The sequence below is a fragment of the Parasteatoda tepidariorum genome, chromosome 11, assembly GCF_982258835.1.
Source record: "Parasteatoda tepidariorum strain Cologne lab strain chromosome 11, Ptep-v5.0, whole genome shotgun sequence".
Classification (NCBI taxonomy): domain Eukaryota; kingdom Metazoa; phylum Arthropoda; class Arachnida; order Araneae; family Theridiidae; genus Parasteatoda; species Parasteatoda tepidariorum.
This window is the reverse complement of record NC_141765.1, coordinates 16420450-16492538: the sequence shown is the minus strand read 5'-3', so window position 1 is coordinate 16492538 and position 72089 is coordinate 16420450. Positions and strand designations below refer to the sequence as shown.

Below are 72089 nucleotides of genomic sequence, written 5' to 3'. Positions count from 1 at the left end.
TGTTATATCCATTAAAGTTTCTATACAAAATAAAAATATTTTGGTGTCAATATATTTTCCGTTTTTTGTTATTTTAGGATATAAAACAAATTTTTCAAACTTTAATGAACGTAGAACAAGTATTGCATTGCTTTATACTTTTTAAATGACTCATAATAATTTTAAAGAGCAAAACATTCTTTAATTCAATATTTTTACTTTATTTAAGGCATTTTTTGCGCAATTTTTGGATTTTTAAGGGCATTTTTTGCCCTTTTTAAGGGCATTAGTTGAGACTTTTTAGGTCATCAAAATCCGGGCTCTAGTTATAATTAATGTTCAATAAAAAATTCCTTGAGAGGAAATTTTGGAATAAGATTTAATGTTTAAGAGATTTACAGAGCCGTCCCGCCCTCAGTTGGGCATTCGGAAAATTGACTCGCCGCCACGATAGTCCCCCGGGGGGACCGCGATCAGTCAGCCAGCGCATGTGCCAGGCCGACCAACCAGATCGACTAGGCATTTATTTAAAATCCAAAAATTACAAAGGTAACAACAGATGGCAATATACAAAATTGCTCCGAGAGGTCCGTCTTATAATGCAAAAGCCGACGGAACCTTCCTTGTAGTGAGCTGGGCTGGAACATAAGTATTCATTAAAACAGGGGTGTCAAACTCGCGGCCCGAGTTGAACATTTTTGCGACCCAGTCAATGTATCCGACGCAAAGTAAAAATAAAATAGAAATGTGAATTAGAAAGGAAACTAGCATATGAAATTAAAATATGCTTTATTTCTAAACTATACGGATCATTTTAAATTGTACGCGCGAAAATGTAAAATTCTAATTGGTTTACGGCACCTACCATTCCGGTGATACTGCATCGTATCAAAAATACGCAGAAAAAATTTCAAATCTTAAAGCAGAATTTGAAACAAGGTTTAAAAATTTTAATTCTTTGGAAGACAAATTTTGTCTGTTTTCTTCGATTTTCTCAATAAATATAGACTCAGTACCCAGTAATATGCAAATGGAAGTGATAGAGATTCAGTGCGACTCAAATTTGAAGGCAAAATTCATTGAAGTGGGTGTGCCTGAATTTTACAAATATTTACCGGCAAGGTTTGAAAATACTCGAAAATTCGCATATGAAATTATTTCCATGTTTGGAAGTACTTATCAGTGCAAGCAATTATTTTCTGTTATGAATGGAAATAAATCTCCTGTCCGAAACCGTATTAATAACGCTCACGTTGGGTCAATTTTGAAAGTAGTCTCGGCCAATAAAATTTCTCCAGAAATAGGAAAGATAGTAGCAGAGAAGAGATGTCAAGTATCAAACAATAATTTAATTTTATGCATGTTTATTACAATGTATTATTCAAAATAAAAATATTTGTTTCTATGAACATTGATTTTTTTTTTGCGGCCCACCTAAAGTTAGGCATTGTTTATTTGGCCCAAGTTAGCTTTTGAGTTTGACACCCCTGCATTAAAACATTAATTTAGTTTGTATAAGAATACGATGTTGTACATAGTACATACAAGAAATTATGAAACAATCACATAAAACATTGATAGTAAGAATACATAATAAAACATCAGAAACATTGCCAAAAGGGCGTGAAGTTAAAAAAAATCTGTACAGGTGCCACATCAAATTTGTCGTTGAAACACCAGTAGTAAAAGATTTGAAAACCAAACATGAGCTGACGAGATAAAATCACTTCAAACCGAACATAAAACGACAAGATAAACGGGTAAAACGAAGAATATTAAAAGCTAGATGAACCAAAAGGGTCCAAACAGACAATAAAAGCAAGAAGAAACATTAAAATAACGTAAGGGTAAAACAGATAGTGAAACCAAAACGATGAATAGACAGGTAAAAGTGTGCGAGAGGCACGATTCACAAAATTTCAATTAGTGTGTAGGGGGTCCATGAGGTCATCAGGTGTGATAGCGTTCTCTAAAGTGCGTTTAATAATTTCTCTAATTATTTGTTTTTGTTGATTAGTTTTGCACCATGACCTCATCCCCCATTACCAAAATGTTTGCCACGGAGTGTCGTGAATTTTTCGCATTCAGTAACAAGATGTGTTAAAGATTGATATCTACCACGATATTTGCAGCTAGATGTTTAGATTTAATGTTTAAGTATAATAAATTTTAAGTTTATGTTTATTTGATTCCATGCATTGTCCATATCAAAGAATAAAATAAATAATAGGAAAAGCCCTTTGTAATAAAAAAATAACTTGTTTTTATCATCCCCCCCCCTTTTTTTTTGTCTTACATAATCTGAATTTTCTTCGATATTAATATGATAAAAGAAAGCTCATCAGAGTAGTGCTGTGGAAGCGAGAATTTTTGATGTAGAGTACACTAACCTCCCTGGACAAAATTTTATCACAGCACATGCACTCAAATCTGTTGTTAGCACTCTTTTTATTCATGCTCTCTTTCTCTAAATGATAGAAAAATCATCTTGGGGGAATTCGTTTTCTCTTGAAGTTAAAATACTTTTTTTTCTCTATTACGCTAATAACAGCTACAATTTGATTTGCAGAAATATATTTTTCATTAAATTTTTAGAAAATTGTTTAAAAAAAATTAAAGAAAAAAAGCGTTTCTAATTTTACTTTGAATTAACTCACTTACACTAGTTTATATTTTCCGGTTAGTCAAGTATTGTCGCCTCCTATTAATTTATAATGTGAAAACTCAGTCACATTTATTATTGCGATATCCTTGTAACTGTAAAACAATTAAGAAGCGTTTAAGGGAATAATTCTTTTAAGCAATAAAGAAAATAATTTTATTTTATTATTTTTATTTTAATTATTATTTTTTTTAAATATGTTGAATTTCGTTTCCCAGTAAAATTACTTTTCCCCCTTAAATTATTAATCTACTTGATATATAAACTAAACTAAACTCAGTGGCGCGACAGCCCGTAGAGGGCCAAGGCCTACTGTGCCCATCTCAGTTTTCTTGACCCTGGGCTCTGGGGTGCAGGAGCAGAAGTTCCGGTCAGGTGGTCAGCCGAACGCGGAACCAGTGTTTAGTTACCAAGCATGCTTGGTACTCATTTATCGAGTGCCACTGAGGGGATGAAAGGCTGAGTCAACCTTGCCCAGCCCGAGGATCGAACCAGGGACCTGTGGCACAACAGCGCGAAGCGCTACCGCTCAGCCACCGGGCGTCGCTTGATGTATAGCACGATATAATAACTTTTTCAGATTTTAATCTATTAAACTTTCAAACTCAGCCTTCATTTATTGCATTCGAAACTTGGGACGCAATTTACGGAACTTTTTGAAAATAGAAAGTCTTAGCAGAATGAAAAGTATTGTCCTATCATGGTGTAACTGTGTGGTTTCTTTATGTGTCGATAAGTAGCACCATGAAATTTCCAGCCTATATCCTTTTCCATATAATGTACTGTTTTAAAAAACTACACAATTGTATTTTTTGCATATAAATTGTGAATTGATTCGTAATCTACTCAGGTAGCAAAATGATATTATCTAAAATTAGAAAGATGCAATATAATACTGCCGTGCTGGAAAACGCTAGACTCCTGAATCCTATCTTCTAATATTAGAGCTAATATTATATAAGATTAAATAAGATTAAATAGTGTTCAATCTAACATTATCATCCATTTAATTTATTAAAATTATCATCTATTTCATTACTTTTGGTCCAGCGTCACTTTTTTTTTGAAAGGGCATCTCATATTGTTAATAATCACTTATTTATGAAATAAAACAATAAATTAAATATTACTTAAGATATCATTTTTAGCCAATGCAATTTATGTCAGAAAATATTAGTAGAAGTAAATTCTGTTCGCGAACATATAAAACTGGAAAAACTTTTTCAACTGTTGAGTTGTAACTTCTTCACGATCGTTTACACCGCTCTTCGTTGCCGGCAGCTAGAAGGAATCCCTTCAACGTCTTAAGTAATTTATAATTTAGTAATTTTAAGTAAACTTTATAAATTTCAATGATAGTTACATAAAACATTAAAGTAGTATCGTAGGTAGTGTTTTTCATTCAGTTAAAAATCAGCTAAAAAAGTAATATAAAGCACGATGTGTTAGAGAGGATGATGTTGTAGAAACATTCAGTGTACTTAATAATCTTTACCACTTAATCAAAACATTTAAGAATTAATTTAATGATCCTGGGTCTAATAAAGTCAGTAAATATTATGAATTGTGATCATTATTGACAATGAGTAGTTCGGGTGCAGTATCAACAATAGTTCTAACGTAGAAGTTAACTATAGTTGACTTCTCTGTTAAAAGTATTGTCTAACTGTAAATATAAGTACTGTAATTAGTTTAGAATATGCTTGTAAATTAACGCTTGCTTAGTTATTCGTCTGTGACAGATTTTTTTGCAACAATGAAAACGATAAAAAATAATTGTCTGTAAACGAATTCGCCATGTTAAAATAATTAAAAGATTAATAATCTGCTACTTTTAGCTCAGCTAAAACCTTACATTTTAGAATATTTAAATTTTTATTAATACAATCAATATTGTTACCGTATTAAAATTACACGTTTAAAATATTGTAGAACACTGAATTAAATATTTTTATTTAAATGTCTTGAATATAGACTGATCTGCATGTTTTTGATGCATCATTATTCATATTAATTTGTAAATGATTAAAAAATAAACAATAATATGATCAATACAAAATGTTGTTTATGGTGAATGAAGAGCAAAGCTGGAAAGTTGGAACAATTTTTATTAAGGACGTTAAAAAAAAAAAAGCGATAATTTCCTGTTATCTTCATATAAGCTTGTGCGATGTATTAAAATTAAAAGCAATGAATTTGGTATATTTTCGTATCAGAATATGCCTGAATGTTCACTCAAACTAAAAAATTGACCTGAAAATTGGAATTTTCAGTTAGTAGCCTGGTAGACTATAATGTCTTAGCAGCCACTTTTTTCTTAAACCTAATGAGTTGATGACCGATATCAATAGGTCCAAAACGATACCATTTCAGACATTTAAAAGTCAACATTCTGCAAACTTTTTTTTCTACTTTGATAAATTATATTTTTTTAAAAATTCTTCTTAGATAGAATCTAAAGCTGTGAAAATTTAATCAAACAATAAAAATAATAAATGTGTGACAAAAGTTAGTTAACCATTCTGACTTTTAACGAACGTTTTGTAAAAATATTTGGGGGGGGGGACAAAATATATTTGATGTATGTATTACAACTTTGAAATATATGAATTGTTAAAGAATTCTCCTTCTACATAATTTTTTCAACCACGAAATGAAGGATTCTGAATTCCAAGAGTATTTTTTCACATTGACTTACTTTTACATTAAACGATTTTTAAAAAAAGCAATGGAAGAAAATAAGCAGTTGTTTATTTAACACCTTTAACCATTTTTTTGTTGACTTGCCACATAGCGAGTAGTTATTTTCAGGCCTAATAAAAGGGGTTAAAAGGTTTTGCAGCTTGAAATTTAAAAAAAATAATAATAATAATAATAATAATAAAATATATGATAGTTTGCTTGGGAGTCTTTATGAGTTTAACTCTCTTAGTTACTCTCCTTCCCACTGTGTTGTTTTTTGCTTCTTGTGTGGCGCTAGCGAGATTTTTTGACGCAGGTATTGACACCAGAATTTAAACATTGAATTTCAATATTTCATTGTAAAGGATTGGGATATTACATATTTTAAAAAACATTTTTAAATTAAGTAATTTAAATTTCAAATAAATATTCACTGTTTAATATTTTTAATTTCGGATTTTTCTTTGTAAAGTTTAATTTATTTTCTTTTACAATTTCAGCTATAGCTCTTAATCTTCAAAAAAGTCTACTATGAAGAAACTGTTTGTGTTCAAATGCAGAAACTTCTTCTTGGGGCCGATTCAATTTTGAGAAAGGCTTCTGGACACTGCAAATGGAAATTGCACACTCTGGTGGAAAGCTAGGAGTTTTAAGTTCGATCCTTACAACAAATGAAACTACCAGTGTGGATATTCAGAAAGGGTCACTTTAAATCTGCCATGGCAGAAAGTCCTCATGTTGGTTGTGGTGCTTAAGTTTGAAGAAAGAGGGAAACCTGTGAGATTCATCCCTGTTGTGTGGTACACACATTACTAGCTGTTGCTGAACATTTCGTAAAAACTTTTAAAAAAAGCATTTAAAGACTGCTTGGAAATAGAATTTCAAGTACGACTTGCAATTGGAGGAATAAACTCAAACTGTATTAAATAGTTCTAAAGTTATGAAAAAAATTATTTTATTTAATAACAATTATGTATTTTTAACTTGTGTTTTACCAAAAAATTATCAACGTTAATTTTAAACAATGAAGGTAATGTATTGCATTTACAATTGGTTCAATTTTGTTTTATAATTGTGTTTTCTTTTTAAATAAAATTATTATGCTGCAAATAGTTGTAATGTTCATCATAGGTTTTTTTTCTTAATTATTGTAGTGTGTAATTTTTTCTACAACTTTGTAATAAATGGGAAATTGGGATTTATCAGGTATGATATTTGCATTGATGAAATTTTATGAAGTATAACGTTAGAAAATCTTTTTTAGTAGATAGTGCTTAAGTGTCATGAAAACAGTTGAATATGTTTAAAATTTGGTTATTTTTAATTTTTAGATATGATATCGGAAGCAATTTTCGTTTAACGTGGATGTTAAAGTCTATTTCAAACTTGTGGGTATTTTTATGATCAACATCTTGTTTATTACTTCGATTTTGGATATTTTCACATGATTATTCGCTTGAAATTTGAGACAGAAAGTTTATTCTTTTTTCATTTTTATCATGTTTAAAATAATATAATTGTAAAATAATTATAATTGTAAAATAATTATAATCGTAAAAATTTCTTTGACTTTAAGCTGAATAGCATTTACATTATGATAAAAAAAGAAATTCCCAATCAATGTAGAAAAGAATATTGCTTAAACTATGATCTGAAAGGTCTTGTATATCCTTTGTGAAAACATGTTGTGTAATTGCATAATATAACTTTTTTCTATGGCTGATTTTTTAATACCAGAAACTTAATTAATTCTTCTTTTCTTAAAAAGTCCAGTTTAAGACGTTTACATATAACGTTTTGTTTGTTTTTACTATGCTCGCAATGCGAAATCTATTATCAGAGAAATACAAGCAATGGAATTGATTGATTTTGAACAAAAATTTTGTGATATCAGCGTTCTCAAAGAAGTAACTGATGGTAGTCAAATTTGGAGCATTAATACTAAAGACAACTAATAGTAAAAAAAGATGTTATGTTTTTTCGTCTTACTCTTGTATGCAATTAAATATTTGTGCAAATTTACTTTTGATAAAATACAATATTTACTACTTTTTTATGGTTTCCAAATTTAAATGTTACCCAAATTTTTCGACTTGCTGGTTAGTACATAGTACCTTTAATTAATCATCGAATCGTTAAAAATTTCTGATGTTTTAATGTAAAATTATTTTTACATTGAAGAAAATTATTGTTTTTTAATCAGAATTCATATTAAAGGCTTTCCTGGTTTCGCTCCCTGAAAATATTTCTAAGGGTGTCTTTGGATTTTGTTTCAAGTGTTTTGTTAAGTAAAATTTCAGATTCTAAAAGTTACGTAAGTATTTTTCAATTTAATATCAGTGAAAAAAAAGTGAAAGAAAATTTATGCAAATAAGTAATTTAAGTATTTTCAAATTTTCTTTAATGTCTCAATTATTACAAAAAATAGCAATTTAAAAAATTTGAGATATAATTTTATTTTAATCTTTTTGAGAATGAAGAACATATTGTTATATTTTAAGGGGAAAAATTTTTTAAAGGTAACATTTCAACTAAATTAAAATGTAAATTTAACTTCGTAATTATGTAGTGTGGTTTTTATTTTATAATTTCAGAATATAAATAATGAATGATAATTGTGAAATTACAAATGGCTTAAGTTATGACTTTTATGAAGCATGTTTTACAAACTAACAAATTCAATTGCGATTATGTTAAAATAAGCTCACTTCCAAAAAATAAATTAGGAATACATTTTGAAATTAAAGACTTGAAAATTATTAATGATATGAAATTCTTCAGAAAACCCATTGTATGAAGAAAATGAGAAAAATATCAATAAAAGTTGCGATATAGTATTATTTCTTAGTTAAATTTGAAATATTCAAAAAAATTAGCTGAACATAAAATATACTTTGGAGTAAGTGGTAGGAAAATGGATGGTAGCAGAATTCGCTAATATAATTTTATTTGGTATTTTTCTGCATTGCTAAGTAAATGATACATAGAATCACATTATAAAACTATTGTTCCATGTTTTATTTCATCACAACAATGCAGAAAATTAAATAAAATTATATCACTGAATTATTCAACGACCGTCCAAATCTTCCCCTTGCTTATTCCAAAAGTAAAAAACGACGCAAGATAATAACAGAAAATATAAAATCTAATATTATATAGCCTATAAACCAATGCAAAATAATATTACGGCGAGCACTAGATAATATTACCTTGCATGGAATCTATTATTATATAATACAGAGCAAACAGCGACCTTTTGTATCTTTCTAATATTAGAAAGTTGTGCCGGATAACGGTTAGATTTGACAGATTTTCTGATATTATCTTATAAAAGGTGCTGCTTGGGTAATGAAACTAATTGTTTTAATAATGATCATTCATGTAACTAAAACAAAAAAAAATGCACAAAAAATCTATTTAAAAAAACAACTAACAATTCATATTTACACTTACGAACAATGACATGTTTAGTTATTTTTAATTTATTGTATGTTTGCTTGCTAATAAAAAGTAAACGATTTTAACAATAATTTAGTAATTTCTTTTACATTTTATAAGGTCTATCAAAAAATAAATGTTTCAATCTTTTACCTTAACAAAAGTAAATTAGCGAAAGTTTTATTCTTTTTTAGGCTATTATTAATTTGCTTAATGTAATATATATGCTTGCATAAGCTTATAAAATTAAATAATATAAAATTTAAAACAATATAGTTGTATTCTAGCCCTCCTGGTGGCGCTTACTTGAAATAATTTTACTCTTAAAAGGGCAAGCATATTTACCAGCGATGTACCTCAAACGGAGAGAGTCAGACAAAGGGAATGTCTACCCCTTTTTTTTCCGTTTGTTGTTAAGAGAATTTTTCACGCTCTATGTGGTCAGTCAGGGTATTGACAGTTTGATTGATGAAACCCATTAAGTAGCTCACTCTTCAACCATTTTTTTTTTGAATACTTGTGGAAAGCAATGCTTGTTTACAGAATGATTTTACCTTTTTACAATTTATATTTAAATAATAACTGTGTTTCGTTCTCACCTTCCTCATTTATAAAGATTTTTAGAACAATATCATTCAAGTTTTTCTTAGAGGAAAAAAAAACCTGTAATAAATAAAATAATATAAATTCAATTTGAAAACAATATTGTGAAGTTCATGTTTCTTTATTTCTTATTATTAAATTTTTATTCATTTAGTGATTATTATCACTACACATAGTGTATATAATTGCTATTGAAATCCTTTAATTTTCTATAGTTTTCAATCTTTCACAGTGGCAATCTTTTTTCTTTTATTTAATCTAAACCATCATTATCTTCATTCTAAGTTATATCTCTGATTTGGAAAGTACATAATTTAGAATATAATTTCATCATCAATATTCAAAATGTAGCTAAGTGTAATTTTGACTAGTATTTGTTAATTCCTTCCCCCCCCCCATTTCTTATAAAATTGAAGCTTTTTAACTCTTTGTGTGCCAAATAAATTTCCTTGTTGCTTGTAGATAGTACTTCCATGCAGACACCGAAAATGTTACCGAACCCGAAAATATGAAAGGTGACACGGCTTGGTAACCATTGTTAAAATATTTTTTAAAACTTGATTATTGAAATCTGAATAAAACTTTTTAAATTTTTTGCCCGAAAAAATTTTGTTCTTCCATTAAGGATTCGTAAACTGATGTAGTGTCGATCACATTTACAGCCTTTTTTAGAAAGAAAAAGAAAGTTCATTTGCTTTTTTTTTCTCCTATTTTTCTACTGCTTGCTCTCTATCGATAAATTTTTTCCATCATTTTTAATTTTATAACACATGCGCTATCAATAAAAAAGAATTGCTTATTTTTTTTAGTTGATATCCTTATACAGTCACTCCCATTTAATTGCATTACTGATAATAACTTTTAAATGTATAATTTATGAGTTTAATGAAGCAAAACCATTCATATATATTCATATTATTAAATAATACAAGTCTTAAGCTATTTTTCCATATTTAAATTGCTCAATTTGAAATTTAGGAAATTTTTTCGATGGTTATGAATGGAATAATAAATTGAGTGTAATTCTATTCACTTATTTATATATTGCAACAAAAGCTGCTTGCTCGCTATTTCTGAGGAAAAAGCATAAAATAACTGTTATGATATGTTTTAAATCAATTTGTTTTAATTAAACTGATACTCTTAGAATGTCTAGAGAATTGAAAGTCTGGAGCAGTAATTCCCAAAGAGGTCTATATCGACCCCCAGGGTTCGACAACAACCTGCAAGGGGTCAAGTGAAAAGAAATTAGGGGTCCATGAAATGAAAATGGGGTCAACGATAGTGGATGATCTCATATAGGCAGGTCGTAACTTTTATTTTGGTATTTCATGAATGGGATAATCAATATACACTGATGCTACCTACTATTTACTTACATTATCTTACCTTATAATATAAAGACATATGTCTATCTACATTCTACATAATTTATAAAAGTAGCTATGAAGTAAAAGTTTTACTAAAATTAAAGTTAGTAGGAATATTTTTTGATATATGAAACTGAATTATTATAAACTAGCAGTTGCCTGCAGCTCCGCCCGCGTACGTTTTTATTTTCTCTGCGTGTAAGGTTTTATTTTGTAACAAAAAAAAATTTTTTTTTCGAGGTAAATTGTAGCCTAGCCTGTGTTATCTTTTTAGCTAGCTGGACCTCCTATTTTCTCTGCGCACAAGATCACGGAGATTTGTTGCTTAACTTTTACGTGAAAACGTAACAAACAGACCGATAATACACTACTACAGTTTTGTATAAAAACTTATTTCCGCAATTATAATATTAGTAGCGGAGTACGGGTTTTATAGTGCACTATTTTATTCCACTTACAAACTAATTAAATTAAATTAGTAATTAAATTAGTTTGAATTTAATTAATAAATGTATAAAACTAAGATGTGTTTTTTCTTAAGTTTTTCACACTACACTTCACTACAGTTAGAAATTTAAATCTTTTACAGTGAGTAGCACTATGCCAGCTGTCAAAAATACATTTAAAGTTGATGTTGAGGAATTTACAAAAAATAATATCAGGTAAGCAGGGTGTCTACCCAAAACCAAAAAACATGGCAAGGGGTCTACAAGACAAAAAGAAAAATTCGGGAACAACTGGTCTAGAGCTAAGATTACTTAAGAAAATTCCTTATACGTACTCTTGAGAAATGTTTAAAAATAGAAATGATAGTGGTAATTAATTTGAAGCAAAGTAACACATTGAAGAAAATCTTTTGCAGAAACTGCTATTCATGAATTTCAGGTAACAGCTTAATTTAAAATCCTTCAGTTCTAATATCAATAAAATGATTTTATTAAAAGGAAACGATGTTACTGATTAGCTCAATATCAGGGGTCTGTCCATACATTTTGTAAAAGGTGCTGTTTTTTTAAAATTGTGAGAAAATTACTCGTAATTTGTGAATATAAAATAAGTGTTAAGTCACATTCTTTCAACCAGGGTCCTGTTTTGTGAATTTGTGCAAATAGGGTCCTGTTACTGAAAAAAAAAACTATTTCACGGAGTTTTGAATTGTAAATGGATACAAGATTATGCTAAACACTGTAAAATTATAATTAAAAAAAATTAAAATTTCGAAAATAAACAGCCATTGCTGCTACTAAATTAGAGATGCAGCAAACAAATATTTGCTATTTAGCCTACATTGCGCAACACAGAGTATTCATTTCGGGCGAATAATGGAAACAAAATCACTCACATTTTAAATAATTTCAATTGACATATTTTAAATAACACAACTTAGTTATGCATCACTTCTAATGTGCTACACATTAAGTAAACTTAAACAATTCTTAAATTTATAATATTTTTTTTTTAAAAATTGACATAAGTTAATTTTTATTTACATAAAATTTTATCCATTAATTTTATGAATAATATATTGCTCAATTTTTTTGTTTACAAAAAAAAAAAAAAAAAATCATTTAATATCAGTAAGAATGTACGCACGATGTTTGCAGAAATATAAATATTTTCTTAGAATACTACATTTGGAATTTACAACTTTTTTTTTTACTTCAATAAGGTTAAGGTACATAATATAAATTAAATTAGATCAAACTTAGCCTTAGAATTAAAGCATTAAAATATGAGTAACAAAATATTAGAGCAATATACGTCGAATGCCAGTAGATTTGAAAATAACTATAAGAGCTGAACACTCAGCATCTGTCAATTTTTCTCGCCCATTTACAATGATACGCAAATGTCTATCGAGTGTCTCTTGTGAAAGGACAGATTAAAAGATAAATTATTTTATAAAGGGTTCGTTTCTAAGTTAAAATATTTTGTGAAAGGACCGTTTTTATGAAAAGATATATTGTGAAGGGTTTGTTAACGGACCCAAATTTCTTCTGAACAGACTGCTCTGAGCAGATCCCTGAATATAATTGTATACTCAGTAAACATAAATATAACTTTATTTATTCTGATACTCCTATTAAAGTTGCAACTTTATATTGTAATTTAGTAAAACATTTATTCTGAAACAAGAATAGAAATCAGATTGATATACTGTTGATGAATTATTTAGAATTTAGTTTCAATTAGTGATCTACAAAAAAGAGAAACAAACATTATTTAAGAAATCACAACCGCAAAAACTTCATGAAGTTCCAACAACAATATATTATTTATTTTTTCTGTTGCAAAAACTTTTAAACGAATATATATTTGCTTAAAAGTTTTTGCAACAGAAAAAATCGATAATTTTTTAAACAATTAAATATAGAGTGAATAAATTCTACTTCACAAAAATTATTTTAGACTTTCAGAGTGGGAAATTTGAAGTGCTCTTGCATGTGCTCTCTTTATTTACACTACTTTAAAGTTTTATATTAAATCTACTTTTACTAGATGATATGCCCTTTTTAGTCATTTTATTAGTGAAGTGCAGAAAAAAAAGTATCACATTTCATTTTGCGCTTTCTTTTGAAGCAATAATACATTCTAAAGAAACTGAAGGTATCCTGGGAGTCAACAGGATAAGTGTTAGCTTTCAAAGGGTGAAAGAAAATGTTGAAAGTCGAAGAAGAAGATAGCAATAGAGTAGTGAATGCATGGTGAAATGGAGTGGTTTGAAAGAGAGAGATTTACTTCTCTGCAGGGGGTATTTCCTGTATCTCAGCCCAATACTTGCTAATTGTATGGAACAGCTACAAGAAAAATTCCTAGTTCTGCACGGTTCTGGAAAGAAGACAAATCACTCTTTGAATACTTGACACTCTATTTTTGTCAAATTTCTCTCTTTTCTGAGTGTCGGCTAACAAGAAAGCATTTCCGGAGAAAAATCATTGCATCCTAGTTAGTTTGCAATGAGAAACGTATTTATGTATTATTTTGAAAAAAGAGGGGATAGAACTTAACTAACGATAAACAAATTACAACCAAACAATTTATTTATTGTCCGAAATTATAAAATAGTGCATATAAATAAAAGGCTTTAATAGGGAAAGAAATTTTGAAAAAAAATTTGTCCTTTAAAAATCAGCCTCATATATAATAGAAAAGCAATAATAAATAAAACTAAATAAGTGTATGTAATTTTAGAAAGTTACCCATGCTTTATCTCGCAGATATTTTATCTGTCCTAACTAGAATTTTAGAATCTTTTTCAAGATTGTATTTTAAAAGGAAATATTTTTATTGTGACACCTTCAATGATGTTTTCAATAATTTTACCAACAACCAACTCATACATTCATAAAACACGGTAATAACTTTTAATAATAAAGAAATTTTTTTTCTTCCACTCTTCATTAAAGGTCAACTAATGAAATTTAACTCTCTAAACAAACAAAGGCTGTTACATTTTAAGCTTTTGCGATCAATTTTACACAGTGGTAGTTTATGTGATAAATATGTATCAAGTTAGATGAGCAAAATTGTTCTCAATTTTGTCAGCACTAAAAAATTGCAGGACTATCAGATTTTCTATGGTGGAAACAAATGTGTTGTTATTGTCTAATTCCTTTTAAAATTAATTCCTAGGTAAAAAAATTAAAAATTTTTTAAACCCTTCGAAATACTGTTTGAATATATATTTATCTTGTTAAATTATTCAATAAAAGTAACTTTTTAATTTCCTCTATTGAAAAAAGTTTCATACTTCTTACTAAATAAATACTGGATTATTTGACCTGTTTTTTGGTCTCAGTCTCAGTAATAGTAAAAAACTGAGTAATACATATAAATTAACTTTGCGTAGCCTTTTCCTTTTATTATTGTCCTTGATATAAATTGATTATAATTAAATCAGATATTTGAAACAAATACATAAGAATAGTATTTACAAAATTTCGTTTAAATAATTATAAAAAAAGAAAAGAAATTATTTTATCCTCTGATTTTTACCTAGTCTTGTTTTTACTTAGTTAGTTTGGAATACATTTTTATGCAAGTTTATTAAATAATGAATAAGTTCATAAATACATGAGAAGACTTTGAAGTAGTTTCTTGTTAAATAATTTAAGCTACCAAAAATTAATGCTTAATTGAAATTTATTAAATTCCTTTATTATGACGCAATAAAAAAAGTATCATATTTAGTTTTAAGAATTTTGCGCGCATTATTAATATATCACTTGATAGTATTCTATAAAATCTAAATTGTCACAAAAAGTTTAGATGAGAAAAATTGTTTCAAAATATTATAATATGATTTTTATATAAACTTAATAATTTTAATTCAAATTAAACTTAAACAGATATTTAATCTCATCCGTTTCTTTGTAGTTGGACGATTTTTCTTTTAGCAAAAATGTTTTTGAATGTACAAGCTATTTTTTAAAAATTCAATAGTTGTCTTTCGTATTCTGTTCAAATTTTTTTAATTTTATTTCTGTACGAATTTCAGATGCGATAATTCCAGGGAAATGTATAAAACATGACAAAAACAACAACAGAATAAGACTTTGTTTCAGCATTTTTTAGAATAATTTTGAAAATTTGTGCGCAAATTTTTAGAATAATATGAAGAAAAAAAATGTGATTAAAAGAATGTTTGCAAAGCAAAATTTTAACATTTTTAAATTAGTTAACTTTAATGACAAAATAGTAAAGTATTTCCTGGCAGTTAGAAAGAAATAAAATAAGTCAAAATCTAAACTAAGTTAAAATCTCTTCTTTAGTAAGTAAGTTCGAAAAAAAAAATTCAGCTGATGAATATTTTCAAAATATCGAATTTACACTACTTATAATGAAACAGCAGAACATTATTAATAGAGATATTTTAAAACTTATTAAAAATATGCCAGCGTTCAATAAAAAAAATTATAAGTAATTTTAGATATTATATTTTATTTATTCCTATTTTTTCAATTTCATCTTAGACTTCAATTTTTAAAAAAATAGAAATAAAATAAAAACAAAAGCAACAAAATGCTTGATTTAGTATTAGCAAAAGAAAACATAAAATTAATATTTTTTCCCTTCAAAACAAACTTTTACTATCAGTACAATTAAATTGCTAACATGCTATGAACTCTTAAATAAACTCACAACTCATCTGTTATAGTGATTTATGATGACAGCTATAACCACCCCTCAATTAGTACCCAGTCGGCGGTCGTAGGGGAAGGGAAAAAAATACCAGCCAAAAACTCGGGCCCGCCATTAGAGAGTCAACCCGAGTTATTTCGGGATTGCCGCTTTACGTGCAGAAATCATGCCCGTGTTATTTCGGGTCCACCAGGAGGGCTAGTAATCAACATGCATTGATGTTACTAGATTATGGCGAGAGTAGAGAGAAAAAAAACCTTTCATGTATTAATTACTCAAAATTATTTCTATAAAAATTTTAGTGACATCACACATTGATTCATAAAGTAACTACTCAGTAAAATTAGGTAGGTCGCCTATTGGAACGCTACCAAATTGAATTTTTTAGAAATATTCTGTCACAGATTAAATAGGGGCAATTTTTAAAGAAAATTATTTTAAATTGTTATTATTACTATTAATATTAATTTTATTTTGTTAATATTTTTATTATTTACTGTAGTGCTAATTAAGAAGAAGGTCGAGAGTTGAATATTTTTATAGAAATCTTTTCTTGAAATGAATTTTATAACTTATAATCTTACCATTACTATTTTTATGACTTTTTATTATTATTACTATCATTTTATTAGTTAACTTATTAATTTCCGTTTTCAATGTTGGCCGAGCCGCACTGAATATATATATATATATATATATATATATATATATATATATATATATATATATATATATATATATATATATATATATATATATATATATATATATATATATATAATTTTTTTTTTCTTTTTCAAGAAAAATATTATTTTATTGTTTTTTTTCTTGCTATTTTTATTAATTTCATTATTATTGATTTTATTTTTTAATTGTTATTATATTTTTTTAATTCGCTGACTGATTTTCATAATCTGAAAGCATGTTCCCAAGTGTTTATTCATTTACATGCAAGTGCAGAATACCATATGATATGACAGAACTATTTAGTAGTGAAATCAAGTTTGACGAAAACGTTTCTGCGCCTTATCTTAGTTGTAATTAATTTTAAAAAATCTTTGTTGCACATGTAAATTAATATTTTCCATAAATGTATGGGTGTCACCCTTGATTTGTAAACAAGTCATGGCTTAGAAATCTGGTCACCATGAAGCATATGGAAAATTCATTTTACCTGAAAACACTCAGCAATTATGATCTAGCTTGTAAATTCCATTCGCATTTGAAAATTTTTGCAGGCTGTGAGGGAACATTTATTCGCAATCGCAACGCTCGAACATGCCATCTGGGGAGAATAGCAGTTCCATATCTTGAACCTCCCCCTTCCCTCTCCTCTTCTTTTCAGTCGTATAGGAATGTACTATGATATTTTCCCCTCTTTCAATGTCCCGCAGTGGACTGATCGTTAAGACACGGTTCTCAGCAGATTACCGAAGTCAAGCATCACTGGCTGCGGTCAGTGTGCGGGTGGGTGACCACTTGGATCAGCCTGCGTAGGGACCGAGGGTGTGCGGTATTGGTCCTCATTAAACTGTTCTACCGTAAAGTGCTCGACTTCACGTGCAGGTCGTCGGGCTACCGAAGCGGGGGTGCCATCCCCTCCGCAGAGGATCAAAATTGTGATGGCATGTCTTCGGATCATCCTCAGGGATGTTTCCCAGACCGTCGCCAATAGCCCATTGTGCAGCTCTAGTGCGACGTAAATGAAGAACAACAACAACCCTCTTTCAATATTTTTCGCATTTACTTATCAAAAATGTTTTTTCAAATTTCCGCAACGTTTTCTTTTAGAGCTAGACAGAAACTAACGTATTTCCTTCTCCTATGACTCTCCTCACGCTAATGGTGAAAGCAAGCAATGTGTGGGTTGCCATGGGCGATCGCAAGGTTCGAATGCGCCATCTGGGGAGAGACCGGTTTCATGCCTTTAGCCCTACTCCTTTCCCTCTCCTTCTCGTTTCAGTTGTATAGGAATGTACGACGATATTTTCCCTGTTCGTAATATTTTTCCTTCTTATTTAATAAAAATATTTTTTAAAATTTCGATGATACTTTTTTTTAGAACTATGTTTAATACAGTCTGTCTTCAGTTCGATATAGTTCTCCAACTTAAAAGATTTTAATCTATATGAAAATCAAGAGAGAAATTAACGTTCTTCCTTCCTCTATGACTCTCCACACGCTAATTGGGAAAGCATGCGAAGTGTTGCCATAGGTAGAGAGCTCTGCTCTAAGCCACCTGCAGCCCATTCCGCTGTAGCCATTCTGCTTTACACCTGTAGCTTATTTCCATCAACAGTACTGTGTGAGATTACCTGAGACGCGTTTGCGAACATTTACAAACTACGTGTAAGGGAGCTTTCACACTGCATGTGGTTTTCCCTAGACAGCAACGTGTGCGAATGGTTAGAACTGCACGCGTATGCATGAATCGTATTGATTGACGATTACTTACAGTTAGAATGTTGAACTTGCGGTAGTTGTAGTTCATTTACGTCACACTAGAGCAGCACAATGGGCTATTGGCAACTGTCTGGGAAACATTCCTGAAGATGATCCGAAGACAAGCCACTGCAATTTTGAACCACTGCAGAGGGGATGGCACCCCCGCTTCGGTAGCCTGACTGCCTGCACTAGAAGTCCAGCATTTTATGGTAGAACAGTTTAGCAAGGACCATTACCGCACATCCTCGGTCCCTGCGCAGACTGATCCAAGTGGTCACCTACTCGCACACTGACCGCATCCAGTGTTGCTTGACTTCGGTGATCTTCGGTGCTGCATTTACCTGCGATCGTATGTAAAAAGAATGTTCCATAAGAGAGACCTTTATATGATGCGAAAAATTCATATATGCGATTTTGAAGATACAAATGAGAACAAATTAGGTTCTCGCTCACATCTATAAATACGCATGCGTGATATTTTCGTATGTAGTCAGAATGACCCTTAATCGCTTGTGCGTTGTATTAGGCATACTGGAGCATTCACATAAATGATCCTACTGCGCGTGAATGTTTTAAATTGTATGTAAGACTAAATTCTCGCCCATGGACGAATAGCTTTTATGCTCAATCGCGCATTCAATTCTTATACAGTGCGAATGCTCCATGTAATGAGTTCCTTTTGCTTGAACAATATGCGCTGACGCATTGGTGTCAAAATCTTAATTAATGTAATTTAAGTCATTTCATACTTATTTTGTGCTTTTGACAATATCAAATCTGCTTCGGGGATTTCAGAATAATTTTTTTTAACCTTAGTTAAGCTTTAAATTGACGCTATTATTTACAAGAAATAATAAATACTATTGAAGATAAATTGAAATTTCACTAAGCATGAGTTGGTGACAGCGATTGCGTAGTTTTCTTCCCGTTTTCATCTAGATTTTGAAAACAATACATTGCGAAAGTGAACTTCACAACCTTACATATTCATAACATGATTAACGTTATAAACACTAGTTTCTTTGTCACTTCGGAATGAAACTGGATGAGACTTGGGTTGGTTATATTATATAATGTTTCAATGACTTCTAAGTGTTTTTTACTAAAAACAATATTCCTTGACGAGGAAAGTAGGTATGTGTATATAATGCAAGTTCTATGTCATTCATCTTTAATGTAGTTGGATTTAAAAAGCATGTTTTTGTTTTATCATGCTTACAGAAGTGCTTTTACGTTGTCTAAATTCGTATTTTTGCTGCTATATTTACTCCATCCAAACCGAAACTGACCGTGAAGATAGTAGAGGTTGGAAATTCTATTTCTACTGATAAACAAATTCAATTATGGTTCATTTCTTGCGCGTTCAGCATGTTAAGTTTCTTATGAGATTTGTTTCAGTCATTGGAATAAAGTAACAAATCGGTTCTTATTCAACATATATTTTTTTACAGTATGATCTGTTAAATGACTAGACCTGAATTGTGTTTTGCTTGTTATTTGCCTTTTTCCTCATTAATTTTTTTTACGTTTTGAAACTTGTATAACTTATAAAATTATTGAAATGAGTTATTTAAACTGATTCATTTTGATTACATGAAAAAATAAATATTAGTGGTCTTGGAAATTCAAGGTAAGGCACAGCATATTGTTTAAAGAAACATAGAAGGAATCAAAAAAGGAATATGTACTTTCATATTAAGTTTTTTCCCACAAGACTTGGCCCAATAATTTGGTCGATGAAGTGTTGCCAAATTTCCATAATCTATGTATATACCTATGTATATACCATATGTATATTCCATAATCCATGTATGTACCTAGTTTTTTAAAAGAAATTTTTAGTTTATCTGTTTTAGTTTTCATTTTAAGCTCTACATAACATTGTTTTTCTCTGTTTATCAGTGAAGGGAAATTTTTCTTTATGTATTTCAAATATGTGACCTTATTTTGAACAAACTTAAAACAAAGAGTTCTTTTTAGTAAATAGAAACTTAATAGATAGCTAAACTATTCAGAATGTGTAAGAATCAGAGAATTCCTGATTCGTGAGTGGTGAAAATCTCAGTTTTTAATACTATCCCATTTTCTGAAAAATTTGCGGCACCTTAGTCAAAACAAAAAATTATTGCAACTGACGCCTACAAAAAATGATAATGTTAGAGGGAGATAAAATTATATTAGTTGTCCATAAAAGATCATCAATTTCAATAAATTAAAAAAGATAAAGTAAAAAATGCAAGAGAAGAATATAAAATATTTTATTTAATTGCTCTAACTTTTTATTATTTATAACTGAAATTCTCAGTGTTTCATATTAATGTGTTTACTGAATAAAATTGTTGTGACATTATAAAAATTCCTTAAAAATAACATTTCTATAGGATAGAAAAAAATTCTGAAATGAAATGAAATATTAGGTATCAGAATTTCTGTTTTGATTAAAATATTAAAGATAGGATAAATAATAAGAAAAAAAATAAGTTTCTTATAAGAAAAGTTTTTAGAGGAACAGAAAAAAATAAATCGTCATTTATTCTTAAAACAAAACTTTATTCCTGAAAATCTCATTTTCATACATTATTGCAATTTTAGGAGAAATGACAGTACAAGATGAATGCCTGTCAGAAACACAATTTAAAAAAAAATGTAGCAGCATAATCATCGAAAATCCATTAATGAAAAAAAGAAAAGGATAAATTGTACTTAAATCTGAAACAATACTTAAAAGTTGAGAATCTAATTTTTTTTCTTCAAAATAACTTTTTTACACAAAGAAGTAGGTAAAGAGAAAATCTTACAGAAACAATCTTTTAAAATATGGAGCCGTAATGAAAAGACTGATTAAAAAAAGTTCTGAATTTTCATTACAAAATTTTGCCCGGTAAATCTCAACTTTTCATGTTACTGCTCTTTTAGGCTGAATTAGGATTCAAAATAAGCAGTTGTTAGTTTTAATTTGCACTAAAAGCTTTAAATTTGACTCGTGGAAAATTTTCCCCTTTCATTATTTTTTACACCCAATTTTTAAAATAATTTTGCTATCACGATTAAACTTTTGACCGAGCTATGATGGATGAGATATGAGTCGTAATTTTTTATGTCTAAACTTAAAAATAACTTTGCTTCAACTAGAGAACTTCTGGCCAAGCTATATGACAAACAAGAAGTTAAGAATATTAAATCACATGTTAAGAGTATTGATGGGTATCCAAACTGGAAAACGAAGACTAACACTTGAGTATTTTCCTTTGTATGATGCTTTTGACCCAGAAATCAGTATTTCTTATATCTTTAATCTAAAATAGAATTAATGTGTGATTCGTATTTGCTCACTTCAAAAATCATTTGTCGTGATTCGTCTCCTTGTAATTTAAGAGTCGTCACACATCACAATTTGTATTCCCGAGATTTAAAATTCAGACATCGCAATTCATATTCACGCAATTTAAGGATCACACATTGGGTTTTGTTTTCATGCTGTTAAAAAATTTGCACATCACGATTCATTTTCAGGCTATTTAATTGTCGCGCATTGGGTTTCGTATTCACACTGTTTAAAAATCGCATATCGAGATTCATAATCACGCTATTTTAAAATTATGAAGGCTAAGTTAGCTGAATTCACTAAGACTGAAAAAAGATTAACTGGAGAAAAAAATGATTCCCGTTGTTTGCTAAGAAAGGATAATCATAATTAAAACTAGTTATTTCAAAAAGTTGGAAGAACATAAAAGTTGCTCAAATGATAGTTTATGCTTCAAATGAAAGTATAATTACTGCCTCTAAAAAACTTTTAACTATTTGTCATGATAAAGCTAAAATAAAAAAATATTTACATTTTAATTTTGATATAATAAATGTATTTAAAATAATAGTTAATCATATCTTTCCCCTTATTAATCAAGCTATTCCCTTTATCAAGTAAATGTTAAAAGTTAATTTTAGTTGTTATATTTTTCAAGTTGGAGAGTATTCATGTGTTTTGCATCATGCAAATATTTTTTAATTTTTATATATATTCAGAAAGAGTAAATTATTCAAAATCTGCATCCTTAAAGTTGGAGAAAATTTTGTTCTTAAATTTTATTTAAAAATATAGGTATAGGTGTTGGTGTATGCATTTTCAGAATATTATTTAGAAACCATTTTTTAGTACTATGATTTAAAAAAAGTATAAATATAGTGGTTAAAATTGTAATTTTAAAATTATGCCTAGATGAACCGTTTTGGCAACTTAGAAAAAATATTTAGGGGGCATTGGCACCCGACTATCACATTCAAATTTCTATCCCTGAAAAAAAGGAATGAAAAAATAAATAAATTAAGTATGAAAAATAAGTATCAGAAATAAAAAAAAAATTTTGAATCATTATATAAATCTCAAGTTTTTATTTAAATATTTTTGGGAAAAAGTGATAACAGTAAAAATCTATCAGAAACACTATTAAAAAATAGCAAATCCCACTGATAAAAATAGCAGTTAAAAAAATCCAAATCCTTATTCTTAATCTAAAGTTCTAACACTGAAAATCTTAGAAGTTTTGATAGAATGACTATAAAGGAAAAAAAAAAGTATGAAAACTCCCTATTAATAAAGGCTGCATCATAACAAATTTGAAAGAAAAAACATTTTATGGAAAACTAACAGTAAAAAAAGTAACAAAAATGTTCTTCAAAAAGCATCACTTGTATTTTAGGCCAGACTCCAACTTTTAAGAGGTTACCAAACTTACAATTAACTATATATTTTTTGAAAATTGAATACAAGTTTTTAATTGAACTTAAAAACATGCTCCTATTGAGCAATTTAATATTTGTTTTTAAAAAACTAAACCCCATGGCTCATCTAGGCTCATGAGTAAGTTTTCGCCCAGGGTCACAATATCGTTAAATTAATTTCTGATCACGTTTTACTATATAAGAAACACTTGACTGACTATAAGTCAAAATAAAGCTTTTAAGAATGAAGCTTTTAAATTAATTTACATATTAAAACTAAAATTTCATAAAGATATGATGAGTCAATATAGAAATTAATCACTGTAAGGATGAATTCAAATCATCAAAACCATTTTATTGAACTTTAGAAATGCTTTAGTGTTCTTAAAAACTTCTTTCTTTCCAGTAATTTGTATTTAAAATACTTTTCAGTTTTGAATTTTAAAAAAAAATTCTCATAATGAATAAATCTTTTTTGAGAATTAAAGTTCAACTTAATTATAATTGATTGATATAATAATTTGTAAAATCTTGTTTCGTTGTTTTTTATATCTTAGCAAGGATAAAAATATATATGTATATATATATATATATATATATATATATATATATATATATATATATATATATATATATATATATATATATATTACACACACATATGTACTGATGTCAAAAGTTAAGCATAATTTTACTCGTATGTCCATTGTAAATATATCTTTAACTTTTGCACACCAGAGTATATATGGCTTTATGAAACGTCCTGCAAAATATAAGTGAAATAATTTTAAATTATATTTTTAAGTAATTTAAAGTGGTTTTCATGATGACCCATTTTAATACAAATGTCTGCACATGCCTATGAATGTAAGACCAAATTTTATGTGAGAATTTTTTTTTTTTAGAGAAATGAAATAATTTATCATTGTAAAAATAAAACAATATTTTGTAGTTTATAGGAGAAATACTCTTTATATATAGACTAAGAAACTAAGTTATGCACTAACTCTGAAAATATCGAATAATTAATAACATTCTTTTTATTAATTAATAATACAAAAGAAATCTACTCTAGTTTTAATGGGTAGGATAATTTTGTCTAATTTAAATTTAGTGTTGGGAGGGTTTCTTGTTTCCCCTCTTCCTAAATGCAAATGTGATAAGTATCAAGAAAATAAACCTCTGAAAACAAGTTTGGGCAAGACTTACTTAAAAATGACAACTGGAAATTTTTGAATTAGATATTATATTGGATTTATATTTGTATGCATCAGCACAAGTAGTGTTACTTCTTTATGGTTAAATGTGTAGTGTATCACTATTAAAATTAACAACATAAGGAATTCATCTTTGAGGTAAAATCTTTGAAGTATTTTTCAAAAAGACCAATAGTTAAATTTTTTATGAAAAAGATGGAGTTTTAAGTGAGTTTTGTTCTCCTTCTCTAATCTATATTTTTATTGTGTGAGTGTGTATGTAACATTAAGAAATTCAATCTTTTACCCAATTATTAAATTATTTTCATTATCCAATATTTATTATTTAGCCATAAATTTTTTTAAATCTTATTTATTTAGCTTGAAAGCATGGAGAAATATGCAATAGATATTGATAAAGTTCTTGATGAGTTTGAGGAAAATGAGGGTAAGTTAAAGCTTGCTGTATTTTTTTATTGTTTATTGTATAAAAAATGGCATTTGAGTAAGATTGCACTTGTCTCAGAATATGGTAGAGCACAAAAAATTTTTTATAGTTTTTTTTTGGTCAAAAATTTTGTCAACTAGAGCTTCTGAAATTCTATAATCGTATTTATTGTTTTTATTTTTCTCTCATAAGGTGAAAAATATGATTTGTTTTAAATAAATTAATTTAAATTACAAAATTATGTAAAATATTTTTGATATCAGTTTTTAATTTTGTTTCTTCTCGACTTGCGACTAATAATACCTCTCCTCCAATAAGTTTAATTTAGCTTTTAAGTTTGACAAGACTCAAAGTACAGTTTTCACAAAGATTAATTGTAAATTTCTTCGAAAGCTATTGGGTTAAAATATGCATATCTTTAGATTTCGTTTTACTTGTATTTAAATTCTCATATTTTTATTTAAATTGATCAAATTCCTGTCACAGAATTTTTTCTGGCCTTTTTTGACAAACCTCTACAGCACACATATTGACACAAATGCGCGATTTGAATATCTTGTGTTGTAATAATATCAAATGAAAAATACTGGAATTTAAAATTTTTTTTTGAAATTAGTACAATAACTAATGGAAAGTTAAAAAACTCAGTTGAATCGTCGCATTAAAAGTGTAATCAAATGCACAATTTGAATCTCACATGTCGTAATTAAATTGTTTTTAAAACATCAAGATTTGTTTAAATAAAAAACGTGAAAATTTGTAGCAGTAACTGTGGAAATAACAATTGAAACACTGCATGGATTTACAATGATATCAATGCAAATTGAGCTTGTCAAAAAGTGATTACCTAAATACATTATTCAAATTTTGCATGTCGCTTCGGAATAATATCGGTGTTTTGAAAAACTCACTAGAATATCAATAGCAATAACTGAAAAATCAAAAACATCAGAATTTCAAAAACAGAGTGAAAATTCATAGCATTTCTTCCTCATGAGCATATCTTCCCCCTCAAATACACAAGAAAAGTAATCTTTTGAAAACTACTTTGCAAAAAAAAAAAAAAAAAAGTTTTGAAAAATTCTGCTGAAAAGAAAACTAAAAATTTTTGTTTCCCAAATTAAAAAGCTTTCTGCAAGAAAAGCTCCATAATATTTTGTGACAATGTTGCTGTGTCACAGCAATTTTGCCGCAAGGATTAAAACAGAGAAAAAGAATGTTTTCCACAAAAGATTTGCTGATCTTCGAATAATAGTGCTTTTTAATTTTTAAAAGTGCTTCATAAGTCTGTTACTTTAAAATATTTTTTAGTGATATTTATTTTTATCATGTTAATTTTTTCAATAAAGCTATATCAAAACACGAAGCTGTATGAAGTTTAAATATCCTATTTGAACTTCAAATTACTCTCTAAATTTAATTTTTTCTTCACCACTAATTTTTTTTATTTCAAGGAATAATTGTTGCATTAAATCAGTGGTATTATTTTCCTCTAGCTCATCCTGAATCTGAAATAAATCCTGATATAAATATTTTTACCATAGAAGTTTTCTTTCACTTTTAATGTTTCATAACTGTATCCAATTTTAAAATTTTTTCACTTGTAAATACTGATACTGTTTTGTGGCATAATATCAGTTATGACACTAGCCTCTGTTCGTAGAAATTGTTAAAATACTAATAGTTGATTCTAACAAGCAATAGCATGAGCATAGTTTTTCATTTTGCTCCTATTCATAGGAAGAAACTTAAATTTCTTTATTTCGACAAATGATTGTATTTTTTCCCCAGTGTATTTAAATTCACTGAATTGAATTAAACCAATGCCTTCTAGACAAGTAAGGCATTGTTTCTTATGTACTTTTTTATTTATTTAAATCCAATAAAACAAAATCAAGTTGAGAGAACTAATAATTTGGAAGAACATGGGGTTTATCTATTGAAATTATAACTTTTGATTTATATCCATCTATAGATAAAACCCTTTAAGTTTCAAAACTATAAATTTTGTTTATTTAATTTTTATTTTAATGGATTTATAATAAAAAAATACTTAAAAAACAATGTCTTACTTATCTATATAGCAGTGTCAGACATAAATAGGTATATTTACAAAATTGTTCTTTTTATGCATGAAACTCAACTTTTTATTTATTTCTATAGATTTGAAGTTTGATCTCATTCTTTTCGGGGTAAAAATTATACATTAGAAACAATATGTTAGGTGTTTTAGTAATAATTTAGGGAACTTGTGTATTATCCCATCGACCATTTTCACCCAGTCTGCGTCTTAGTCATTTAGGTATCTTCCAAATTTATATTTACTTAATAATTGATTATAAAGAAATACGCAACTACGAATTATAACTTGTGGCATGCAATAAAATGAGAAAATATATAGTTTTGAACCACACCCAAATTCATTTTCCGATTTGGTGAAACTAGTTGACAACACCTAAGTACCTAATTTAGTTTCCCCCCCCCCCCGCCCCGGAATGTGTAAAGGGCATTTTTCTCTTTATATTCAAGCTTATTCTGTGAAAATTCCCTATGTGATTTGGAAAAAAATATAATATATTTGAAATCAGTTCACTCAACAATATAAAAGCCAGCCATAACTGCCTCACTCTTAAATAATTTTTCATCACTCAAATATCGCAGGTTTCTGTAATTACATTGGAGAATCCCAATCTCATTTAATGGAAAATACAGGAGTTGTGCAACTGTGATTATATCTTGTGTTTGTACCTTTAGAATATTTTAGTTTAATAATAGTGTTAAAATTTTATTTAATCTTATTTATTTTTAATTGTTATTTTTATACTTATATTATTTATTATATATTATATTTTGACTTAAGTCTGGCATTTTTTTTATTTCAGCTCTGGAAACAAATATCATTAAGTCTGTTGTATCTTCAACCAGAGAAAACTTAAAGAATTATAATGAGATATCACAGAGTGTGGAGAAATCACATGCCATCTCTAGAACTGATGATGCTTTATTACCTTTTTCTATAAATTCAGATTCTTGTTTTGATAATCAATTGAGTCAGATTTCAGATGACTGTATTGATAAACAAAATAAAAATCTCAAATTTCTCTTAGACAGTTCAACTTTATCTAACTCTAATGTGGGAGAACCTCTTGAAGATAAAACTTTGGAACTATGTTATAATTGTACATCCAATGATAAAGAAGATGTGTCTAATTTTGCTTACAACAAGGACTCTAAGCTTTTAAATTTTGATATATTTTACAAGCCTGTTGATTCCAGCAATTTTAGTAATCATGTAATTTCTACTGATAGTTATCCATCCATTGTTAATTCTGTTGCATGTGTGGAGAATGAATGTAATTTAGAAGATGAAGTGCTTTGCGTGTCTGTAGAGGAAATTTCCCCTAAATTAAATAATATATCCCAACCTGAATTTGAACAAAGTGAATTTACTGTTACAAATATTACTCATAGATCTGAATCTAAGATGTTGGCTGAGTCTGTGAAGATTAATGATCTGAATGACAGAAGTTACTCTCTAAATTCTGAGAGTAGACAAAATATAATGCAGTCTGAGCTTGAGGTAGAAAAATGTTTTGCTAGTGATATGTTTCTTGAATGTTCTGAAAAAGACTATTTTTCTTCTAATTCCAAAGAACCTGAAGGCTCAATTGAAACTGCAGTTCAAGAGATTTCTTTGAATTCTAAAGAGGAGACTCTAGAAATGAATAAAGAAAATTCTCAAAGTGAAGTTACTTCCAAATTTATGACTCAGTTAAGTGTAAATGATTCTTTAGAATGTTCAAGTTCCACACCATTTATTACAAGTAATGGTAATTTGGAAGAAAACATAATTAAGGCTGAAAATGATATCTCTGAACCTAAAATATCTATTGTTACGGATAGTTTCGAATGCTTGGCTGATATAACATCAATGAATGAATCTATGTCTTCTTTAATGAATGATGAGAAAGTTAAAGTTGAAATTTTGAAGGAAGATGAATGTGTTCCTAATTGTTCTGATATGAGTGAGGCTATTGATAAAAATGTTATTCCTACTGGACACAGTGCTAGTAATATTCTCTCTGACTTAAATCTTGTAAATCAAAGTTGCGATTCACATACAGAGAGTTTTGTTCAAGATTATTTGGTTCCTGTTACAAAGTTTGATGAAAAAGAATCACTAATGTCTGGTGAACAAAAAGATCTTGAAGAGGCTGTTTCTTTGAAAGATACTTCATATGTTCCTAAAACTGAACCCTGGAAAATGTGTGAAATTGAACATGTTTATGATTCTCCCAATATTAGTCAGGATGATGATTCTGGTGTTAGTTCTCAAGAAGATATAAGTGGTAATAGCCCCTCAGAAGTACCTGACAATCAGTCTTCTAGCTCATCAAATGCTGTACAGTTTGGCTGTAATCAAACAGTCTTATCCGATAATGAATCCATTAAGAATTGTCAAGATAAGACTTCCTTAAAGGGCTCTGTGTCCTCCCTTCAAAACAACAAATGTGAAGAAAATAAAAGTTTTGATTTAAATGAAATCAGTCATATACCATCAAATGGAACCTTAAATAGTGAAGAAGAAATAAGCTTCACTGGAGCAAGACCTAAAATGGATCTTCCAGTTTTAAATAATGTAAATGAAGAAAAGTTTTCTAGTGAAGATGCTCTATCAGCTTGTGATGGACCCACTGTTGATAATGATGTACTTACTCAAGGCATTATCAATGAACTTGAGATTAGTATCTCTGCTTGTTTAGAAAATGAGCTAGATTTAGTGTCTCAATCTATTATTTTAGAATCAAATTCTGTTTCTTCGGATGCATTAGTTCAGAAAGAGGACGATGTTGATTTAGAGGAAAATATTGCTTTAAAAACTGATAGTGATATAAAAGTTGATGAACTTTCACTTCGTTTACAACGTCCAACTTCTCTTAATCTTCCTTCTCTTCAACTTTCTGCAGCAGAAGTAATTGTGGAAGAAGATTTGTGCTTGGACCATGAAAATTCTGATCAACTTGTTGAAAATGGTTCTCCTGTTACGCCAATAGATGAATTAACTTCAGAAGGTATGTCTACATCTATCTCTTAATTTAAATACTCTCATGACAAGAATTTTAATTTTTTCCATTTATTTTATTCAGTTCCATGTGTAAAACAGCAGCAACAAATTGGGTTTATTAGACCCTACTGGATTCCTGATTCAGAGGCCGCTAATTGCATGCATTGTGCAATGAAATTTACTGTAATTAGACGAAGACATCATTGTCGAGCTTGTGGAAAGGTATGTCACAATAACATGCTAAAGGAAAAGTTCATTTATACTTTATAATGTCATATGTTTCTAGCAGTGATCAACCATGAGGTGAATTTCTTTCTAAATGTTATTGTTAAATTGTATTCAAATAGATATTTCCTAATAAATATTTTTTTTTCACTTTTCACAAGTTAATATCTTGAAAACATTTTATGATTGTATAATTTGTGGAAAGTTATGTGCTTGTTAAAAAAATTTAAAATTTTTAGGGGCAAGTCATTGGTAGTGTTGTCATGAGGGATGGTGGGTATATGTCCTTGTCTATAATTTGTAATCTCTAAAAGTTAACTTCAATATTTTAGACAAATAGAGAACATTCTCATAAATCTTCAATTTAAATTCAGATTATAAATAATTTAATAGATATTAAATATAAGAAAATAAAAAAGAATAAATGTGAAAATTTAATATAATAAAATGTTATACTAACAAATGGATTCGTCATTATTATCTTTAAAGAAGGGTTTTAAAAATCTGAAGAATTCTATTAAGATATGTTTTTGATAAATTTTTGGGCAAGAAATTGGTATCAGCTGCTCTCTTCAGTTTGGACTACTTTCACTTGTATAGGTTAAAATTGCTGTTATGTAAAAAAAAAAACAGAAAATAAATAACATAAAAAAAGTATCACGTTTTATTTCAAATTATATGATACATTTTGACTAAAATGTTGCCAGTCTAATTATTGAATTAGGTCAAATTTTCCACTTAGTGATCAAGTAATTTTAACCAATGAGATTCCCTATTTTGAATGTAAATATCATTAAGTTAGGAACAATATAAAATTTAATGGCACAAATATTGATCTTGTGTCTTTAAATTTCATATTGAATCGAATATTAGCCATATGGCACAAAAAGAAGTCGGTGGTTCTTTGAGCAGGGTTTATTCTAGCCCTTAAAAGAGGCGGGGCACTTGAAATTAAGAAGGGCACTATATCCTAAAAAAAAGCAACTATGAGCTAAAAAGGGCTTTGTATTTCACAAAAAATTACGTAGTTCTTAAGATATCTATTATATTCTTAATTGTTTTCACTCATTCAAAATTCTTAATTATATTAACTCATACTTATTCTTATAACTATGAGTTGTTATATATTATCAGTCTAAATATTGATTTTAATTCTTTTATGTCACAATTTAGGTAGATTTTTTAGATTTAAGTGAAATTAAAGTGATCACCAAGTGACCTGATCTAAATTAAAAAATTTTCTTGTTTGGCTCTCAATATTTGTTATTACTTATATGCAGGGGAACAGAATATCTGATTGCATTAATGAATTTTTTGGGGAAATCCTAGCAACCATGGGGGAAATATTTGATCTAATCTATAAAATTTTTTGTTAACAAATTTGTGACTTAGCAAAATTTTTCCTTTTTAAAAAAACATTATACGTCAATTTGTGTATTTATTTGTTTGAATTCCTTAATTTTTTTTAAGTGGGACCTTAAATTTAATAAAATACATTATTACGGTTAAATTGTATTTTAATTTCTATTATTTTATCACACATATGCTCATTTTGTCAAGAATTATGTAAAATCAAATGAATTTTTTTCTGATAGAAATTTTATTTTTCAAAAATATTTACAAAAATTATTGTGCTAAAAAAAAAAAAAAAAAAAAAATACTAAAATTTTTGGGGAAATTTTGATTTAAAAAGAAACATTTATAAGAAACATAAGGCTCTGAAATTTTAAATTAGTTAATAATTTTTTTAGTCAACCAATTCAAGGGTTTAATTAAATTACTTTCAATATTCAGTACAGCTATTAGAATAAGTTTTCTAACTAAATGATAATTTATTATGTTATAGTAGTTTTAGTACATGTACATTTTACTCTATACAGCTTTGCATCAATTGAAAAAATAGTATGAATTTCTGTCCTATTCTTACAAAACCTGAAAAATGAACTCAGAGTGCAGGAACTTCAAAACTATTTTTTTTCTTGTAATCGCATGCTTCGGGGAAAGGATGAGTTAAAATGGAAGTAAATGAAAATTGATTTTACATATGATAAATGAGATTATTGTTCAGCGTTTTTCATAAGCTGATTGTTTTTGTATTTTTATTTTCAGTAATTTAACAAATTAATGGATTGGATAAATTGCAATTTTACACATTTTTATGTATAATTTAATATTTTCTACACCAAAATTTTTTTTTTTTTTTTTTTTACAGTAATTGTCAAAGCAAAAGGAGTTTAGTGTGAAAGTAATTCGAAATTATGATTGATCACTTGTAATTTTACATGTATGTTTATTTATAAATACTTATTTAAAATAGGTTATAATTATCCTTGTAGTAAAATTTTAGATTTATGACAATTGTCAAGAACTATGTCAAAAGGAGTTTTGACATGATGGATAAAACCATGGTTGAAACAGATACAACAGTGTCAATTGTCAAAAACTTGTCAACCCTGAGGGGTAAAACATTCCTTACACCATACCTTTGTTACATTCTTGCGACCTGTTACTTACCTGCATTGCATGTGTTTTTCAATTGCATTCTTAAAATATAAAAGTAGATTGCCGTGGGAGATAAAAAGGAAAATGATGGTAATGAAGTTCTCGAGAATTAATTCAACAAAATAAAGTTTCAATTTCAGGAGAAAGAAAAGGAGAAAAAATTACTAGATAGGTTTTTGCTTTAAATAAACTGCCCATACGAAAATGTAAAGTTTAAAATCATAAACGCTATGACGTATCTCTGAAAAATTATGGTAACAATATCTGTGTGTGCAGAAAGCCTTTGGCATCAGCAGCCTATACAGCTGCGTCTTTTGTTGATAGATTTAGTGTTATTACTATATGTGCATATTAAAATAGGATATTAATTATAAAATTTAACATTTGTCACAAAAACAAGTTATTTTTATTAGGAGTATGTAGAAATCGTTTAAAGATTTAATTTATAATTTTTTTTTTAGGTTTTATGCTCACGATGTTGTAACCAGCGAGCACATTTGGCTTACATGAATAAAGAAGACAGAATATGTCAACCATGTGCTGAAATTTTGACATCTGGATATAATAATATGGGTAATTTTTAAGATAATTTTTTGTGAAATTTCAAGAAGTTTTTGCCAATGTTTTATGTTAATTTTATATGAATATATGTAATGTAGCAATGCAGGGAATGTTTTTGTTGATCTTAGCCATGAATGAAAGAGAGAAAAAAATCATCACGTCTGAAACCATGTATCAAAAATTTATTTTGCGTATTGATATTTTAGGTAGAACATTGCATGCACTGATGAAAATTAAATATAGTTTTTCAATGTACTTAACATTTGTGAGAAAGAAAATGTCTTGAAAAAATACCTATTACTGTTAAGAATTCAAAATATTTTAAAAACAGCTTTATTAACTGAAATTAACTACATTCTTAAATTTGCTTCAATTATTGACCAATACTGTATAATTATACTACAAGTACCTCTATGGTTCTAAAGTAGCTTTAAATTAGACAGTTTAATAATAAACAAATAACTTTAAACATTTTATTGATCATCTACACCTTTCCTCTCATTTATGCCATCATTTCCTTATATAGCAACGCAAGATGGTTTTGTTTTCTGTAAGCAAGCAAAATTTCATTTTTGAGTTTGATTAGTAGTGTTAAAATTCGTTATAATAAAGAATAAAATGACACAGTTTTTAAAATTTCATTAGAACCATTTTTTTAAGAATTACTTTTGTTCTGAAAACTTAAGTCTTTTCTGCAGAAATATTTATGAAATTTAAATTTCCAAAAATTGCATCATTTTCATGCATATAAGGTTATTTTCTGAAAAAAATAGATTTGTAAGATAGGACGTTGTTCGTTTGGATAGCAAAAATATGATACATTGAAACTAAATATAACTAAGTCTCAAATATCTTATATAGTATAGTTTCAGTTTGAAAACTATAGTATAGTATATCAAAATCTCAAGATTGGTTAATCTCAAGGTGTTATTTTCACGTGTCATTACCACTCAATTTTCTTTTTGGAATATTTATATTTTTATCCTGCTTGCATATTTTATTAAAATATTGTAGGTATCAAGCAAACTAAAGCCTGTAAAATCTGTTTATATTGAGATTTAATGAAAATTATGTAATTGTGTAAAAATTTGAGGTGGGGGTAAGGCATAGTGATTGATCAGGGAATGATTACAGTACAGTAGTTTTTCAAAAGTTCTAATTGATTTTTTGTTCAAAAAATTTTTTTTTTAAAAAATAATTTTTGTTTATGAACTTCTGAAAATTCCGATTAATTGAGATTTACAAGTAGTCGGACTTGTATTTACTGTATTTTTTAAATCAACAATAATTTATTTAAACAGTAGAATAAGATGAAATTCATTAATAATATTTGGTTAATAAATGAACTAATATCAATGAACTAATATTAATGAATAATTTACTTACGTCTATTTTGATTCACACAAAGTATGTTTTTGTTCTTTATAAAATAAAATTATTTCAAAATTTGTTCTTGTGTCTCATTCCTTTCCAAAAATATTTAAAAAAAAACAATTTATTTATTCAAATGCTTGATTGAGATAGAAAATTTTGCTATTTTTTCTTTTTTGAAATTGGATGGAGCTGGATTAGAAATGTCTTGCTTGCCAATGAACTCTAAACAAGAGGCTAAGTTCAAAAACATACTTCATTTTACATGCAAATTGTATTAAAATCTTTGAAGACAGTGCATTTTTAACTTATTTTTTCTTTGAAATTTACGCTGGCTCTGGAAATGCCTATATATTTTGTTATAGGTTTGTTACATCTTTTCTTTTTTCTCATCTTGTTTTTCCAGTTGTTCAGAATGATCAAATACCAGTTTCTCCAGATTCAGTGTCTAATTCAAGTGGAAGTAGTCCAAACTTAACAGATTTGGTTCAAACTTCTTCTAAACCTGGAGACAAAACAATATGGAGACCTCATCCCAATAATCCTGATGATTATTGTTCAACAATTCCACCACTTCAACAAATGGAATTATCTGGGCCAAATCCACCCCCAACTGTAATGGTCCCCATAGGAGTTTTGAAACGAGGTGTGTCTTTATTTTATAATAGATTATTTTATCATTTATTATAGTGTAAATGCATTGATTTATAAAAATATTAAATAAATTTATTTTTACTTTCTTATTATGGAGTATATAGTGTTGGTCTAAAAAAAGTTGATTTTTTAGCATATTCTTAACAGTTTTAAATCTAAAAATTTTAAATTTCTAAATTTTATCAAATTTAGAAAAGTCTTGTACTTAAAATTCGATTTCCCAGGATTTATTCAACCAATTTTACTCAAATTTTTGTATTTTGCCTTATAAAATGCATTCTTGAAAATTATATAAAAATAGTATACTTTACAATTTAAAATAGAATTTTCGACTAGTATGAAATACAGACGTGCCAACCGTCCGGCTTCTGGCCGGAGACTCCGGGTTTTTGAAAGTTATTTCCTCCTCCGGGATTTTCTCGAAAATCTCCGCTTTTATCACGCTGAACGAAATTTTCTTCCATATCCGTCTCAATTGCGTCACCACTCTGGCCACGCCCAGCTCTGACGCAATTCAGAGCTGGGCGTGGCCTGAGTGGTGACGTTCATCGGCCAATCAAGAGCGCTATTTCGCCTTTCCTTTCTGCGTCTGCTATTAGTAGAATAAGTGCTGAGTCAGGCTGCTCTTTGTGAAAACTGCTTTGCGATTGGCTGCTTTTGGAAGCAAGAGAGTTCGCTGTATACACTGAGAAATTATTTTCGGATCTCTTTCGTTGTACTGCGAAGTGAAGAGAAGTCAATATCAGCAACTTGGAATCGGAGTTTGTTTTTATGCACGAGCGTTGATTTTTATGACTTCTTAGTCAGTTTTCTGCGTGGATATATATTATGGCGGCGAAAAAAGTTAATAAGAAATACTTAACTTCTTTCAACCAATCTTATTCGGAAGAATTTCCGGGAATCATTCCTTCTAAAAAAGGATCAAATTATGCCTTCTGCTCGTTTTGTTCAGTGGATTTTTCAATAATGCATAAAGGCAAAGGCAACATATCTGCTCATGTTTCGAGACAGAAACATGTCGATAATCAGAGGATACGCACAGAGAATAAAAAAATTGATTTTTCTGTGAAAAAAAATGATAATTCTGCAATCCGCGCAGAGGCGCTCTTTACATCATTTATTGTGGAACATAATATTCCCATCAATGTTGCCAACCATGTTGGTCCCCTAATGCGGAATATGTTCCCAGACAGCAAGATTGCCAAGGAGTATAGCTGTGCGAGAACAAAAACAACAGCGATTGTTGGAGAAATGGCAAGATCCAACAAATTGGAAATTACTAATCTGCTAAAAAGCAACGTGTTTTCCATTTCTACTGATGGAAGCAACAAGGGTAACAGCAAATTGTTTCCAATTGTTGCTACTTTCTATGATGAGAAGAAAACACTGATTGACTCATGTTTGATATCTGTGCCTGCTTTGGAGGGAGATGCCACTGGTGTAAATATATCTAAACTCATTTTAGATACTTTGACTTCTAGTGAAATACCTTTAGCAAATTGCTTAGCTTTAGGTGTGGATAATGCTCCTGTGATGACAGGGAAAAAAAATGGAGTGGCAGGAATGCTTACTAAAGACATTCCAGACTTATTTGTGCAAGGATGCCTATGCCATCTTTTAAATTTGGCAGCTGAAAAGGGGGCAAAGTGCTTGCCAATAAATATCGAAGAATATATTGTGAACATATTTTTTTATTTGGAAAAAAGTGTTAAGCGCAAGGAGCGCCTTAAGAAATTCCAAGAATTACATGGTACTGAGGTACGAAAAATATTGAAACATGTTGGTATTCGATGGTTATCTGTTGGACTTGTCTGACAAGAGTTTTACAGCAATGGGAGCCACTAACTTCTTTTTTTAAAGAAGAAGTGAAGAGCTCTCCAAGTGTTGCCCTTCCCAATTATGTCATTCCAAAGAAGTAGAGTAACCTCTCTCACAATGAAGCAAGAAAGATAATAAAAAAAGAGAAGATGACAACGTTATGCCTCATCCATCAAAAAAAACAAAGGTAGAGGACTTTTCAGCAAAGAATGAAATTCTTTCCAGAGAAGAAAGAATCTTCATGTTTTTGTCTTCAGACCTAAACAAAGCCTTTGTACACTTCTTGCTATTTATAGTTCCTTTATTTGAAAACCTGAATTTGCAATTGCAGAGTAACATTCCCAAAATTCATGTCATGGGGCAGTTAATGAATAACCTTTTCAAGGATATTTTATCTAAATTTATGCTACCCAATATAGTAAAAAGTCAATCCAAAAGCTCTTTGTTGGATGTCAACTTTTATCTTCGAGAGAACCAGAAAGATGATTGTGACCTAGTCATTGGACATTCCACTTTAACTATTGTTGAGACTTCGAAAGGAAAAGACAAAGATTCTTTTTATTGCGATGTTAGGAAATATTTTGTAAAGGTTTGTGACTACATGCGACAAAAATTTCCTTATAATGATGAGGTCGTTATTAATGCAGAAGTTGCAAATCTAGACAATGTGGAAACTACATCTTTTTCCAGCATTAGATTTTTTATTAATAGATTTCCTCAGTTGTTGCAAATCTTAGGGGTGCTAAAGATTCAGTGTTGGACAGTTTGCAGTCCCAATTTAGCTCTTTGCAACTAGAATCTATTGATTGTGTTCAGTCTGAAGAGCGGATGGATTCTAAATGGGCAAAATTATCTGTTGTATTTGAAAATAAATATGCTATGTTGTCTAAATTTATGCTATCAATTTTGGCAATTCCCCATAGCAATGCTGAGTGTGAGCGCATTTTCAGTTTAGTAACCAAAGCTCACACACAGTTTAGATCTTCAATGTCAGTAAAAAACTTGGAAAACTTAATCACTGTTAAATCTAGAATTTCTGAACCCTGTTATAAGCAGAAGTTTGATGATGAATTTTTTAAAAGAGCTAAAACAGCCATTGTCAATCATAATAATAATTAAAATTTTTTTTATTAGTTTTCATTTTATAATTCCTTAAAAATTTTGATCTTTAATCTAATATATTTTTAATTAAAAATGAAGTTTCTAATTTTTCATTTAAAGAAAGGTATTGATTTAGTTTCCTAAACTTTTATTTATTATATTTTTTAAAAATAACAGGTAGTTTAGCCCATTTATTTATTTATTTATAAATAAATGATCACTAGCTTGAATCAATTTATGGTTAACTAAGCGAATTTTCTTGTTGTTGTTACTATTTAATTTTGACAATTATTTGTTATTAATATTGACAGTTGTTTAATTTTGATATATAATTTTAACAATATGAATGACTATTTGAATTATTAATTATGTACTAAATAAAGTCTCCCTTAAGACAAAAGTGTTGTTTTTAAAATTTATGTGTCTTATTTTGCATGTTTAACTCTTGCGTGATCATTTTTCTCTTCCTTACAAAAGCCTCCTCTTTTTTCATTTTCCCAGGTTGGCACGTCTGGAAATAATATAATATAAAAATGATAGGTTTTTACTAAAAGTTGTGTTTTGCATGAAATTATCTTTGGATAAAAAAAAATTTACAGTTGTGTGCAAAACTTTTTCAATTCGCTTAAAAAGTTCTCAAGGTATGGCAAAATAAGCAGAAAGTAAAATTAACATTAAGGGGTTCAAACTTTAGACCGCTCTCCTGACCAAATCACTGGAATTATATTTCCCGAATTGCGGCTACTCCTTATATTTTGGGATCAGAAATCCGAATCCGTCAACAAAAAAAAAGGTATGTTTATTCAGAGAAAATATGTTTTTCTATCTGATTTAAAAAATTAAAATATTGTCTGTACTAATTGATTGGGATATTTGAAGTCACCCCCTCAGAGAATTGATATTGAGTCCTAGAATGTGAAGATCTAATCATTAGATCAAACGTTGTTCAGAGTGGCTAATTTCTTTTTTTTGCATGGTACCACATCATAATATATGTAATAGTACTTTGAAAGAAACAGGTTTCTGTTGAGTAACATTATTTCAAGTTATGTCGATTTGAAATGACATTTTCAATTAATGTAGTATTTAACGAAGTAAGTAAGTTAATTGACATTTTTCTTTTTTGCAATTGTAGCTAATAGCATTCTTTAGTTCAGGGATGCATAACCTTTTTTGATAGTCTGTACAAAAAATGAAAGAAATCATGTTTGAAGTTAATCCTTTTTGGTTACTGTATTTTACATTAGCAGCAGCTATTTATTTTTATTAATTTTTTTTGCTCATAGTTTATTTTTTGACTGTGTGTAAAATCAATTGAATATGTTTTATGATGTATGCTACTTATTTTAAATGCGTCTTGTTTAGGCAATAAACGTCGCAGAGAGCCGAAACAAGTTATATTTTCAGATGGTATAAGACCTGGTGGTGATTTAACAGATTTAACAGAACCATTAGAAACTGTTCCAGTTTACAGACGTTCAGGACGCAAAAGAATGGATAAAATAGTTTCTGGTTAGTATACATCATTTGAAAGTAGAATAAATTGAGAAGAGTAATTTTCTATCGGAAATGATAATTTTCCAACTTTACTTTTTTTAAAAATTTGATTTTAAGTTACTTATAATTTTTCTTTCCTATATTTAAACTAAAAAAGAAAAAAAAATGTGAGCATTGTAGCATCCAAGGTTTAATAGCAAGAAAGATATTATTGCTTATATTATTTATCTTTGTTTCAATCATCTGAACATTTTTCTATGAATCTCAAATTTCTAATATATTTCACTTATGGCTGACATACTGAATGTAAATTTTTATTTAAATCTCTGTTTTGAGGACTATCTAAAAATTATAATTTGCTTCTTAATTTTCAGATGATTCTATTGAAGCTGATTCTCCTTCTCTAAAGGCTCAACAGAAGTCTAGTCAGAAAAGATTTTTGGTATCTGATGGTGAAGGAACATTGCCACCAATTGTGCTACAATTAGGTACATTTCTGAAGTTTAACTGAGTGATTTTCTTTAAACGTTAATGTTTGCCTAAAACAATTGGGAAAAATATTTAGCAATTTTTCATGGTATGAATATAATGTTTAAAAAGAAAGCACACAAAGTAAAGAATAGATAGTTCGAAGTTTTCGTGTTTAATTATAAAATTATTCTTTTACCTAATACAATGAAACTTAATAAACTTATTGTTAATATATTTTTTTTATATGTAGTTGTATTAAATTTTTGTTATTTATGTTAAAGCAAAAAAATTATTAAACAAAAATGGTTTAATCCTAATAAATATTAAACATTTTACTAAAACCTAATTTTAAAAATGATTTCAATTTAAAAAATTACGAAGTTAATATTTTTGTTTATGTTTGAATTGTTTTTTTTTATTATTTTGATTTTTTTTATTTATATTTATTGTAATTTGATAGTACATGGAATGATATTGATACTTTTGTTTCTTGTAAATTAAATTAACATAATCCTTAGAATTGATCTTTTGAAAATAGCATATTTGAATTTTATCAGATTAAAATAATTTTGCTTCGTAAATGTTCTTAAGAGACATTATTAAATATTTTTAATTCCATGTTCTAATTTGTATTTTTGTTACCTTTAATTGCTGGGTTATTTTTTTGTGGTTTGTTTAATAATTCAGTTCTTTTCTGTTGCTTTTGTTTAATTTGGCTTATTAAAAAATATGCAAAGCATTGCTTCGATAAAACAATATTATTTTTAAGGAAGAATTTTACACTCATTTTGATCTTTTTGACTATATTGAGTAATAAAGTATTACCTGTATAAATCATTGGAAGTGTTCGGTAGAAGTCATGAAAAATCATGCATTGAAAAACTCTAGATTTAGCAGATACTCAGTTTATGCTATTTCTAATAAATATGTGATTTTATAATTTTATTTATATTTTCTTTCAGGCCATGAAAAGGATGAAAATGTTAATTGGAACTATGTTTTTCAATTAATGCAAGGTAATATATGTTCTTATTTTCATTAAGCTGGTAAGAAAATAGGTAACATTAAAGTCATGTTTTTCTAAAATTGGCAATGGTAAAAACATTTTGAAACAGGTTTTTTTCCAGTACATGTTATTTATTAAAGAAAGAACAATATTAATTATTATGTTGAAAAAGTTGTCTTTGTTGAGCTTTATTGAATAGCCCTTCAATAAATTATTGGTTCATATGAAAATTTTTCTTTCAAGTGTGTAATCTTCACGTGATTCAGTTGCTAATTGCTAAGTAATTCGTAACTATATATATATATATACAGGGTGATTCATGAAAGATGGGCAAAATTTTAGGAAGTGATAATACACACCCAAGCAAACAATTTTTGTCAAAGAATGCATGGTCAAAAACAAAACGCGAAGCTGTTAGAGGGCGTCAAAAGTTATGTTCTTATATGAGGCAAAAACATACAGAACTATGGAGTTAAGTTATAAAAGCAAATTTAATGGCATGTGATTACAATAAGGGTTCAAAACAGTGGCCGGCAGCAGCTGTGCACGCAGTACAATGGCGAAAAAAAGATTGGCAAACATTTTGAAACGCACCAGGCATATCACGAACTTCAATATATCTGAAGAGAACACATATCCAATATAGCTTCTTCCACCATTCCGCCTGTCCTTACACGACCTGCATCTGACAGGGCTGAAAGAAAGGATACAGCCTCACACAACTCTCGATGCAAGCGCTGAAATGTTTTACGGTTGGGCAACTGGCTGTTGGGAAATCGTTCTCTGTACTACCGTTGAGCTTCTAAGCTATTTCCATTCGCAGCTCCATAAAAAAAATGCATATCGGCTATTTCCTTATTAAAAAATATCTTCAGATGCGTTACTACCGCCATTGACAATGCACTCTTGAATCAGCAGCTTTTATGTATGAATCGTGACGAAAATTTGCATATGAGCTCTTCTTTCCATAACATGCAAATAATAACTTGCAACAGGAATGGAGCTTTCACGTTTGCATGAAACCAACTTTCCAACTTTCACCCTGTGTATATATATACACAGAATATATATATGAATCACCCTGTGTGTATATATATACACAGGGTGATTCATAAAAGATGGACAAAATTTAAGGAAGTGATAGTACACACCCAAGCAAGCAATTTTCATCAAAGAACGCAGGGTTGAAAACAAAGCACAAAGGTGCTGGTGCATTTGGAAAGTTGTTTCATGCAAACGTGTATATATATATATATATATATATATATATATATATATATATATATATAAAAGTTTATGGGATATAATATTTTCTTAAAAATATCTTCTTAAATATTAAGCTATTTTCACTCAGTTTGGGCAGTATTGATTTAAATGACATTTCTGAATAATTTTTACTTACTGAAAGAATGTTAAGATACTGATGCTTAAGAAACAACTTTTATAAACTTTCATATATTACCAGATATAAATATTTCAATGATGTTACAGTAGTTCATATATATATTTTTTAATGTAACTTTAATATCTCTAGTATTTACACTAATATCAAAATATTTTATTTTGTTTTTAAAAAAATTGAATGGGATTTTTTTTTTTTGAATTGTAATTGCTAACCACAAAATTTGTTATTCTTTGTTGAAACATGGCGCTCCCCCTCCTCGATCGAAAATTGGGCAAAACATTGCCGTAATTTGTCATTTTAGTTGCCAAAGTTATGAAATGAAATGTCAAATATATGATAAATAAATTTAAAATTGTTTGAAAAATACTATTCAATGTTTACATGTATAACAATTTATCATACTTATAGTAATTAGTTATGTTAATTAATTATTTATTTTTGCATGTTACTGTGTATTTAAATAAACTAAAAATGTAACTAGGTTTATCAAAATATAACAATAAAAAATAAATTTTGAAGCAGAATATAAAAAAGCATTATATAAAAGAGCAGAATATAAAATGTTGCTAAGCTGGAGTATTGATTTTTGCAAAATCATCGTCAAGTTCTATGAAAACCCTTTTAGTACAAAAATACTGACTTTAACTTTTAAGGGTATTTTTTTATAATGAAAAAGTGTTCATCTTACTTAAATTGCTGAATTTCATGTTTATTTTTGTCTGAATATTGCACTTAAAATTCACTTTTTAACTAAGCATAGCTTTTATAAAAGTTGTTTATTTATAAAAAAACTTTAAATCTGTGTAACCTATCTATTTTGATATGTGTACATTAGATTTAATTAACACATTTCTTTTGTCTAGATGAAGAGCAGAAGGCCGTAAAGTTTATTCTTTTGAAAAATTTACATATCCTCGTAAAATTAACTAAATGTAAGTATAATTAAATTAAGATAAATGTTTATGATTTTTTATTTTTTTATAATCTAATGTTGAAATTATTTTAGTGGACTGCTGTTATGGAAAAGAGTGTTGGTGTTTTACTAGCTGTGGATTTTGTTCAGTTGGACAAGATGAAGTTATGATTATCTTAGAGAGAATTCCTGAGGAAACTTCTATCCCTAGAGATATATTTAAATTTTTTACGCTTGTTTATGATAATGCATGTAAAGGTAATAAAAAATGCTGTTTTTTTTACAAAAAATTTAATTTCCATGATTTCTTTAAAATTTGTAATTTTTTATTTTTAGGGACCACAGTTGAAGATTTAGGTCATGTTATTTTCCCTGAAAAAATATTAGATAGTACGGATCACCGAGGATTTCTCTTTGTCCGTCCAACTTTTCAGTGTCTAAGTAAATTGACTGTCCCATCGGCTCCTTATTTAATTGCCATTCTTATTCATAAGTGGGAAGTCCCATGGGCTAAAGTTTTTCCTTTAAGATTGATGCTACGATTGGGTGCAGAATGTAGATGTAAGTCCCAACTATACAAACTATTTTTGTGAAATGTAACCATTTTATGTTTTTCTGATGAAAGATTTATTTCTTATCTAGACTATCCCTGCTCATTAGTGAGTGTTCGCAATAGAAAACCGGTATTCTTTGAAATTGGACAAACTATAATGAGTGTTTTAGCAGTAAGTGTTTCTATGTTTTAATTACATATCTTGCAAAATCCTGTTAATTCAACGTAATTGTCATTGTTTGCTATCAATTATGTCACCAAAAAATCACATTTTTAAATGTAATGTAACCTGTATCTACAGAATTTGAACGATACAAACTTTTTTTTCTTGTAGATCTCTTTGTAATTGTGGTATATTAGAATGCATTTTCCTAAGATTTTTCAATCTGGAATTTCAGTTGTAAATTTCTTGTGTTGAAAGCTGCAGGGATGTCAGTTGTTCCCCTTTCGTCAAAAATTTTCGTAACTGGTAGCGACTAAAATTAAAAGAAGTTTGGTTAGTTTTGCCTTGACTTTAAAAGACTCGTCACAAAATATCTGGTAAAAAGTGTCGTTTTAATAGTGGCCAAACTTAAAAACATATTTAGGAAACTGAAATTATTCCTTAAAATGATAATTTACTATCACTTAATTTTTTAATCACTTTAAATTTTTCCAGCAATGCAAAGAGAGTTAGCATCTCTAAAGCTGATGCATATTCACTTATTTTTTTAATGATGTTTATAAGGGTTGTGTTTTCAGACTGTAAAGTTTTATAAATGCTACAACTTTGCTGGAAGCGTATATTATATTTGATGAGCTTATGGAAGAACCAACTGAATGACACTTAGGTGAATTTTTGTAAACGAGTGCTAAAGTTCATACGTTCCTCCCTTTTGTTTTTTCGTTTAATCTTAGTTTTTAGTATGTTTGTGAAGACATAACTCACAGTATTTTTGGGGGTCTGTTAATTTGATTCTAACTTTCTTAAAAAGGAAGATTTTAATGATTTATGTGTGTAGCATTTGCTTGTTTTCATGGACAATTTTTAATGTTTTTCATTGAATATAATTTTGTTTGAAAGGATAAAATAAATATGAATATATTTAGGCTTATATTCATTTTTAACAATTTTAATTTGAAACAAACTGGTATTTAATTTTCTCTACCCTTGTTAGTCCGAAAAACCAATTAAAAACGAATCAGAGGCAGTGTGAGCACAACTTATGTGGAGTAAATGTTTCACCAGTATGTATCCCTTTAAAGGGCAAGAATTCGGTAATTTTTTAATTGAAAAAAGTACCGTAATTTCGCTGAGAAACGCCACCCTGGTATATACGCCGCGCCCTCGAAAATAGGCTGAAAAGAAAAAACTTTTCAACGAATACGTCGCACCGAATCTTACTATACTAACTCAGGTATTGATTAAAGACATGCTCTAAATGTGCATATGTATATAATTTAAATAGTTAAATAAATACCAATAAAAGGATATTGAATATACAAAAAAAATAGAAACAATCCTAGTATATAAAATAGATTTCAATAACTTTCTGAGTAAAATTAGGCATTTTCTAATTTTAATGTGAAGTAACCATTGAAATATAAATAAAATAATTAATATATTGAAAACCATTAAAATAAATATGAAAATTGTTAAAAATAAAACGATCTTACTTTTAAATCAGTAATCCAAAATCCTGTTTTAGAAATAAACAATAAATCCAAAAAAATTTTGTTCAAAGAATAATTTATTTAGATATCACCTATCACTATATATTCATATCACTGTACTTAAATAATTCCTTAAAATCCAAACTCTCTGTATCAGAGCAAATTAGGTTTACTAGTTCATTGTTTATTTCTGGTTCATCTCCGTCACTCACACTTTCGGTTTCGTTTTGTCCAGTGATGATTTCTGCTTTTTTGAAGCCATTTATCACAGTTTCTTTTTCTCTTTTAATTGCTGACAGCATAAACGCAGCGGTATAATTTTCCCTCTTAATGGGAGGCATTTAAAATGGATAACTTAAATACAAGTTTTGTCAAAACGAAAATATTATAAACGAAAGAAAATATTAACGAAAGAAAAATATTAATAAAACAAAAACGCATCAGAATCGAAAATAAAACGATAAAAAAAATAATGAGCTGAGGAAGATGATCGAAATCAGACAGAAATATGAGCAATGAAAAAGAATTAAAAAAATGTAATGCTCCCAAGCATTTAAAACAAGTTTCTATATTAAGCATTTCCTCCCCCTATTTTCGCTTCTCAAATCAGGTTTCTTTTTTTTTTTTTAACTGACTCCGCCTAGGACTGTCTTTCTTTTATCCCTGTCTAAAATTCTCACACATTGCTTTTTCCCCTCTTCACTGACCCTCAGTTAAAAGTTTGAAATTCTTCTTGAACATTTAAATTGTAAGATTATTCAATGTTATTCCAAGTTCATCAGCACCCTTTATTCATCAAACATTCACATGTTTTTAACAACTAGCTGAAGAAAAAAGGGGAGTTGAGAGGCATCCATGACAAGTGGAAAAGACTAGACATTTCCTGGAAAAAACTGAAGGGGGGGGAGGGTTTGTTTTACAGTTGATGTTATCACTGGCCCCACCCTGATTTCTTTCATTCATTCCCCCACCCTGATTTCTTTCATTCATTCCTTTCTGATTTATGCTTCTCCACTCCACGCCCATTTCCTACACTCAGCAGTTGTTCATATGGCAGAAAAGGAAAGAAACTTTGTTCTCTTGTAGTTAGTGGTTTCCAGAAAGTGATTCCAAGAAAGGATTGGGGAGTGTGGGGGGAGGGGAAAATTCCAGGTGTGCTTGACCATTCTTTGGAGTAACATTAAGCATAAAAAAATAAATAAAAAGTGCTAGTAACAGGTGGAAAGAATGATGATGAAATTTCTAGTGGGGTTTCTAAAAAGAAAAATTTTTTAAAGAAGGAAAAAAAAGGCATACTATATAGGCCACCCCCTTAGATACGCCTTCCTACTAAATTTTCAAGTTTTAAATCAATAGCGCTTAAATCAATATTCGGATATAACACTTAATATTTTAAACGAGCGCACACATCTCAAGGAATGTTATATGTAGTGTGCAGTGACTGTAGGGCAGTGTGTCTGAAACACAAACTAATGCAAACCAGAAACAAAAAAAAATTATATGTTGATGCTGTTTAAGGGTTATTTTTCTGATCTTTTTTAGTTATTGACTCGTAAAAAATATAAATTCCTCAACGTATGGAAGCTGCTGTTTCAAGATTTTTATTTTCCCCAATTTTTTTTTCTATCCACGCTTTACTGTTTGATGCCAAGCTAGAGATATTTCAGGGTTGTTTATTGACTATTTGTCCCCAAGTCACTTAGCCTTTTCTTCCACTGAGTATCTACGGAATGAATAGATTTAGCAATATAAATGGCCGACCAGGTGGCCGAGTGGTTAGCGTGTCTGACTGCAGAGCCATTGGCCGTGGGTTTGAATCCTGCTCAGGGCATGAATGTTTAAGCTCTCATTCTGTTATGAATTCTTGAAATGGTGAATAACATGTCACAATAGACGCATCATAACTTTTTTTTGGCGCCCCCTCTGATTTTTTTTTCTGCATATGCGACACGCTATATGTAAGCAAAATCATTGCTACTTTTTGTAAATGCAATTAATGAAAATTTTGTGGAAAAGTTTTAAATGTAAATTTTGATATAATATTCCTTCACTGATAAATTGTTCATTATCAAAATGTATTGTTTTAGTTCTACGATTTTCTTTTGTAGGATTTACGAAATTATCAGTTTACTCTCCCTGTTATTCCTGGTGTTGTTGTTCATATGGAAGAAAAGAAAACTTGTGTTAACATTCCTCGCAATCGCTATGATAAGGCAAGTTTGATGATTATTTTTTGAAAAATTTTCAAATGTACTTTGTGGGTTCTCTTTACTAGCTTTTATATGTTGAATTATTATTAGCCCTCTTGTATCTATACATAAATTTTTATTTGCACATTTCTACTTCTCAAGTGCTTTCTTATGTACAGTGTGCAGAAGTCTTTATCCATCAAAACAAGGTATGTTTTTTTCAGAGAAAGTGTATCTTACAATTTTTTATTGTAACTGAACGTCTGAACAGATCTAAGATATTCTTTTGAAACCTTTAATATTGCATTTTACTATCTGAAAATCAATTATTTTGTTAAAAGTTATTCAAGGTGTAACTTTTTTTGTTTTGTAAATAGCACAGCAGGTTGACCAACAAAATGCTGTGTGACCACAAATCAAGCATGTTCACCACAAATATTATAATTTTTATAAAAATATAAGTGTTCTGAGCCCTAAATTATTTTTATCGGTCAACTTGGTGATATATTTCCAGATATCAAAACATGATTTTTTTTATCATATCACATAATTCAAAAATTCATTAAAATAAATTATAACAAAAGAAATTGCAATGCTCAAAGAATAGAAATAAAAAGAGAAAATAAATATTTTATTGAGTAATATTTATTCAAATTAAGTATATTAACTAAATTAAAACAAAACGATGCTAAAAAAGATAGAAAAAATTAGAAACAAAATTACAAACTATGAACCACTACATTCCTCCACTTTTTGAATTATGCAAGTTACAATAATATTGTACTAAAATATTGGGGTTTTAAATACCATGTGGAAATGCATGATGCTAACAGCTCAAAAAACTGTCTAAAAATAAGTTTTACAATCTAATTGACACACAGAGTAAAAGAGTGATTTAAAGGTGTGATTCGAAACTCATGAGTCGTAATAAGTCTAACAAGACTGTAAAAAGGCACGTGGAAATCAATAGTAAGAACTGCCAATAAGAGGACTGAAATGTAATTTAGATGTACAGTACCGAACCCGTTATCCGGAAATCAGAAAACCGGAAAACCAAAAAACTGGAACAAAATTCGATAAATTTTCCCGCCATTTTTTAAAAAAAAGACTTATTTTTCCTCATAAGATTTTAGGATTTTTCTTTCTTTTTTGAAAGATGTTTACCTTACCATCATTTTATAAATAATCATTAGTGTATTACTTCATCGTTTTTTCTTCTTTTTAAGATTATTTCCAAAAACTTTTTTTTTAGTTGGGTTTAACAATAAAAAAGAAACAGCTTTTTGTAGCGATTCAGAAAGCCGGAAAAATCAGTTATCCGGAATAGCGAGGGTCCCAATCGTTCCGGATAATCGGTTCCCTGCTGTACTATGGTAAAAAATTAAGTGATTTTTCAAATTCGAAACTTGAATATCTTAATATTGTACTAAAAATAATTTTAAAATCACATGGAATTCCAAATAATAGCAATAATTGCCGAAAAAGCATTAAAAAATCACATAGATTTAGGATGGCATCTGTGCAAATTGAGCGTCAAAAAGGGATGACTCAAATGTATGGTTCAAAATTTTTGATATTTACTATCAGAGTTACTACATTACCTGGAAAACTGGAAAAAGTAAGAGAATTTTGTAATTTTGAGTCAAAATCTGAAAAAGCCAAAGAGTTTGATTTGGCGTGCGCCAAGCATGCAATATTCGTGGCAGCATTTTACAACATAAGAGTTTCGTTTTTACCCATTTGTCAGGGAGCTGAATTTCAAATAGCTGTAGCATGTTATGGTATTACTGTTTGGGGGTACCATGAGGCTGTTTTTACAAATTATAATTTTGTGAATGGACTGTTCTTACGGATTAGAATTTTGTGAATAAGCCGCTTTTTACAATTTGAATTTTGTTAAGGTTTCAGGCCACTTTTTAAAATTTGAATGTTGTGAAGAGGCCACAAAATGACCGCAATTTCCTCCTGGATAGACCAGGGTTGGCATAGTATTTACCCTGTGTCGTATGGTATTTGCCAATATTTACCATGGTTTTTACAGTCTATATAAAAAAGAATTTTCCCCACGGTATTAACTGTTTTGTAAAAAGAATCCTTTTTTACATCCTCAAAAAAATTTCTTATTGATTCTGTTATTTCTGTGAAAATCTTAAAATCCTACATAAAGATAGTATTGAAACAAGAATTTGGCACATTTAAAATAGTCTTATATTGTTCTAAAAATTTTGCAAGGATCGAAATTTCCTTGATATTCCTAATTAAAAAGTCTGACTTCTTTAAATGTTGATTGCACTGTTAATTTGATGCGTAAGCATTATATATATTTGCCTTTATGGTTTGTTTACTTTTGTTATTTTCTTTTTAGATAATGAAAGTTTTGAAAACTAATAACGTTGAGCACGTACTTCCTCTTGGTTCCAATTTTAGCACAGAAGCTGATTCTCATTTAGTTTGTATGCAAAAGGAGGAAGGAGAGTATCAAACACAAGCAATTAATATTGAAAATACTGTAAGAAAAGGTAAATATGCTTTTAAAAGGTTTACAAATAATTTTGAAAAATATGTATCTGTTAAAGTCCTTGAATAGCAATGAAGAATAATTGTTCTTCAAAAAATAATTTTTACCTTAAAGTCTGTATTTTTGACAGCAATGTACAGGTTATACTGAATTTTAAATGTTAGGATAAATAATTCTTCATAGGGTTAGATTGTAAAAACCATCTATTGGGTGTTTAGCCGTAAATTGTACAATTATCTTATAAATAAAATTGTTTAAATAATATGGATTTTTTTATTTTGTCTTGTTTTGTTGTAACTTATTTGCATTTTAGGCATGAAAAATATTACTAATCCAATGGACTGGGGCCAGCTTAATTAATTTTTATGCTATTGCTACTTACTTAATTATTCACTTTAATTAGACCAACTGCTCTGTTTATCTAGCTACAAATAGTTTTATTACTTTTTGAATTAAAAGCATACTCAATTTGTAGTGCTGAAATGTAATATAGAGTTATAGTTTCTGTGCACTTTACATTTATTTTTTTATACATTTTTAGAATCTAGCTACTGAGTTTTTAAAAATATAAAATACTGGGTAAATGTAGCATGTCAAATAAATCAATTTTAACTTATGTGAAGCACATTTGAAAAAAGAAGTATTATACTAAAGCTGTATATTAATTCAGTAATCGATTTTAATATCATTATTTACTTATAATTGTATTAACATTGTTCACTTATATTTAAATCATTTTTGATTAATTGTAAATTTTTTACTTCTGAAAATATTTAGTTATTCTTTTGAGCTCTTATCTTAAAAGTTTTATAAATTTCATTTTGTTATAAGCCTTTCGCTCAAATATTATTTTATTTATAAATAAATTTTTGTTGCAGTTACTGGTGCAAGTTTTATAGTTTTTAGCGGGGCTTTGAAGAGCTCGTCGGGTTTATCTGCTAAATTTAGCATTGTGGAAGATGGCCTTCTTATACAAATTCCTCAAGAAACTATTGTTTCTTTACATGTGGCTTTAAGAGAAATGAGAGATTTGACTATTGAATGTGGGCAAATAGGTGCAGCTGAACCTGAAGAGATTGTTATAGTGCAGTGGACTAGAGATGATAAAAAATTTAACATTGGGTAACTTAACCTCTTTTAAATGTTTTATTATAACATTTTGAAACAAATACATGTTTTTACTAAACTTTACTGATTATCTGTATAAGTTATCAGTCAAGTAATTGACTTAATTAGTAATTTACTTTTTAACTAAATTAATTTAAAATGGTCTAAAATGTTTATTGACAAACTTATTGACATTTTGTTAAAATTATGCTACATTGTTTGCTTGTAAATTCTCTGCATAATTTTTAATTATCTTAAATATATTTTAAGTATCTTATTACAAACTGTTGCTCAAATCATTTTCTTACCCTATAAATTCATGGATGAAATTAAATTTTCTTCTTAGTTTCATGTATTTTAAATGTATTTAAGATTTTAAAATGCATATGCAGTAGAGCCCCGATTACCCGAACTGCTTGAGACCAAATGTGGTTCGGATAGTTGGAAAGTTTTTTAAAATCTAGTTTAAATGATTATTATTTATGCACTAACTTCCCTTCACACTTTTTCTAGGCTTAGGACTGGCAGTACTATCTAAAATAGCTCTGACGTGTTTAAAAGTTTTTTTTTCTATTTTTAAATATTTTTTTTTTTAAACTTTTTCATTTTGAAATACTTTTATCATATTAGAGCTTTTTATAATTTTTTTTGTCAATTACTGATTTTACCACATTTTTCTTTATTTTCCATTGCAAAAGAAATCCAGCAAAGACTTTTGTATCGAAGAAGATGCTCTTTTTTGAGCAGCCATATCCCTTTTTTTTTTTTAAATAAATCAAATGAACTGGATCAGCAACATTTTGACGTTCTAGCCAATTCATTGCAATATCTAATGGATTGCATGCTTCTATATGAGAAGTTTCACTATCTTGAACTTGATCACCTACTTCTTCTTCTTCGTATGTGGAGTTCCGATTTTCATTCAAAATTTCAGCAACAATTTCATCATCATTTAAAATTTGAAATCCTGGGTCGTTTTCAGTGTCTCAACACCAGTCTTCTATTTATTCTGCTGTATAGCCTGGCATCTTTTCATCCGGAAGATCTACTGGTTCAGAAACTTCAGTTTCACTTGTTTTTCTGTTAAGAATTTTGTTCCAAGATTTAAGATTCCAAGCACTGTAATCACTAATCATTAACCATAAGTGACAACTATCCACCCCCCAATTGTAGATCATCAGCACTTATCTATTCATAAACTCCTTTCGCATTCCAACCATTGTAGACTGTCAAAATGAAGCTCATATTCTTGGAATATAATTTTCAGTTGAAGAGAGCTAAAGGGGTATGTAGGTTTAACTGTATAGCAATTCATGTAAGCTACTACAAGAAAGCTGCTAAATAAGGTTGTAAATTAAATATGGTCTTCAGTTGTAGTGGATATCACTTATTCTTCTAAATTTAGAAAAATTGTCGATAAGTTAAGAAGTATTCTAAACTTTTTTTAAAATAAAGTGAATTCGGACATAGTTCGGATAATTGGATGTTCAGATAATAAGGGTTCGGATAATCGGCGCTCTACTGTAATACACAATTAAGTTTTTAAAGTAATTGTGTAATTATTATGTATTGATATAATCTATAAGATTTATAAACATTTTGTGTTATGTGTAAACAGGGTAAGAAGTCCAATTGATGGAAAAAATTTTGAAGGTGTATCAAATTTAAGAATACATACATCAACTGACTATGCTGGAGAAAACTATTTAATTCGTTGGACCGAAATTTTTTTTATTGAAAGTGAAGAAAATGTGTCTTCAATGCAGTAAGTATAAATGTTATAACTATTCCTAATGTTATTTATGTTCTAACTGTGCACTTAGCTCAACATTATTTGCCAATTTGATTTATTTTTGTCTCTAATAGGATTTTACCAGCAAAAACTCTTCCTTTGTTAATAATTGTACATCCATGTAAAGTGAAATAAAATACTCATTTCTTATTTTTACAAAAGAAAAATAAATTAGATAGAGGTGTGTTTTGAAGTACAGTTTATGCAATAAATTGTTGCACATTAAAATTAGATTATTAAATATTAATAAAGTTTTACACTGAATTTTACAAAATACGGTGTGTAGAAAATGTAATTACTTTTATGTTTTTGATGAAAAATGGGAAAGTTTTTGTTTTAAATATACAAGCAAATCCAGAAATAAGATCATTTTTAGTGGAAAAAGTAAGGAAAACATTTTGGACTACATGTCCTCAACATTTATATATGAAATCTATGTGCAAAATTAAACATTTCTTTAAAATTGGCCCTTTAATTAGAGCTTGTGAGCAAGCAAGGTGTTTGGTTTTCTGTCTGTATAAAAAATGATTTTTTCTCTCACTCAAGGTTTTGATAATAGATAATATTTTCTAAGGGTTTTTAGTAATTTAAGACAATGGTTAGTTTTGAATAATTTTTGAAAAAAAAGATACATATGTTACGTAAAATTGAAAGCAACTTTGCTAAGTAAATTATTAATTATAGTTTATTCCATTTGAAATAAGCCATCAATATTTTTTACCTAATTTCAATGTTAAAATGTTTTGTTAATTTAAGAAATATATATAAAAAAAGTTAATTTATCTTTTATTCATTCGTTATACTTTGACATTGATTCTTTCATTCCCTTATATTTATTTCCATTAAAAAATGAACACTATGAAGCTATAGTTTTTTTCTGTGTAATAAAACTAAGATATAAATAATACAGATAAAAAGAAATTGCCTTTTTTAAATGATAATTGATGCAGGCATACATTGGGTGAAAATACATACACATACAAAATATCGTAGTGAACATTCAGAAATTTACTTAAGTGATTAAGACCAAATTTTCAAGTGAGAATCTCAATGAAGAGCAATCTTGGTCGAGTTGGACGAGACAATTTTGTTCAGGCTTCGGTCAAGACTTTTGGCCTTTTTCTTGTGCTTAATTTAGTTTGATTCTGTTTTCCCACTTAGCAATTTTTAATATATTTCCTTTGATGCAACTACTCCATGCATTTAGATAAACACCTAAAATTCGAGAGATATACATCAAAAACTGAATTTTGTTATTCAATGTTTTAGACTGGATTTTTTTTTATAGTATTGTTTATTTTGAGCTTTAATGCTAACATACTAAAAACTATCCTCCTGAAATTTACTACTATGAGCTGTGAATGGCATGACAGCTCAGGGTAGCTTTCTCCAGAATTTTCTTCCATACCATACTTTTTATATAAAGTGAAAATACAGTCATATCCTGTTAAGATGAAAGCATTAAACACTATTTTTTGCTTAAGATGTAGTAAAACAGTTTCCCCTTTACACTATTTTGAAAACAATAATAATTGCCTCTTTTAATACAGGCATAAAAACTTACTTTTCTAAAAACTTAATAAATATTGCACTTAAGAAAAAAAAATCCTCATTGTAACTTTTTCCATCAACCTTCATCATTGAAACAAGTTTATCGCTTTTCCTGAAACAAGCAAGTAAGGATAGTGCTCTTGGAATTGTGATGAGGGTTTGTCGCTAGTTCACAACAGTTTGCAATTGGTGACATCACCAACTGGACATGTGAGGGGATAATGGGGTGAGTGGCACAAACCTAGGTGGTGAAAGAGTAGAGAATTGAATTCCTTACCTTCTGCATTCCTCTTGTGATTTTATAAACAAATATAGAATAGAAAATTTTAAATAAATATTAATAAATTAAATAAATTGAACATTAATAATTTTAAAGTCTATCTTCACATACATTTTACTTTTTTACTAAATACATTAATTTCTCTTTTAATATAATTTTAATTCTTAAATTTCAGGAATTTGTTTTTTAAATCATCAGCCTTTCACTGTTTTATCAGTTGTTACAAATTTTGTCTTAACACGAAATAGATTTTTTTACTCTTTGATTTCATCTGAATTAGGTTTCACCCTATTAAAAGTATACCACTTATCCTTTTATAACATGATGTGACATAAAAATTATTTTATTTCTAGAAACACATGTATTTTAATGATAAATGAGAAATTTGCCATAGATATATTTGTAAAAAATTTCCCTATCAGGAAAATGTTATTGAAATGCAAACTTAAATAACAGCAATTATTTTAGCAATTTCAAACAGATATTTAATTCTTACAAAAAAAAAAAAAAGAAAAAAAAACTTATTCAGCTTGGTTACTATATTTTTCAAGTGAGACTGCTTCAAAAGAATCTGTGCCCACTTTAGGAATGCTGAGTCATTTTTTTTTGTCACTTCAGCAATGATTTTAAACGCTTTTCAACTGTAATGTCATAAGTTAATATATAATAATTAAGTTTGTTGTTTCAAGTTGTTCCCCTTTCATTTTTTTCTGTTCAAAACATATAGCCATTTTACTGATACTGGGAGCAAAAATTACTTTTGATAGATTTCTGTATGAAAAATTTTCCCTTTTAATTATAAATACTATCTTTATTTCATTCCATGCATGTTTAATTATTTGACTACTTTTCCGACAGTAAAAATATTCTTTGAAGGAAAAATTGATTTAAAGGAATGATTGCTGTTGGAAAATATAAATGATAATCGTGTCTTTGATGTCTTAATATTATTTGAATAATGAGATCCGAAATGTTCTCTTAACATGTAAATTAAAATTGAATTAGATAGAAAAAAACCAAAAATGTTCTGAAAATCTTCAGTTCCATATGTTAATCCATTAGTACTGGTTTTGTTACATTTTTTAAAATTGTAACAGTTTATGGCTTTTATAAGTTATGAAACATGTGATTTGTCAACATTTAATTACAAATTATGGAAAAGTCTGTTCATTTTTGAAAAAAATCTTTAAAAATTCTTTAAAGTCTCTTTTTATAGCATGTAGTATATCTCTTTCTACACACACATACACAAATATATATATGGGTCATTCTCACAAAAACAGTCATTTTCATGTCCCCAGTATATTTTATGTTTGTTTTACAGCTTACGAAGAAAAAAAATTCAGGGAAAGTGTCCTTCAGAATGCAAGCTAACAAAAGAATAAAAATAAATTATCAATTTTTATTTTTTATTTATTTTAGGTAATTAAAATATACCAATATGTCATTCCCTCACTTGTCCCTACTGCTGATTTAAAAAAAGAAAAAAATTGTTTCTGAAATACAAATTTTTTTTTTACAAATTCGTGTTTTTTATTTCAGAATACTGAAATATAGAATTCAGAAAATCAATTTTAAATTTAATTTCTGATAAAAATATTAGCACAGCACTATTTTAAACTTTGTCCCCAGTGTTTCGCGTCATTCCCTCACAACAATGTTCTTATCACCTGCAATCTTCTTAGAATAAAAATATTGTAATAAAAACTTCAGAAGTTAACCACTGGCATCATAGAACAAAATTGCAGTATGTTTCCATCTTCAACTTAAAGAAGCTTTGCTGTGCAATAAATTTGAATGAATCAAACCAGGTAAAAATTTTTACATTTGTCATTCCGTCACGTCATTCTTTAGAGTAAAATAAAATATAACTTCATCGAGAAAGTGGATAATTATATGTTGCTTTCTTGTATGAATATAATTGTATGTGATTGACTTCAGAAATTCATTAGGCCTAACTGTTATTTTTAAATTTTATTGAATTCGTCATTCCCTCACTTGTGTATAAAGTGAGGGAATGACGCTGAAGTGAGGGAATGATTCAAGATGAGTATATTATTAAATTTTTTTTTGTTCAATCGTGCCAGCCAATTTTATTTCCCTAACCTGTAAAAACTATTAAATATATAAGACTAAATTATAATAAATATTAGATATACTTAGTATATTATCATTTTCAAACTTTAGGTAGATGTAACTTAGATAAAAACATGTATTAAAATAAAATATCATTCCCTCACTATTAGTGTCATTCCCTCACTTTTTAAATAGTGAAAATAATTAATTTACTCATTAATTAATTTAAAAAATAAATTAAAAAATTAATTTATTAAATTAATTAATTTATTTATTAAATTAATTAATTATTATAAATTAATTAATTATAAATTAATTAATTATAAATTAATTATTTAAAAATTAATTAATCTAAATATTAAGTATAATTTATAAGATATATACTTTCTTTATAATGTCATTACATATTTTTAATAGTATAAAAAGTTTCAGAGCTTTTTATTCACTTTACTTTTTTGGGATTTTATGAACTGAAAAATGACAGTTTTCGTGAGAATGACCCATATATATATTTAATTTTGCTAGCTTATTGCTTCATTTTTTTTTATAGAAATGAAGTTGCTGATCCTTGCCATATGGCTGAAACTGTTGCTCAGTCTTGCTGCATGGCACTTACACCTTATCTTGATCAGTTAGCTAAAACAGAACTAACAAAAATTGGTCTTAGGATTACATTGGATACAGAAAGAGATAAGGTAAATTCAAGCAACAATGATAATTAAAAATGCTTTATATTACTTAATTTTCTATTGATTTTTGTAAGAATATCATCTTTGTGTGTAAAATATTGTCATTAATTTTAATTGTAAATTGGTATTAGATTTTTATATAGTTCGGCTACAAAATTGCCTCATAATACAGTACGACCTCGAAAATCCGGACTTCTGAAATCCGGAAATCTCTAAAATCCGGACTCATACGTCCAGTTCCTCAGAAAAAATTTTCAAAAGAAAAATTTTTAAAAAAATCGCTTAAAATAAAAATTTTAATGCAAAACAACAACTCTTCTCCAACAATGAAGCAGTAGACGAAGAGATAGAGGTGGGGTGTGAATGACAGCTCATAGCTGATAAGGAAATTCCAGTCATTCTTATCAGCTCTGTATGGATAACAAAGAATATAAAGGGGAATCCCCCTCCACCTGAAGGGGAATCCCCGTTAGCCAGTATGTGTGACAGATATTTTGGTAACTAATTTTGAAAAAGCAGAGAGAAAAATTGCACGAAGAAGCAAGAACTTCCTTTGAAATTTAACTTTCTTACTGTGTATTTTCTAAGCTTTTGTAATTTCTTCAATGTAAATTTTAATAATTATGTAATTTTTGTAGTTCCAATTGTTCTCTTCTCAAAACACTCAACAGTTATATCTGAAATGTTTTTGTTACTATACTGCTCCTATGTATAATTTTCTCAATAAAAAATGTGTGTTTATTTTTTTTAGGTTGGATATGATATTGGATCCTGCTGTAAGCCACTTCCGTCTATTTATATGAATATATTGGATAGTAGTTTGATTCCCGTTATTTTGCGCCTATCTTCTTCAACTCAAAATGAAAAATTATCATTTGAGCTTATATTTCACATATTATTAAAATGATCAGCTTTTTATTTTTTTAAAAAAGCTCCATTATTTCTGTTTGTAAGTCATAAACTACATGATACTATTAACACCTTTACAGCAGCATGATCTAGCTATAAAAGCCTTTTAGGTTAAAAGTCTAGAACATGTTTTGAAATGAAAGAAATTGTGCAATTTAGTTGAGATATTTTGAACAAATGGCATTTTCCTGAATTGTAATACTGCAATGTGTTCTACTTAGGTTCACTTACATGCTAATGAGCAGTGAACATTTCAATTTTTTGTGAATATTATATTTTCTAACCTAGTCAACAAAGTGAATAGAATAATATGCTATGTTGATGTTTATATTTTATCACTTGTGTGTAATTTTAAATTGCTTGCCTATTTGTTTTTACAATGTATTTGAACAACTTTGATAACAACATTCCTGATAAGAAGTGTCAGTGCATTCGTTGAAATATCTTTAAATATTATTTATTTATTCTTCTTTCTTCCTTTAAATCCTATTTTCCATATTTTCGCTTTATTTTATCTGTGACCTGTATCTTTTCAAGAAATTTTTTAGGGTTTTCAAAATTAATTTTTTGTTTGCTGAGTTGTATTTTGATTTATTTATTAAAAAAAATACAAAATTTTTAGTACTTTGAAATATTAACTCTAGCTTTTGAAAACATAATTTTTTTTTTCAAATTGATGAGTTTACTTGGTCAATTTCATTTTCTGTTTTCTGTAAAAGCTTTTCTATTTTTTTTTTTTTTTTTTTTTTTTTTGTGATTTCATATTCAAATCCCTTTGCTTTCATCTTTTTAAACTTTGTGAATGAAATAAAGTACATTTTATTTTAATATATTATTTCTATGTTCAGCTTATTTTGTGTTTTTTTAACTCATATGATACACTTATTTTAAAGTACTGTTTATTAGATATCTATAAAAAGTTGTTTGAGGATATAACTTTAAATGATATTTATTTTTTTATAATTTTTGTACAAAATTAGTGAGGGAGCTGTATCAGTTGTTAACTTTATAAAAGTTCATGAGAATTTTATTCTTTATATGATTAAAAATGTACTGAATTATTTTTAATTTTTTAAAACTAGAAACAATAACAAATATCAGTGGCATATTAGAGTATAATAAATAAGTGTTGTCTGAATAATTAGTAGCTTTCTAAAATTATAAGTTATTTGAAGCATTTATTGAAAGACATGAAATGAGCTGTTTGAAGAAATTCTAATTAATATTTTTATAAATATTTCCGTCCATACTATTAAAATATTCTGTATTTCATTGGGGGGCAAATTTTGAAATTGCAGAAATGTAATTTTGGACTACAGAAATGAGGTTTCTAATATTTTGTCTGTGTATATAAATACTCTGCATAACTTCCAAATTCTAAAGAATTTTATTTCAAGAAGAATGAATTAGTCTTTATACATAAGATATTTCAAAAACCATTTTCTGTGCCATTTATATTTAAGTCTATATTTTATTTTCAGCTAATGTTTTTGTGTATATTCCTATTTATAAAAAATATTTGTAACATTCCAAACTATATCTTTTCATGTCATTTTATAGCCCTTTGATTAACTAAGAGAGAAAAATTAAGTCTGAACGAATGGTATATTTGCTAATTTTTTCCTACTCTATGTCATGTAATGTAAAAAGGATTTTAAAATGTCTATATGAATGGATAATTTGATAGGTGCCATTCTTATTATATATTTTAGTTTGCATTATTCATGTTTATCTCCTATTATAGCTTACTCTAAAGATTTAGAAACTTGTGCTAATTTAATGTTTTTGAAGCTTTAGTGAGTGAGCTGCCTTTTGACTACTATGCAAACTATTATAAAATGTCGTCTGTATTGTTGTGTTACAGGGCTGTCCAGTTTTTTGGATTCTGTGGACAGTAGTCAGCAAAATGTTTTATTTTTAACCATTAGTCCAATGCTACCATATAATGATTAATCATATTTTATTTCAACCATCAATTAAATAATGTACACAGTAATTGCATTTTTGAAAACTATAACTGGTTTTTAAAATATACGGCTATTTTACTCTGATGAAAAGTTATTAAATTGGTAGTATGTATTTCGAAAAGTTGCAATATGACTTTTTGTTTTCAAATATAACCTCTCTACCTTTAATTCAACCGGATCTCATAGAAAAAGCATCAATCTTCCTTGAGGGTAACACCAGGAGAGTTTTGGTGATTACTAATTAAATAAACCAAGAACGTTTATTGCAACTGTTTCATAATTCTTTTTGTTCTATTATTTAAACATGTAAATTATGTAATATTTTCAAAATTATGTTATCAGGTTAAAGATGCGGGATATTCCATGATCATTGCCATTAATCTATATTTTAAGAGTCCTTTTTGAAAACCAAGTTATTAGAGCTTAAACTTTAACCCTTTCGCGATGGGAAGCGCGAAAGCGCGCTTATCGCTGAGGCCGCCAGTCTCTCTCGCGTGTATCTTTCCAGGGCTGGAGGGTTTTTTGCTGTTAAGCCTAATTCCATGAAATTGCCGAAATATCAACATGTTGTTTAATATTGTTCTGTAGAGTATTTAAATGACATATGCTTTATATATATTTCTATGGATACTTTATTTACTCAAGTTATTTCTTGCTCAAATATATATTTTACACATTTTATTTTCATTATGTACTTATCATTTAATAACATTTAACATTACATATCTGAAAACTAAATATATGACTTGAAGTTCTTTTTCCGTATGAAATATTTTAAAACAGGGATCTACAAAATCTAACTATCCACTAAAAACTAAATCGAAAGTAGCGAGAAAAAAAGCCTCCCCTTCTTACTGCAAACAAATACCACGTGCGAATTTAATGAGCCGTCATAAAACATTCCTTCCCCCTAAAAACCACCTGAATGTACTCTCATCTGGAGTAGAAGGTCAAATCTACATGTATCTGAAACCATATGGACATACAATGCCATCTTATGGAGGAAATGTTATTTTTTAAAACGTTCCGAAACGCTGGCACAAATGAGTGACGGCCGGGGGTGAACGAGAAAGCGCTCTGGCATGCGGGTGTGTCGGCCGGGAAGTGAGCGCGTTTCTTGCTTGCACATATATGTGACAGTGAACGCGAAAGGGTTAAGGATCACGGATTCATATTTAAGTAAAAAAATCAAAATTTGATTAATTACTATAAAAGTCATTGTCAGCAAAGGTGAACCTTATGAGCTAAACCAGTTCATTTGTTAAATTTAGTTAATTGAAGTTAATAATAATTTTTTAATGTAATTTCAGTCATTAAGAATGTCTTTCAGTTTTATCTGATAAAAAGATTATTTTTATTTAATTTTATTTCTGCCTTTGTGGCGTTGATTAACCTAGATTATGATTCAGTAACTTTTTAAAAAATTCTTTGTCTTTTTATCTCACTTAAATGTTTGTAACCCCTTTATGAGTAAAATCTAGTTATATACTATTTTTTATCCAGGTATCTTAAAGTATATAATAAAAGGAAGTTAACTGCAGAAACTCCCTATATCTCGTTACTAAGTGTTAATGAACTAAGAAAATAATTTTAAATTGCCATAGTCAAGCTCTTACTTGGCTATGATTTGGTGGGTGTCCCTGTTTCATATTTACATATATTCATATTTAAATATATTTTTAAGTGCAATGCTTTTGTGAACTAGTAATGCCTTATCTAGCTAAAAAGAAAGGCCCTCAGAATAATTTAAAATCTTTTTCTGTTTCAGTTTAGTTAATATAGTTTTTTTTTTAAAATTTTCTGTTAATAATTTTTTAAACATAACTTTATTTTTAATTTGTCAATTTGTTGGCCCTCCTAAATGTGATTATGTATGTAATTATTTTTGAGTTTTTCCTTTTTTTATGTGAATAAAAAATTTTAATAAAAAATCAAATAACAATAAACAACAATAATCAAACAATAACACAGCAATAATTAAGAGGTATTCAGCTTAAATATTACCTCTCTTTCTGTTATTACTTTATTGCTCCTATAAAGTACTTCTGGTGTTAAGCATGAGAAATGTTGAATTTTTTCTATTAATTCTGGAAAGACAATACTTTTATATAAACTTTAAAGCATTTCATTTCTTTATGTTTGTGACTGGTTATTATTATTTGAGCTCAAAATTATTGCCTTTAAAAATTCATCCTACCATATTTTTTTCCTTTTTTTTTAAGTACATAAGTATTTTTTTATTCATTTCTGCTGATTAGATAAGTATACTAGATTATCTTTAACTTTGTTTTCTTCATAAATTTATGAAATTGTGCTCTTATGTTTTATTAATTTTTAGAACGCTACGCTTTTTTTTATTTTTATTTAGCCACAACGAAAAGCTTTAGTAACAATTAAAATTTTATGTACTTTTTAACAAAAATTTTTTTTAATTGTCATTATTTTAATTAATAAATTTTTTTTTCTAAACTTATTCTTTTTGTATTTTTATTTTATGTCTTCTGAACAAATTTCAGGTTTTGAAGTAAAAAAAATGTAATTAATAGTAAGTTATATATTAGTATAGCAGTTGATATTTTTTTATTCTGCTTTCAAATATTTTAGATATTTTAGTTCAATTTTACTTAAGCATATTAGTTAGTTGAAAGAAATATATTTGTTGAATTCTTCAATTTTCAGTATTATTTGATTCTATTAATTATTTGCCTCTTTTTTTCTTTCTGTTTTTCTGTATATATATTGGTGTAATGCTAAGACTTTGTCAAATTACAATAGTCTTTAAATTAAAGTACAGTAGAATCTCGATAATTCGAGGTGACGCGAACCTACCTCGACCTTTCGAAAACTCAAATCATCTAAACTTAATATTTCATAAATATTTAAATAAATGGAAATAAAGCAATTTTTAAATTTTACCATTTAATTGATATTATATATTATATTTAAAGAAAATTAGTTACATTAGAGGATCAGGGATTACTGCATTACGCCAAGTTACAATATTCATTATATTACTGCATCAGGTTAATTGTACTTAAAAATAATTGTCTAATGTTTTTTGTTTAAGCAAACTGTTTACTTGTTTCAGTGATTAATACAGAAATTTGTTTTTCAACATGCAGTCACAGTAATTATCATAAAACCAATCTTAGTAATCGTTTTACGTGTTGTGTGTGCGTTTGGTAATTGTTTGGGCTCAAGACAGATTTTTTTTCACTAGCTCGGATTTATGGGAAACTCGAACAATCAGGACTCGAACTATCAAGACTCTACTGTATGTGCACATTACTCATGCTTACATTTTGAATGTACTTAACCATGATTAAGATGTTGATAAATTGAAGTTTTAGTTTAAAAGGTAATATTTTAGTTTAATATATACTCAATATTAATTTTAAAATACTCCTTGTTTTCTTGTTATTAAAATGTGCTTTGTTTTTATTGTTTTGAAATACTCATTTTTTTGTAGTATTTAGATACTCAGTGTTTTTTGTGATACATAAAAATACTCATTGTTTCTATAATCATTAAGATACTCCTTGTTTTTGTATAAAAATAGTTTGTTGAATGTGTGCAAAAACAAGTTTAATTATATAAGTTCCTAATTGGTTAACTTTTTAGTTTTTCAATTATATTTAAATTTTTGGCAGCATTCCAGTAAGATTAGGTAAATGGAAGTAATATTCTTAAATTAAATCGATTGAATTACTTGCAGTGTTATTAAGTTGGATTATAAATTTTTTTCACAAGAGAAATATATTGATCAAATTTAATAACCTTTGAACTATTGGTTAGATTTTCATGCAAATTACTAAAATCATATCTCAGTGTATATAACTCATGTCAAACTATACAGTAACCAGATCTAATTTAATGCAATAATTCAATGCAACATAGATCTAATTTAATGCAAAAAAATTTTTAAAGAAATATCGATTTTTTTTATTTAGTTTAATTTAGCAATTAAATATGACCTCAAAAGTTACATAGTAAATAGTAGTAGAATTCTTCAAAAGTAGAGAAATTCTTTAAATTAGAGATATTTGTACAGGGTGCATAGCGTTTTTAAAAAGTGCTTAAAGGTGCTTATTTTTGTTTTTTAAAAGCCCTTAAAGATGCTTTTTTCATTGGGTGTTTTTAAAAAGTGCTTAATTTTCCCTTTTCTAAAATGAGATTTTTCCATTACCATGTTGATTTTCGCTACGAATTATGCAGAAAGACACTGTTCATATTGTTCAGTTCAACGTTTTCACAATTAATTCAACCCCAATCTATTTCGGCGCATCGTCAGTCCGTAGCGCATGAAAACGCCATTTGATTTACATGATTCAAAAGTTTTGACAATTGTAAAAAGCAATGCAAATTTTTTATTTTTTGGACATTACGATTAAAACCAGATAAAACCGTCAATTGTCAAAAACTTTCCAACCCTACCTAATTATGATATTTTTTAAAAGTGCTTAAAAATATTATTTGAGTGCTTAAAAAGTGCTTATTTTTTGTTGAATAATTTGGCTATGCACCCTGTTGTAGTAGAAATTATACTTTAAATCATTAATTAATTAATTAGTATAAAATTGATCTCTTAATTCCTTATTTTATTACAGAATTGTCTTTGAGTGGGAATTTTTAAACTTTTTATTTGTTAGTTATTTTAATTTATTGGATCTTCCAAAAAATATGAAATAAAATATGTTGTAAATCTGATAATATGAAATCAAAATGTAGCCTTTTGAAATAGCTCTAAAGGCCAATTCTTTGAAATTTTTTAACGGTTTTTATTACAAAACACACTTATGCACTTAGTTATTATAGATCTCTTTTAGGTATGATTGTAGCTTTTTATAAAATTAAAATCTGACTAATAGTTTAAAAATTATTAAGGATGATTCCTTTTTTAAAAAAATGTAAATTTTTTGCTAACTGTACGAAATTTTAACACGTGTTTATCTATGCATAAGCTCTTATTTTTATCATTTTTAGCAGCTTTTTTTTTAATCTGTGTTGAAGTAAAAAAAATCAAAAGATTATAGAGTGGGTAATTTTGAAAATCATGTTGTGAAAAAGAATTTTAGGATACTAATTGTTTAAATGTTTGGAAGTTTTAATCCTTAAAATCTAGGACATAACACAATGCTTGTAATTACACGAGTCTGTTGAAAAAAATATATTTTGAAAGACTGCAGCTAAAATTTTAAGTATTTTCATTGTTTCTAGAGTTTTAACTGTTGTATTTTGTAAAAAAAAAAACTACAGTTCAAAATGTGTTATATTTTAAGCAACAAACAGCTTAAATTTTAATATATATATATATTTTTTGTGTATTAAATTCATTGTTTTATGAATTAACTGTAAATATAGAATTAAATATGTACATTGCTATTTTGAATGTTTTTGAATAATAGAGATATGTGTATTGTTATAACCTGATTTTTTCCCCTTTGTGATGATTTATAAAAATTGTTCTTGTGACAGATTGAATATTATATGAATAAAAATGTTCAGATTTCTGACTGAAATTTATTAGTCTCTTTTTGAAAACTTAAATTACTGCATTATGTTAGTGCTGTTCTTAATAAATAAATTTGAATAAAATAATTAAAGTAATCAGGGTGGGGGACAAAATGCTATTTTATGTAATTACACTTTTTTTTTGGGGGGGGGGATGACCATCTCTTTAGAAACCTTGATAGAGCAAGAACTTATGTCAGTACTGATTTTTAAAGTACAATAAAATAATGTAGTTTATGATTAATAAGAATATTAAAAATTGTTTGCTATATCCTAAGAAATATTTTTCAAATTGTAAATTTCACAAATGTAAATTAATACTTGTAGTTACATGTGATTTTTAAAAATGCAATGGGCTACATATTACAGGGCTGAATGAGCTCCGGAAAAAATCCGGATTTTTCGCTAACAGTGATCCGGAAGTTTCCGGAGATCAAAGGTCCAGACATTTCAAAAAATCATTGATCACACAAGTTTCTGGAAATCAAATTTTCAAAGGTGGAACTTAAAAACACAGTTTATTTTATTTGTTTGTAAGGGAGAGCCAGATACTTTATAAGCTTATATTCATGATTAATATTCATTTTTTATCAGTAAATAGTTATTATAATCATAAACTCGAGTAAGAAAGACATATTTGTGAACTTTAATTACTTCTCCAGGTCATCATAGGTATGTGCGAATGGTATAGGTATATGTAAAATTTGAAATATATTTTAAGTAAACTAAGAAATATTGAGAAAAAGGTAAAAAACCTAGTTTAAAGTTTTTTCAATTCAAGCTGTTTTTTTTTTAACTCAAGAAATTTTCCGGAATTTTGACCTGGGCTCACAATCACCCCTGATATTAGAGCTGATGAATTTACACTAAATTTATGAAACTGGGTTCTTCAAGCCAAGTTATTTATTAAGTTACACGTTCTCTATTTTTACATTGCATGGTGTTCACAATTTTTTTTAAAAAATTATGCTGTGGATTAAATCTTTTTTGAAAAGATGAGTAGTAATTTTAACATATCTTCTGCATTTAAATAATCATTTACATAGTATTTCTTTATAAAGTTAAAACTATTAATGTTCTAAAGTGTCAAGCTAAATGCTACCAAAATTATTATAGTACACAAAACTTTTTCCTTATATAAGGTTTCCTATATCAAGACCATAAATGAACATAAAGTGAACAAGGTCTAACCAAAAATTGTTTCTCATTTATATGATCTATCTATTATTAATTGTAAATAATAATAAGGTCTAATAAGTGAGAAATATTATAACCTTACAATAAATTATAACTTCACAGTAGATAATGTCCGTTTAATTTTAATTAAATCTTAAGTATAAATTATTTTTTGTTTAATTAAATTAAAAGAATTTATTTCAGTAGTTATCAAAATTAATTCTTACCCAATGATGTGAAGTATTCCAATTTTCTAGGATGTATCTATAGTGATGATTATGCCTTTAAATTAGATAAACTAAACTGCTCAAAACATTTTATACTATAATATAAATCAGGTAACTGGGTTGAGTTGCATAATATCACTGGGCTTCAGCAGTTTATCCTGCTGATGATTGTGCGTATTGAAATCTGATTTTCCAGATGTATCTTGAACTAAATGTTTTAAAGGGGAATTGAACACTTACTATGGCATCTTAAGGTTATTAAACTTTTTCAAAACTCTTCTAATTTTTATAAACACATAATTGTAACAACTATGTTCAAATCTAATATTAAAATGGGATCTATTAAGCCCAATAGTCTATTTTGAACATTATGGAATATTTATAATGCCCTGTAAGGTTTAAAATATCTAGTAAGTTATGTAGATACAAATTTTTTTATATTTTTTTAGTGCTAATGGCACATAATTGGAAATTATTAATCACTATTGTAAAGTTTCAATTTGTATTCAGTGTTCTTATTTATTCCATATTTTCTTCAAAATTGAAAGTATGACATTGTTTTTCCCCTTCAAGTGTAATGCTTTAATTATGACTGCTTTATTTCATTTAACATTTTAATGTGCTATTTTTAATTATCCATGAGCCCTAACTACTTTGGAAAATTACTATTTTATAAAATTAATAAAGTTTCAGTGAGATTATTTTGAAACACTGCATTCAACACTTTTTCCTTTTTTAACTAATTCTTGCTTTATCAGTTTAAAAAATGAAAGACTTTGTAATAAAGAATTTTACACTTATGCTTTATGTAAAAACTGAGGAATTCAGTAACTGGAGTTCCTTAATGAAACAAACATTTCTGTAATCATTGGTATGAAAACTCATAACACAAGAAATATTTATTTCTTCTTGTTGATGTAGTTATTACTTTTAGTTGTATAAATGTATAATAACTGCAGAATGTAATATTTGCCAATATATCGTTTTAACCTTTAGATATGTTCATATCAGCGATATTAAGCATCTGGTGGAAGGAAGATATTAGAACCACACAAGCATTTTTCTGGTTGCTTCTTTTTTTGACTGCAGTATAATTTAATGGGGTGTCTGATGATGTTAACGGTCATTAACAGCTCTGTAAAAAAAATCTTTCAAACAATTTCATGCCTTTTACTCTAAGGAAAAATTTATTAAAGGAGCAGCTGTATACTTACTCTGGTGAGTCTATTTATGTCTATTGGTTATATTTTTATTTAACGAGAGTAATTTATTGCCTTTTTTTGTTCTGGTGATTTTTCAGAGTTTCACCACATTTGCTCTCCAGCATAATACAGACATGCCACTTTTCAGCAGATTCACAGAATTCTGCCTTCTTTTTTGCATGATTTCCCTCAAAGAGATCTGATGATTTTTAGCAAATCTAAAATGACAAAAATTTGTTATCTTAAACTGAGTGTCTATCTACACTTTGCACAAAAGTGAATGAAGTATCTTATCTTTATTACCCAAGGCCGAAACTAAGGTGGAGGAGTGTTGGCTATTCTAATCCTCCTGAAATGCAAAAATTTTTTATTTTTCAAATAAAAAGAATTTTTTTAAATACAGTTCTTCAGATATTAATTTTATAAATACAGTTATCTCCTCATAAACGAGGTATTTTTACTACATTTTGGCACATTTCATTCACCATTTAGAAAGTGAGAAGGTCAGAAGTAGAGAAATGTTCAGTTAAATGTGTGTTCAATCAGTCTTTAATTACAGGTTAATTCACAAGAAGAGAAGAACGCAGAACTTAGTGGAACCTTCTCTTCATTAGCATTTAATTATTTTTAAATAAATTTAAATGCTACTTGTATTTGTGATTCTGACACTAACAGTTCTGATTTTAATTGTTTGTCAATCATTGAAATGAGTTTATTTTCTCAAAACATTGAACTATGTTTTCATACTATTTCAAAGTAAAATTTTGTCATAAAATATCAATTAAGATTGACTAATACATTTCCTTTATAATCAAACAGCCTGCTTATTTGAATACAACTGGCTGGAACTAATGGCATTCTCTTAAGTGGGGCTTATTATAATGTAAGTGTTTGTGCATTTCAAATTTAATATTTGTAGTAGAATAATTTAATGTAATTTTACTGCAAATTCCTGAAAACTTTTGTCTTTATTTTTAATTAGTCATGTTACAGCTTGCAACTTATTAAAAGAAATAGAGTGAAAAAGAAGAAGCTAATGTCTAAAGATGAGCTTTCAATTTAAGATAAATGATTGAATAACAATCTCAATTTCTGAAGTAACTTGTTATGTAGTTCTTGAAAGTTTTGTATAATAATTATACAAGTAAAAAAATGGTTATCTTGAACTATAACAACAAATAAATTTTAAAGAATATATTTTTTGCTTTTCACATTTATTTAAATACTATTTTGTTTATTTAGTTTAATAGATTAATTTTGAATCATAACCTTTTCTAACTTTAAGTAATTAATACTTGTGTTTTTCCCATATATTCAGTTCTTTTTTTTTCAATTAAGATTTTTGTAGTTGATCAACTGGAATTTGTTTTGAGCTAGGTGATTTATTCTTATCTTCCATTTCCTTTCCCTATGCCATAAACAAACTTCAATAGAAGACTGTTTTTTGTTTGACCGCCTGGTTGGCTTTGAGGTGCAGGACGCTGTTATGCCTTACAGATTTCTAGAAACACTGATGGTATGTTTGTAAATCCATGTTTGATTCTGTGGCTAAGTATTTGACTCAGCTCATTATGTGCAGAGTAGTTTTTATGTTAATTAAGTCCATGTGGTTGGAAGTTGCTTACAATTCAATTGTGTTCTGCTTTGTGCGAGTTTGTTCCTTTTTCATGCTTTTTTTAAGTTATCTTTTGATGGCACAGATGTTAGCAATACAATACAGAAATGAATAAACAAATGAAACTTTGAAGTTAATCCCCCCCCCCTACTTGACACCCTTTTTTAATTTCCTTGAAATTCCTTTTTTATGCATTTTACTTCGCAGCATTTTGAACAATATGGTAAGGTGAAAATGTTTTGATGCTTAAATATGTATTATCTTTTTTTTAAAGATGGTGCTAAGTTGCCAAATTTTGGAATTTTGCCACCATTTCTTTTATTGCATTTTACTCACCAGAATTAAAATTTGATTTATGATTGATATTAATAAATAATTAAAGATATTAGGATGGTATTCCATTTCATTCTAATCTATTCTTTCTTTTTTAATATGATACACACTGAGACAATTAGTTTTTTAATAACATCCATATTTTATTTGGCACAGCATTTTACACTCATTTTTACGCTTATACACATAAAAAAGAGATCATCATACAAATCCTGATGCAAATTCTTTTGTTAAAAACGTAGTAAAAATTGCACATTAATTATGCAACAGCAGTCTTGAAAACAACATTCGAATTTGAATTGAAAATTTTTTTCTATGTACTTTTTAAAAGGCATCTTATGCAACATGTGCGTACATAAAACAAGCTCACAATAATATGAGTGTAACGTTTTATTAAAATTTTACTTTATTGGTTTATGGGAACTATAAATTATAAATCTTTTTAATATTATTGATGAAGAAAAATCTTAATATGAAATAAAATTATAATAAAATTTCTTTGAATTTCTATGTCAAAACTGTTCTTGCTGAGAAATTCAAAGAGAGATTATTGTTGTAATTATCAATTCTATGCTATCATAAAAAGTGTTCCAAATAAAACTGATGGTTTTCAAAAATTAATAACTTGAAAATGGTTAAGGTTTAAAAATAAACAATTCTTGCCGCAAATTCAAGTGACAATGCTTAAATTTTCTGCTCAATGTTTCTAATATTAGTATAAACATTTTCTGACAGTTGGGCTGCAGATAGAATAGCTTTAAATTGGGGGAAAATTATTTAAAATTGGAAGGGAATTTTTGAAATCTTTTTAAGGACTGAAAATTATAACTATTTTCAAAATGTCTGCCATTAGCTACTACCACATCTTGTAAGTGGAGGACACAAGGGCAAGAAAAGTAAAGGGCACTTGCACTGCTGTCTTTCAAAAACTGAAGCCAGAAATCTTGGAGGGAAATTTTTGCCTTGTTACATGAATTTTCTGCAAGTTATTTCTTTTTTACCATAACCATTTTTCTTTTATAAATTTTTAAAAGCCTTCGGTATAATTTCAGACACATTCTAAGCGATAGTGGTTAAGTAATGTTAATTATTGCTTAAGTAATATTAAGAAATGTGTTAAGATTAATGTTTTTTCAAGAATTAAAATAAATTATTTAAAAATATGTTTAATTCTTTTTTGTTTACTGTAATCAAAGGTAATTCATATAAGGAGTAAAAAGTATTTAAAAATATAATTTGAGTAGATAGAAAAATTTTCTTACACAGCAAATAATTGTCATAAATAAATAATAATCGTGTAAGGGAATATTTTTTCAAGAAATTTTAAATTTTGATTCTCACATAGTACTGAAACATTCAAAGGAAACATAATTGTTGAAAAAATATATCATAAAAAAAGTATAAAAATTCTCAAACAAGCAACATAAATTAATTTCCCATATAAAAACAATATTTACAAAGAGCA

At 28.1% G+C, this 72089-nt stretch overlaps 1 protein-coding gene across 1 annotated transcript; it reads left to right on the top strand.

Moving 5' to 3' along the window:
* The first annotated feature begins 19203 nt into the window (after positions 1-19203).
* On the top strand, positions 19204-66079 carry Sara (Smad anchor for receptor activation). Its single transcript, XM_043040685.3, has 19 exons — positions 19204-19458; positions 24621-24687; positions 27570-29759; positions 29835-29974; positions 32941-33052; positions 34818-35057; positions 39350-39496; positions 39856-39969; positions 40915-40968; positions 43227-43295; positions 43370-43534; positions 43613-43837; positions 43919-44001; positions 47591-47695; positions 50037-50190; positions 51068-51311; positions 52915-53061; positions 57546-57690; positions 58436-66079. Exons 2-19 carry the CDS (start codon positions 24630-24632, stop codon positions 58589-58591), a joined length of 4548 nt encoding a protein of 1515 aa, XP_042896619.2. The 5' UTR covers positions 19204-19458; positions 24621-24629; the 3' UTR covers positions 58592-66079.
* Positions 66080-72089: the final 6010 nt, after the last annotated feature.

Coding starts and splice junctions, on each gene's coding strand:
- Sara (XM_043040685.3), top strand. CDS start 24,630: ATGGAGAAATATGCAATAGATATTGATAAAGTTCTTGATGAGTTTGAG. Junction 24,688..27,569: donor TGAGTTTGAGGAAAATGAGG/GTAAGTTAAAGC, acceptor TTTTTATTTCAG/CTCTGGAAACAAATATCATT. Junction 50,191..51,067: donor TGAAAATACTGTAAGAAAAG/GTAAATATGCTT, acceptor TTTTTGTTGCAG/TTACTGGTGCAAGTTTTATA.